General features: G+C 43.2%; 1 protein-coding gene across 2 annotated transcripts; it reads right to left on the bottom strand.

The window, feature by feature from the left end:
* Positions 1 to 29,960: 29,960 nt before the first annotated feature.
* On the bottom strand, positions 29,961 to 63,769 carry LOC137518663 (leukocyte elastase inhibitor-like). 2 transcript variants are annotated; one of them, XM_068236802.1, is made up of 7 exons: positions 63,667 to 63,769; positions 59,279 to 59,454; positions 52,510 to 52,650; positions 42,752 to 42,869; positions 39,598 to 39,740; positions 34,418 to 34,585; positions 29,961 to 30,447 (listed from the first exon to the last, which is right to left on the bottom strand). In XM_068236802.1, the coding sequence occupies exons 2-7, from the start codon at positions 59,444 to 59,446 to the stop codon at positions 30,046 to 30,048; spliced, it is 1,140 nt and encodes a 379-aa protein (XP_068092903.1). In that variant the 5' UTR covers positions 59,447 to 59,454; positions 63,667 to 63,769; the 3' UTR covers positions 29,961 to 30,045. The 2 variants fall into 2 exon arrangements, with proteins under 2 accessions (XP_068092903.1, XP_068092902.1); XM_068236801.1 differs by lacking the exon at positions 63,667 to 63,769 and adding an exon at positions 63,286 to 63,359.
* Positions 63,770 to 72,089: the final 8,320 nt, after the last annotated feature.

Here is a 72,089-nt window from a genome sequence, read left to right as displayed (position 1 = left end):
CTCCCAGACACACACAGCTATAAAGCCTGAACAAGATGTCAACCCTTTTCTCTTGCTCAAATAAAAAAATAAATGAATTGACTTCGACTTGAAAAGCAAAGGTACAATTATCATGACCTTCTGCATATGATGATGATCTTATACAAAATCACAGAGTAAGTGTAGTTTAACTTCCCTGGCGGTGCATTTCTGTATGGAATTATGAGTCAAAAAACACACAGTGTATGTATGTATATATATATATATATATATATATATATGTATATATATATATATGTGTGTATAGATAGATAGATATATGATGATGTTATCCATTCAGTCGTGTCCGACTCTTGGCGATTCTATGGGTTAGCTCTCTCCATGCTGTCCGATCTTGTGCCATTTCTGCCAGTTGCCTTAAGCTCAATCCTGTGTCAGCTTTGGTGGTATCAAGCCAACGTGTTCTCTGGCGGCCTTGTCGCCTTTTGCCACTGATCAGTCCTAGTATTAGGTCTTTCTCTAAATACACAAAAAAAAAACCACATGCAGATCGCTTTTTTTTCTTCGTATTTCTTCTGCCCTGTGCAACTCTTCAGAGCCACTTTAAAAATTTGGCCCGCCCCCGGTGATGTCACGCCGCACCCCCACATTGATTGGCCGCCGGGTCCACAAGAGCGGGGCTATGGGGATTCCAGTGGCCAGCGAAAGACACAGACAGGCTGGGGAGAGCCAGGGGGAGATGCTGGAGTCCTGCTGCGCAGCAGCGATCGCGCGGGACTCCAAATCCACATGTAAATAAGGTAAATCCCGACCTGAGCTCGGGCTTACCGCTCGCAGCTCATTTTTCCTACCCTGAGCTCAGGTCGGGCTTACCGCCAGGGAGGTTAAATGTTTTTAAAATAATGATCAATAAGGCAGTATACTTGCATTACTGAGCTAATACTTTTAAAACCTAACACTGCAGTCTCCATGTGTGCTGAAATGTTAAGCGTTGTGCAGAGATAATGGCCACAATGCAACTGAGTTTTTCACCTGAGTTTTCTCCTAGGTGATATTTTCACAACTTGTCATAAAATTCCTTCTAAGTCTCCAGCAAGCAAAAAAAAAAAAAAAAAAAAAAAATACTCTAAATAAATTTGATAGTGCTTTTTCACCAACTTGTGGATACATATTCAATTGTAAAATGCTGAAAATTTAGTTTAAAGAGAAGATGAAATTTATCTCCTAGGAGATAACTCAGGTGAAAAATTAATTGCATATGGGCCAATGAATTATGTGCATCATTCATCCCTTGCCAGGCCTCCCTCTGATGTAAACATGTATGTGTAGATCCCATGGCTTTTCTTCATGCCGAAGCTCTCTAAGAACGTGGCATCCATATTTCTCTTATATGTATGAATCCTATTTTACTAATTCATCTCAGAGGATACAGAGCCACGTCATACATTGGGTTACCTATTGGCTATCTCATAATAATAACAATGCCTTAATTAATGAAATTATATGAAAATGTGTCATAGTGATTTCTCTTATGTTATCATTCACCAAACTTTTGTAACAGGAAAGAAAATTACAGTAAAGATAATTTAATAATGTGGTCTCATTGGCTAGGCATTTGCTGCATTGTGATTGAAGCTGCCTTTGCAGTTTCCTGATTAATACGCTAATGATACTTATTGGAATGCTTGCACTTATAAAAAGGCACGCCAGGATCCTCTGAGTTCCTCAGTGTTATTGGAGCTGCCTCTTTCACAAGCTGTCATTACCTTATTGGTCTTTAATCAGTTGTATACGAACATACACTGAGTATCTCCTTCCTTTAAAGAATTCCACTGGCGACATATGAGAAAGCAAAGGTAAACACAAGATGATTTCTCCAAACAAGATAATCTGCATCCTCTCTGTTATGACTCTGGAAACATTAAATACATACATTTATCAGCTACATAAGAGCCCTCATATGCAAATGTCTTTTCAGTAATGCATCGTTAGCCACACACCTAATATTCTTTACCTTTGCCAGATGAAATGGTGCATTGGTTACATAAGGGAGTTTATTATTCTTCGGTATGAGACTTCTTCCAGTGAATGACTAAATATGATTTATGGTATTTGCAAGCTCATAAACCTTTCTTTTTCATAAATGAATCCCAATGCATTATGGGGAGAGAACCCCCGCTTAACTGCAATAATAATTACAATATATTGACTGGTAAGGAATACTGTAACCACATGAAGTAATAAGCAAAGTCCTATTGGTTTATTATTTTTTTCACAATAAATATTAAGTGCCATTAAGAACTAACAAGTTGTCCAAAGGCACTTTAGAAGTGGTCTTGCAGTATTCCCCCATTCTGATCTCTATAAAAAGAAATCATAGAATCACATCATGCTATAACTCAGAGCACAGTTTATCTGATTCTATATTATGCCAAGAAGTGTATAATTCTGATATTGAAATCTACCCAGCCTCCTACCTTTGGGGAATAGGGATGGCTACTGCTGCTGTCTTTAACTTTAAACTTGAACTAGCAAGTAAAACTTGCCCTGCTGAGTTTTCTAATTATATAAGCTGTGTGTTCTACATGTTGTCTGCACACAAGAATCGAGTCTGAGGAAGGCTTCATAGCCTAAAGTTTACTCCTTTTCTTCTAAGTTAGCCAATAAATGGTATCATCCTGATTCAAAACTTCTTTCTTCTAATTTACTAAATGTCAGTAACTTTGGTTGGCGCTTGATTGTGCTGTCATACATTCACATTTTGTTTCATTTTTACTCACCAGTTTGGTTATGGGTTTTCACATCTTTATGCATAAAAAGTTGTTATCCACCGAAGAGCTGGAGAATGGTACATTAATGTGAATCTAGAGGCAATGGTTTAACACAGTGTAGGTTAATTTTAGGTATGAGGTTGTATCTTTGCAAACTGGTATTATGATTCAGTCGCAATTGATTGCACTATCACTGTTGAACGTTAGACTCCTGTCCATTGCATAATGCTATCAGAGTGACATCTGCTCACTCCTATACAATAAGGAGGAAATACTATAAACAGGTGATGCTGTATAGAAGAAATTGTGTGTATATATATATTTATATGTCTACTAGTGACTTACGTCTGTAACTAATACCGCCGCCCTCCTCCGACTCTCCACAGTGTCTCTGCGTCTGTCCCTGCACATGTGCAGTGCAAAAAAGCACTAACACAGGGACGGACGCAGGGACATTAGGGTTTTATTATATAGGATGTGTAAAAAACTTTAAACCTGGTGTGTCCATGGTGCCGAGGTGTTTTATGGATGTTCTCCCCAAATTATCCACCTTGTACCTCTTGTGTATCCCCGTATCCTCCTCTATCCCCATTGTGTCCTCCTGTGTCTACCTCTGTCCCCCTTGTGCCCCTTTGTGTCCTTCTGGGTCCCCGTGTCCTCTGTCTTTATTTCTGTGTCCTCCGTTTGTCTCCCTGTGTCCTCCTCCGCTCCCCCTATGCAAAGTAATTTGCAGTGGACATGTCTCACCTGATCCAAGGGTGCAAACAGTGACCAGGGGCATCTCCTCTTCCTCACTTTTCCGACAGAGCCAGCTTTTCTTGATCTCGTCTTTCCACGCGACTGGCACTAGGGGAAGAGCCGCAGGCACCCTCGGATCAGGTGAGACATGCTCCTGCTGCACATAACTTTGCACGGGAGGAGCCAAGGAGGACACTGGGACAGTACAGGGAGTCCCCAACATTGCGGCAGGCAGTAGTTCACAACGGCGGGCATTCGTAAGACGTGGCACTACCTGTATTTGGACTATTAGACACTGTGACTTTTTCTCCCCTTTTTCTGAGGGAGAAAAAGTGTGTCTGAAAAAATGGTACATGAATAAAGGCCAACATTCACCCCCTGCACTGCTTCTAGAGTGTGGACCAGGGAAATAACCCCAGAATGGACTGCACAGTGACACCTATGGGTAAGAAAGTTTTCCTGTCCCAATGATGAATCTCTCAACCTCATGCCTACAGCTGTTTATATCTACCTTCCCTTTTCCCCTTCGGGGTCCAGGAAAAAGTACTGAAATCCAATCTATCCTATATTCTGGAATCCGCAGTATTCCCTAGACACTTTCCTAATAGCAAAACAGCTTGAAATCATTAAAAGCATTTTTTTTATTTTACCTAATGCAAAAATAAAACTTTTTTATTCACACCCCATACCATAATCCATGTCAAACTGAGTCTCCCAATCACTGTAATCCATCTAGTGTGTGTGTGTGTGTGTGTGTGTGTGTGTGTGTGTGTGTGTGTGTGTGTGTGTGTGTGTGTGTGTGTGTGTGTGTGTGTGTGTGTGTGTGTGTGTGTGCGCGCGTGTGTGTGTGTTGTCATCCGTTTAGTCAACTCTGACTTTTTGTGAACATGTACTTTTGCATGCCAGTTTATTTTCACTTCAGATTCCCTTTAAGCAGTAGACCAGCTTCAGCAATTTCTTGTTTGACAATCATGACTAGGCTCTTCAATTCTTCCTTGGTTTCAGCCATCAGAGTGGTATCATCGGCATATCTCATATTAATATTCTTTACATTTTACTTCCAGCATGTGACTCTTCCACATAGAAGAATTACAGATGAATACAAAGTGGTTTACTTACCAGAAATTTACTATATTAGAAATTGTCCTAGAAATATGCTGCAAAGGAGCAACTCTGTTCTCCCATCGGAGGTAAAGTACAACTACTTGGGCATTTGGTAGACTACAAGGTTAAGTATACCTTAGGGCTGCACAGCCAGGCAGGATACATTTCTGGTACAGTATCAAGAGGAGGCGCCTGGAGATGGCAGCCTCGGCAGCTTGCTCTGTCTTTCTATGTTTGTTTTATGTATTTTTGTTTTTCAACATTGCCTTGTGCAACCCAACCCGGATAACCTTTACCAGTGAACAACTACTGAGCATTCAGAACTTAGCTAAATATAATCTACCCCTGGATATTTCATCTATTCTTGATCTTCTGGGGATTCTGACCAGTGGAGCTACAGTGCTGAACCAGGCAGTGAGGCTTAGAAGAAGAGGCAAACGCTCCGGGATCCAGACTCGCTTTCGACGCAGAGGACTGCGCTCTCCACTACCTGGAATCATACTCTCTAATGTCAGGTCCATATGCAACAAACTAGATGAGCTTCAACTACTGATCAGAACAAAGAAGGACTTTTATCTCTCTGCGGCTATTTGCTTCACAGAAACTTGGCTATCTGAGCTTATTCCAGACAACGCTCTGCCGATTAATGGATTTACACTCTATAGATCTGACCGGGACCCACTTACTTCTGGCAAAACCAAAGGTGGAGGACTCTGCTTCTATATTAATGATAGATGGTGCACGGATGTTACAGTTATTAAGAGGACATGCTCGGCTGGGCTGGAAACACTCTTCATAAACTGCAAACCCTACTATTCACCCCGTGAGTTTTCTTCATTTATTTTGGCTGCTGTGTACATCCCTCCACAAACATGTATGCAGCCTGCGCTCCAAGATCTCGCAGATCAAATCACTGAGGTGGAAAGGGAGTACCCAGATTCTTTTTTTTATCATACTAGGGGATTTCAACAGTGCTAACCTTTCCAAAGAACTCCCCAAATACAGGCAACACGTCACAAGCGCAACTAGAGAAGGTAAGACACTAGATCACTGTTACACTACGATTAAGGACTCATATCACTCTGTCAGCATTGCAGCTTTGGGGAACTCTGATCATGCTGTTATACAGCTTATCCCAACATACATCCAAAGACTAAAAACTGCCAAACCTGTAGTGACCACAGTTAAGAAATGGACTAGTGAAGCTGTAGAAAAACTGCAGAGCTGCTTTGATTTAACTGACTGGAATTTATTTAAAGAATCCTCCAGTGACCTAAATGAATACACTGACGCTGTGACATCATATGTTACCTTTTGTGAAGAGTCCTGCATCCCCACAAAAAAGTATACCAGGTACAATAACGATAAACCCTGGTTTACATCACATCTTAGGAAGCTGCGCCTCGATAAAGAAAGGGCATATCGTACAGACGATAAAGTCCTCTACAAAGCTGCGAAATACAAACTGCAGAGAGCCATTACCGACGCAAAAAAAGATTATTCTCAAAAACTTGAGGAAAAATTTTCTAACGCCGACTCATCCACAATATGGAAATCTCTACATGAAATTACCAGCTACAGGAGGAAATCTCCTCCCCCCTCACTACATAACCTGCAGCTTGCAGATTAACTGAATACATTTTATTGCAGGTTTGACACTACCAACAAAAGCCAAACACAACAAGTCAATTTGCATCTCTGCCACAGGCAAACTGAACACTCTTCCTGCCAGCCAACGTCTCCACCCCCTGCGGTGCCTCAGCAACTACACAACACAGGAGGCCAGACACAATCTATTGACCTGTCCCCAGATGTGCATGCTCTAACAATATGCCAATCAGATGTAAATGGACTCTTTAAAAAACAAAACACCAGGAAAGCAATGGGACCAGACGCTGTGTCTGCAAAATGCTTGAATCTCTGTGCCGACCAATTAGCGCCTGTATTTACAGACATATTCAAAGCATCTCTAGAACTCTCGATTGTTCCTGCCTGTTTTAAAAGCGCAACTATTGTACCAATTCAAAAAAAAACAAAAACCTACATGTTTAAATGATTACAGGCCTGTTGCCCTGACATCACTGGTCATGAAAGCATTTGAAAAACTGATAATGACTTATCTGAAATCCATCACAGATCCCCTGCTGGACTCTTTGCAATTTGCCTACAGGCCTAATAGATCCGCAGACGATGCCGTGAACATGTGTATGCATTATGTACTACAGCATCTAGACACCCCAGGAACCTACACCAGGATTTTATTTATAGATTTCAGCTCTGCATTTAATACCATAATTCCATCACTGCTGCACAGCAAGCTCTCCCAGCTACACATACCTGAATCCCTCTGCAAATGGATAACCGACTTCTTAACCGACACAAGACAGCGTGTTAGACTTGGTAAACTCACATCAAGCTCTCTGACAGTCAGTACTGGTGCACCCCAGGGCTGTGTGCTTTCCCCACTGCTGTACTCACTTTACACCAATGACTGCATCTCCACAGATCCATCTGTTAAGGTTCTGAAGTTTGCAGACGACACAACAGTTGTTGGTCTCATTCAAAACGGGGATGAGTCTGCATACAGGCATGTGGTGGGACAGCTTTCCTCCTGGTGCAGCAGCAACAACTTGGAACTAAATGCTCTCAAAACCATGGAGATGATAATAGACTTTAGGAGATCTCCCCCCCAGCACCTCCCCTTAACCATAAATGGATCCACAATAACCCAAGTGGAGTCATTCAAGTTTCTTGGGTCCACGATCTCAAACGACTTAAAATGGGACAACAACACCGCCACTATTGTCAAGAAAGCACAACAGAGAATGTACCATCTGCGGCAGCTGAAAAAGTTTGGCCTACCTCAAAATCTAATGGTGCAGTTCTACACTGCAATCATCGAATCCACCATAACATCATCCATGACTGTATGGTTCGGCTCCTGCTCAGCATTAGAAAAGGGGAGGCTGCAGCGCATCATCCGATCAGCGGAAAGGATAATTGGCTGTAGCTTACCTTCCCTGCAGGATCTTTACACTAGCAGGTGCAGAAAGAGAGCATCCAAAATTGCCTCTGACCCCTCTCACCCAGCTCACTCCATCTTCCAGCGCATACCTTCAGGAGTAAGATTCCGGTCAATCGCTACCAAAACCTCTAGACACAGAAACAGTTTTTTTCCTCAAGCGGTAGCCATACTTAATGCTGAACCACGTTAGAGCTGCTAGGACTGAAAGTAATCAGCACAGAACTAAACATTAACAATTCTCACATTGCTTACTGCCACTATACTTATAATGTCCTTAACTTGTAATATTCACACTGTCTGTCCTTGTATTGTTTTTGTTTGTGTTTGTTAAGACAAATTCCTTGTAGGTGCAAACTTACTTGGCGAAAATAAATTGATTCTGATTCTGATTCTGATCCAGGGCTCTTTAAAAATTGCAGCCGTCACTGAATAGAAGCAGCCACTCACTTCTTGTTAGTGGATCCGATACCTCTGTGACTGGGACTTGCAGCAGCTAGACTGCCCACTCTGATCTGCACTACTACCGTAGTGAAAGTAGCCTGTACTGCGCTCCACACGCTACTAGGAGCGTAATCTCTAACAAGGGAAGAGATACCAGGGTGTGAGTACAATCCCGTGGGAGGGCTGTGATGATACTTTTTATCGGTGATTGCAAAGTGGAAGTAGTAATGCTGCATCCTCTTTTGTTTATGTTCACATTATTCCTCATTTTCCCCATGCTGCTTATTTGTACTGTACTGTATATCCAGCGTTGGTGCCATTCCTCGTCTTACAAATGTTATCAGGCATCAACTCACTTGCAACCAGTCTGAAGAGAGTAGCAGACTATAAGTTTCACATTGACATCATATAACGCATGTCCTTTTTACTATATCCATAGTCAGCATCATGTAGGGGTCAAAATACATGTTTACTATAACAGAAATGTTATTATATCCGGGTTTATTATACCAGACGTTGCTCTCATAGACTTAGAATGGAGATTGGCCAGGACCTGGAGAGGTTGTTCACTATACCCGAATGTTTACTATACCAGAGTTTATTATAACGAGATTATACTGTATAATATATATATATATATATATTGCTTGTAGCAGCATACAGTGTTTTCCAGATGATTTCCCTTGTCAGAGTACATGTGTGCAAACACCTCTGCAGTCTGTACATGTAGAAGGTGGTGAGTATATGTAGTATGGATAAGTAATAGAACATTAGTAGGTAAGACAGAGTTTCATATTTTTATTTTCAGTTATATACTGTAGCTTTTTTATAACATTGCATCATACTGTCATAGTTGCAGTACTCTCTTTCAAGCTATAAAATAAAGTAGAAACAACAACCCTTTGAACTCTCATGTAGGAAAACCTTATCTCAAGCTGTCACTCACTTTCTTGGCTGTTTAAGTGCTTCAGAAAACAGGACTGTATTCAACCCAGTGGGTCGAATAGCTCAGAGAAGCTCTTTTGCATAGATAACTGAAGCTTTTTAACCCTTCTGTACTGAAAAACAATATGAGACCCTTTTCTTTGCTTCTAATATTGTATTTATTGTGTGTACTACACATACAATTCATTATCTCATAAGTTTATTTTCGCTTCAGGTTTGCTTTTAGGCAACTTTGCATGTCTAAAATGACTTATAAGCCCAATAAACAGTGGTAATTCATTTTGCACGTGGTCTGATTAGTGCAGCACACTCTTTTAAGTGTATTGGATTGCCAGTCTGCACACTGGCCATAGAATTTTTGATTCTTAGCTTTGTACTTTAGCAATTTTTTTCTTGGTTATTTTCATATTTGGTGGTGACCGAGTCCTGATGCATGCAAATATAGATTGTGCAGGTCTTTTCTTAGACTATGTTTTCAAAACCTCTGACAGTAATTCCTTTGTGCTGATATGAACAGGGCTAAATGATTGGGCTGGAAGCACCCTTGTCTGAGCAGAAACCATGTGTTTTCTGGCTTGTCCATCTATGTGTTTGTTCTCTATGTTTGTGTCTTTGAATTTGCGTTTTTGTATGTGTTTTCATGTTTAATAAACTGCTTTTTCATCAAGAGAAAATATTAAAAGATATAAACACACATGAAAATACGTGCCTTTGTGGCTCCATAGGAAACCCAAGTGATTTGCATACAGTATGATGGGGGGGGGGGGGGGGGGGAACTAGCCGTGTGATTTGAAAATACACAAAATCGCATCTCTTGTTTTCTTTTCAGCCTCCCTGACATGCATTATGCACTAGTTGTGAGTGTGTGGGTATGTGAGAGGTGTATTGGTAATAACTGATGAGTGATAATAGTGTGTTCTCTATTAATCCATTTTTGGTATAATTCCCTATATGCCTCATCTATGTTGCTTTTCTTTTAACCACTTGCCGACCGCGCACTCATAACGCGCGTCGGCAAAGTGGTAGCTGCAGGACCAGTGACGCACATCTGCGTTGCCGGCTGCAGGCTAATTAATCAGGAAACAGCCGCTCGTGCGAGCGGCTGCTTCCTGTCAATTCACGGCGGGGGGCTCTGTGAATAGCCTGCGGGCTGCCGATCACAGCTCGCAGGCTAAATGTAAACACAAGTGGAAATAATTCACTTTGTTTACCTTTTTACAACGCTGCTAACAGTAGCAGCGTTGTACTTGATCAGTGATCCCCGGCCAATCAGCGGCCGGGGATCGCTGTCACATGACAGGCAGGAGCCTGTTAGAGGCTGCACAGGACAGATCCGTTCCTGTGCAGCCTCCGATCTCCGGGGCAGGGAGGGAGAAAAGGGAGAGGGGTAATCCTGTCGTGGAGGGGGCTTTGAGGTGCCGCCCCCCCCCCCCCCCTCCCCCGCCACCCACACGCATGCAGGAGCGATCAGACCCCCCCAGCACATCATCCCCCTAGTGGGGAAAAAAGGGGGGCGATCTGGTCGCTCTGCCTGTTATTTGATCTGTGCTGAGGGCTGTAGAGCCCACCCAGCACAGATCAGCGAAATCAGCGCTGGTCCTTAAGGGGGGTTAAAGGCTGAGTCCTGAAGTGGTTAAAAGAGGTAGTTTGCTAGAAACGTGTTTTTTTTTCCTGCAATTTACATTTCCTCAATAGAGTATAATTTTTATGAGTGTTGTTTCTGTTTTGTTTGGAATATGCTTACTGTAAGATGTTACAATGTATACTCTTAACAGCACAACTTAAATGTGGCAATGTGTGTTGCTTTTTAGAGACCAACAACTTTACAGAAACAGAATGAAACCATTCTCTAGTTGCCAGTCTATTTTTGATATAAATAAGCTTTACTCATAGATGACAAACTGAGGGTGATAATGTGACACCTGAGCCACAGCTGGTGGATAGAGAGGGGCTTAAAACAACAGAAAATACTAATTTGCTGCACCATTGGATGCCCGCTAGGTGGCAGTATTGGAACATTTGTAGTAGAATTTACAGTAACTTGCTTTTAAAGGATATTGATATAAAACTACACCAGGGCCCATATGCAATTAACTTTTTCTTCTGAGTTTTCTCCTAGGTGATATTTTTTTTTTATATATTTATACTTTATTTATCATTTCCATTTAATCACCAAAGTTCCAGTACCTTTTTACAAAATGTGTCATATTTTAACAAATAAATTAATTTATCACAAACATTTACCGTATTTTTCGGACTATAAGACGCACTTTTTCTCCCCCAAAAGTAGGGAGAAAAAGTGACTGCGTCTTATAGTCCGAATGTAGCAGTCTTACTTATTCTGGCGCGTCTTTCTTTCCTGCTGTAAATGATCTTAATGAGGTGTGCAGCGGGCTACAGCAGCAGCAGCGAGATCCACTGTTTCCAAGCGGCAGCAGCCGCTGTAATGATCTGCAGCGCTGGCCCTTTGATCTTCTTTGTTTGTGCCCGATCAGCTCGATCCCCGGCCGGTGGCTCCAAGCGGCAATAGCCATGGTAATGATCTGCAATGTGGCCCTTTGATCATGTCCGGTCATTGGCATCATCCCCGCAACAGTGCGATCCCCAGCCGGTGGTTCCAAGCGGCAATCGCCGCAATAATCGTCCGCAATGTGGCCCTTTGTCATTGGCATCATCCCCGCAGCAGCGCGATCCCCGGCCGGTGGCTCCAAGTGAGATATGAGTAGCAACTGTAACTATCCTCCCCGCTGGCCCTTTGATCTCCTTCATTAATCACGGGCGTCATCAGCGCGATCCCGACGGACACATGCCTCTTCAGCCGCTATAGCGGCAGAGTCCTCAGGGGCTTCCGTACTTCCTAGTTCACTTGCGTCACCCCATGACCCGCAGCGCATGCGGGTCATGGGGTGACGCAAGTGAACTAGGAAGTACGGAAGCCCCTGAGGACTCTGCCGCTATAGCGGCTGAAGAGGCATGTGTCCGTCGGGATCGCGCTGATGACGCCCGTGATTAATGAAGGAGATCAAAGGGCCAGCGGGGAGGATAGTTACAGTTGCTACTCATATCTCACTTGGAGCCACCGGCCGGGGATCGCGCTGCTGCGGGGATGATGCCAATGACAAAGGGCCACATTGCGGACGATTATTGCGGCGATTGCCGCTTGGAACCACCGGCTGGGGATCGCACTGTTGCGGGGATGATGCCAATGACCGGACATGATCAAAGGGCCACATTGCAGATCATTACCATGGCTATTGCCGCTTGGAGCCACCATGGATCACGCTGCTGCTGCCGACCCACTGCACACCTCATTTGGACCAGCCTGGACCCCCAGACAGCACCCAGCTACTGCCACCCAGGCTGGTGAGATATCATGCAATATAACTGTTGTGGTTAGTTACTGTAGCTGGGAGGGGGGTTTATGTAATGTAATGCAGTGTAGCTGGGATGGGATGGGGGGAGCAGGGGTTTGTGTAGTGTAGCTGGCCTGGGGGGGGGGGGGGTTGCAGAGGTAAGTGACGTTTAGTATAGTTTGTGGGGGTATCAAGGGTTAGTGTAGCTTGGTAGTGTAACTTAGACAGGGTCATCTTGGCTGGAGGAAAGGTCCATTAGACACTCCTGGACCATGGACGTACCTAGGTTTAGTATATTTTTTTTTTCCTGGTTTTTGCCCTTTAAACCTAGGTGCGTCTTATAGTCCGGAGCGTCTTATAGTCCGAAAAATACGGTAACCACTTCACCACTGAGGGGTTTTACCCCCTGAGCACCAGAGCAATTTTCACCTTTCAGCGCTCCTTCCATTCATTCGTCTATAACTTTATCATTACTTATCGCAATGAAATGAACTATATCTTGTTTTTTCCGCCACCAATTAGGCTTTCTTTAGGTGGGACATTATGCCAAGAATTATTTTATTCTAAATGTGTTTTAATGGGAAAATAGAAAAAATGTGGGAAAAAAATAATTATTTTTCAGTTTTCGGCCATTATAGTTTTTAAATAATGCATGCTACTGTAATTAAAACCCATGAAATGTATTTGCCCTTTTGTCCCGGTTATAAAACCGTTTAAATTATGTCCCTATCAGAATGTTTGGCGCCAATATTTTATTTAGAAATAAAGGTGCATTTTTTTCAGTTTTGCGTCCATCCCTAATTACAAGCCCATAGTTTATAAAGTAACAGTGTTATACCCTCTTGACATAAATATTTAAAAAGTTCAGTCCCTAAGGTAACTTTTTATGTATTTTTTTAATAGTAAATTTTTGATTTTTTTTTTAATTACAAAAAAAAAAAAAATGGGGAGTGTGGGAGGTAATGAGTTAATTTTTTGTGTAACCCTCATTTATTTCTATGTGAAAAATGCTTAGGGTGTAGTTTTACTATTTGGCCACAAGATGGCAACAGTAACTTTTTGTGTATTCCTTCCGGACGCTCGCAGGAAGTATAAGGAGGCTGTGAGTGTTTGTTATTTTTCACAATGATCGCGCTGCCCATCGGAGAGCAGCGGATCATTGCGGGGCTTAGATCAACGAACGGGAATGGATTTTCCCATTCATTGATCTCCGGGCGAGCGGGCGGCGGCGTGTTTACTAGCGGCGGGCGGCGTGTTTACGAGCGGGAGCGCGGATAGCGTCGGGAACGCGGAAAGTACGGATTTCTCCGTCCCTGGGGGTTAAAGGATGGAAAAAGGGACGGAGAAATCCGTACGGGCGGGGGTAAAGTGGTTAAATATATAACAAAATATGCAAATATCAATTATTCCACCCCCCTCCCCCTTCGGCAACACAATGGATTCCAAGAGTACCAAATACATTCTATATTTACCGTATATTTACCGTAATCATCCATAATATATTCCATCTTAATTAATACAACCCATACCTCTCATACCTCACTCACACCTTCCATCCTTCTCATTCATAAGTCATAGGGAGTCCTCGGGGAGGGGGGGGGGGATGATAGGACCCGCTAGGGCCTCTCATTCAGATTGTCCCGTCCTGGCCTAATCGTCTTAGTTTCCACCTCCCAGGATCTTCCTATATCTCTCTGTTTCCGTAAATTCAACCCATTTTTCCCATATCCCATATGGGTGGGATTGTATTTTAAACCCGTCCAAGGTATAATTCTTAACGGTATATTTTCCAACTCTTGTTCCAGGTCGACCCACCTCTTGCTTTGTGTGGGGCAGTGCCAATCTACAATCCTACTAAGGATGGAGGCCGCATAGTATAATTGGGGGTCTGGTACTGCTAACCCTCCACTCTGTCTAGGTTGTGTCAATAACTTAAAACCTATTCTAGGAGGTTTTGCCCTCCATATGAACCTTAAGAAATTTCTTCTGACGTTTTGAAAGAAAGATGATGGTATTGCAATTGGGAGGGTCTGAAACAGATATAAAAGTCTCGGCAAAATATTCATTTTTAATATGCTCACCCTCCCCAGCCAAGAAAATTCAGGCTTATTCCATCTCTTTAAATCTTTGTCTATTTCCCTCTCCATCTCTTTATAGTTGGATTGTATAATATCCCTTGAATTGGCTGCCACTTTTACCCCCAAATAAGTCAGGATCCTTGAGACCCATCTTATTGGGAAGCTCTCTTTCATGGAATTTATGTCTTCTAAGCTCATCCCTACTCCTAAGGCCTCAGATTTATCCCAATTTACTTTAAAGTTGGATAGGATCCCGTATTTCTTAAATTCTGTGAGTAAACAGGGTAGCGCAATTCTAGGTTGAGTAAGGAAAAACAGGAGGTCATCCGCGTAAGCAGCGATTTTATGGACCCCCCCTCCTATCTTTATCCCTGTTATGTCTTAATTTCCCCTAATATATCTCAGTAAAGGATCCAAGGTCAGTGCAAAAATTAGCGGAGAGAGGGGACAACCCTGCCTTGTCCCATTCCTTATTTCTAAGGGTTCCGATAATATCCCGTTTATCTTAATCCTGGCCCCAGGAGATGAATAGAGAGCCATAACATATGCTCTCATCCTATCTCCCAGCCCAATTTGCTTTAAAATCTGTTTGATAAAGTCCCATTCCACCCTGTCAAACGCCTTCTCGGCATCCGTCGAGATGCACATGACAGGAATGGACCGGGCTCTTGCATATCTCATTAGGATCAAGGTCCTAATAGTGTTGTCCCTTGCCTCTCTTCCAGGTACAAACCCTGTCTGATCATAGTATATCAAACCCGGGACAACCTGGGATAAACGTCTAGCAAGAATTCTTGCAAACAGCTTCAGGTCAACATTTAATAGCGAGATAGGTCTATAGCTTGTACAGTTTGCTGGATCTTTATTTTTTTTATGTATCACTGTAATATGAGACTCCAAGCTATCTCTACCCAATCTTCCCCTATTGTCCCCTCTCTCCGCCAGAGTACACAGTGCCTTCACCAGATGTGGTCCCAGAGTATCACCAAACTGCCTATAATACTCGATCCCAAAACCATCCGGTCCAGGGGATTTTCCCAATGGGGTTTGTGCTATTGCCTGTTTTATTTCTTCCGCTGTAATCGGTCTATCCAGCTCTTCCCTTTCTTCTACTGATATACATGGTAAGCCTGAGGAAGCTATATATTTATTGATTTTCTCTATCCTATGTTCCTTTCCTTTTTGCGTTTCTATTTCTGGAAGTCCATATAGGGAGCCATAATATTCCTTGAAAACTTGGGCTATAGATTCATTTCTCATGTGCTTCTTAGAAGCAGCATCCAATATATATGGGACATAGTTAGCGGTTTGTTGGGTTCTTAACGCTCTTGCTAATAACTTCCCTCCTTTATTCCCATGTTCATAAAACGTTCTTCTACACCTTTGCACTATATACTTGGCTCTTGTGATCAAGAGGTTTCTTAATTTCTCCCTCTCCGCTGTCAGTTCCCCCAGCACATCTCTATCTAATGAGATCTTATGTTGTCTTTCTAGGCGTGCAATATTACTTAATAGCTCAGCTTTATCTTTTTCCCTTTCTTTTTTCATCTTACTCCCCTCCTGTATAAGTATCCCCCTAATGACACATTTATGCGCCTCCCATACTGTCATATGAGGGACTTCTCCCGTGTCATTAATTTCGAAGTAGTTCTGAATATTCTCCTCTATCTTTTTCTTTACTTCCTCTTTTTGAATAATGGAGGTGTTTAATCTCCAATTACAATATTTTGGGCCGGTGTCTCTTAATCCTACCTTCATATAAATTGGTGCGTGATCCGAATTCGCTATCACCCCAATTTTTGTATTGATTGGTAATGACAGCAGATTATGTGACACCAAGAACATATCTATCCGGGAATAGGACCCGTGAGGAGGAGAGTAATAAGTATAATCCCTAACAGTGGAATGTTGTACACGCCATATGTCCAGGAGTTAGTTCCTCTGTAGGAGTCCCTTTCCTTTCTTAATTGCCTTATATGGGAGGAAAGCATTTCCAGTGGAGCTATCTATCTGAGGGTCTAGCGTAAAATTGAAATTCCCTCCCAGTATCACCGACCCCTCTGCAAATCCCTCCAGCTCACTTATGAGCTGCTCTAAAAAACCAATTTGTTTACTATTAGGTGCATACACAGCTCCCAATGTGAGTTTATGTGTGTTAAATATTCCTTTCACTAATAGAAATCTACCATTAGGGTCTTGATATATATTAAGATTTTTAGTAACTAACTCTTTTGAAATGATAATTGCCACCCCTTTCCTCTTTACGTCCTCCACACTGCTATAAAAGGCTTGAGGAAATCTCCAATTTGTTAGTTTGAGGTGTGATGGCCCCCTAAAATGAGTTTCCTGGATAAATGCAACCTGTATTCGCTGTTCATGCAGGTCTCTCATAAGGCTTATCCTTTTCTCTGGGATATTAAGGCCACGGGCATTCAGGGACAAACACTTAAGATGGTTCATCCGTCTCCCTCTCTCCCCCCCCGCCCCCCAACACACGGACCCCCCCACACTCACCCACACACAACTTCCAAACCCACCCAAAACAACCAATTTTTTGTTCATTCATCCCTTTCACATTCCTCACATCATCACTCTTACTCTCCACACTCTCTAATCCTTTCATCTTTCTCTTTTGTGGATCTGATCCACAAAGGCCTTACACAAGGCCTATTGGGTCAAAATTCCCTTCTGGGGTCCACAATTTATGTCCCCTATATGTTGGTAACACTACCCTGTAAGGTGAAGTTCCGTCCTAACTAAAAGGCCCTAGCCCCCCTCCCGATCCAATCCTCTCCTCTTTCCTATCCTAAGGGACGAAGGAGTTCCACTCAAAAAATCCGAAGAGAAGAAACAAAAAAAAACAACAACAAAAAAAAAAACCCCGGTCTTCCCTCCCTCCCCCTCTCTCCTCCCCCTTCCCCCTCAAAAGACAAACCAACTCATATCATGAGTCAAGATATTCTTCCACCTCAATCACCCATGTTAATTTGCTACGTATCTATTCCTTCCACCCATCGCACAATGTCACACACTCTATTATTTTATTACATATACTACTATACTTAAATGGTGTCACCCCGCCGACATCGTACTCTTCTTATCCTCAATCCTCTGTTCCTCACCTCCCCCTTCCCCCCCCTCCACCCCCGACTCCACCCATCCTAAACTCCACCCATTCTAAACTCCACTTCAATTTCACTTACCAATGTCGGTGAGGATCGCCATCCAAGTCTCTATTATACCCCAGACAAATTCGTGTTTAGTCTAGTAAATCAATAACCCCCATCCTAGTACACATCTAATTTCCCTCTATGTTCAATTTAGTGTTGAATGTTTCTTAATTTCTTCTATTATACCCTCCTCCCTCTCTCCCCCCCCCCCCTCCCACTCTCAGTCCTCACACTATCCCTTCCCTCCCCTTCCCAAGTGTCTACTAAACCCCTAATCATACAACATTTACCACACAATATTTATCTTTCCTTTTCTCTTATCAATCAATACAGTGCTAGTGAATAATCTGTGATTATATGATTGAAAACTGTTTGCCTATTTCTTTCCATTAATCACTCTTCATAGTGCCAGTGATTCCCTCTTCCGAAGTGTTATATCCAACATCCCCCTCACCCCATATATATTCTCACATACATGCCGATGGGTCCTCTCCAGGGGGAGGTGGAGCGCGACGTGATGACGTAGGGGGCGTGTCTTGGTGCCCCTCCCGGTCCATGAGTCTCGCTGGAAGAAAGTATGCACGCTAAGGAAGGGAAACCTCTGATCCTCTGCTAATACGGGGGATGACCGGCCGTAGCAAGCGAAAGGCGACTCAGGACAACATACTGGAGAAACAAAGGACTCCACAGCGCTCGGTAAAAGACTTGCTGATTAAATCCTCAGTGGATGTTACAACTGGGGATATGGCGGAGAAACACGTGCAATCAGCGTTACCAGCAACACCGCCGCATACTGCGACTAAGAAGCAGGGGAGCTTGGATGAGATCTGGAGGCATTTAAAGAATCTGCCAACTAAGCAAGATATGGCGGAACAAACGGAAAAGATACTCCAGTCGACTAAAGCAGAGATAGAAACGCTCCGGGTGAATCTGCAGGAGGCGAATGATAAGATCGGACGGTTGGAATCCGATATGAATGGGATGCGGATAAAAATACAGGAGCTGGCTACAGGTAAAGAACAGCAGGCGGCCTACAACAGCGCGCTGCGATACCAACTGGAAGATATCCAAAACAGAGCCACGCGCAATAATATAAGAATACGGGTCCTGCCAGAAGCAGTGAAGCCCGAGGACTTGACGCAGACGGTGATTAATCTTTTCAATAAGGTGTTGGGCAGACCGGCCGATCAACTAATTAAGATGGAAAGATGTCACAGGGCGCTTAGACAGCAACCAAAATCGTCAGAGCCACCGAGAGATGTTATATGCCACATACATCATTACCAAGAAAAAGAGGCTATAATAGAGGCGGCAAGAAAACAGGGAAAGATTGATTATGAAGATAACGAGATCCAATTATACCAGGACCTGACGATGAGCACATTACAGCAGAGAAGGGCCTTATGACCGATCTTGCAAGTCATGAGGATGGAGGGGACCCCGTATAGATGGGAATTCCCTTTTAGCTTGATTACCAGGAAGAATGAATGGACTTTTGCTCTAAGATTCCCGTCTGACTTGCCTGATTTGTTTCGCTTCCTGGGAATCGACACGATTAAAGTTCCTGATTGGAATCCAGATTTGGACTTGGTCGAGGGTGGTCGACGAAACCGCAAGTACTAGCGAAGCATAATGAGATAGCTTCTGGTTTCTCTTGCCTAGGAAAACTTTTTATATATATATATATATTTGCTTTTTCAGAGGTTTTTTTTTCCTTTTTTTTTTGTGTGTTTTTGTCTTTTTGCTTTTTGTGTCACTTTTTTGCTACAATGGATTTCCAGGACTGAGTTAAAATCCCCCTGGACGGTGGGGGGAGGGATAGTGCAGACATGCAAACACATTCATTGCATCAAACCTATCAATGGATTAGGAGCACACATCCTGACGTCCTCTCCTGGGACAGATAGTGCATCTTACCAATCGCACAAGGAAGCTAACGTAATGTATCCATGTGCACCATGCACATACACCAGCATAAGCTGTGTGCATGCTGACAAACACATACAGGGGAGGAGGGAGTGCACTGGATTAGACCCTAGCCACAGGGGTCAGTAACAAGAACAAAATACATATATCCAGGCACATCACATCTAGTTGGGACATTAAATAAGTTAAGGAAAGGGAGGTGCTGAAGGGGGTGTGGCTCGAAAACAGCAAAAATCTATTAACCCTTCGCAATCTTGCATGCAAATGTTCAAACAAATGCATTCACAGATTTACTCATCCAGGCACAACTGTTATCCCTACAGCTAAGTTAAAAGCCGGGGTCTTAGTTCACAGAATAATGCATTCTTATGCTTAGTCACCTATACTGCGCAGAAGTACCCAGGTAAACATAGGTGTCCTAACTCTAGCCCTGTAACATGCATAGTGCAGACATGCAAACACATTCATTGCATCAAACCTATCAATGGATTAGGAGCACACATCCTGACGTCCTCTCCTGGGACAGATAGTGCATCTTACCAATTGCACAAGGGAGCTAATGTAATGTATCCATGTGCGCCATGCACATACACCAGCATAAGCTGTGTGCATGCTGACAAACACATACAGGGGAGGAGGGAGTGCACTGGATTAGACCCTAGCCACAGGGGTCAGTAACAAGAACAAAATACATATATCCAAGCACATCACATCTAGTTGGGACATTAAATAAGTTAAGTAAAGGGAGGTGCTGAAGGGGGTGTGGTTAGAAAACAGCAAAAATCTATTAACCCTTCGCACTCTCGCATGCAAATGTTTAAACAAATGCATTCACAGATTTACTCATCCAGGCACAACTGTTATCCCTACAGCTAAGTTAAAAGCCGGGGTCTTAGTTCACAGAAGAATGCATTCGTATGCTTAGTCACCTATGCGCAGGGGTTAAGAACTGGACGCATATGCCTGAAGAGGAGAGGGAAGGGGGAGGGCGGGGTGGGTTTTTTTTTGGGGGGGAGCAACAGCTATGCTACCGCTGGTAAACTGACATCAGATATGATGAATGAATTAATGTCATAAAAGGCAGCCATGTTATGAATTAAGTTTTGCTAATTTTGTGGGTTGGAGCTACAGTTACTGTTGATAAACTAATATTTGACATGACATGATGAATGAATTAATGTTATAAAGTGCAGTTAGGGTAAGAATTAGGCTTTGCTGGTCGTGGAGAGTGGGAGCAACAGCCATGTTATCGCTGATAAGCTAATATCTGACACGATGAATGAATTAATGTTATAAGATGCAGTCAGGTTATGAATTAAGTTTTGTTGATTATGTAGATACCCCTATGTGGTGCATCGCGGATTTTGGGGGAGGAGGTGGAGGAAATAAAGGGAAGACGTGATCCATCACTGGGGGAGAGCAGAATTGAAATTGGTAGGGAGAGGGGGGAGACTCTCCATGACATCTAAGGCTTAAAGAGACAGGGTGAGAAAGCGTGGAAATCAAAATATATAAGGATGTGTATGCTTATTTCTCCCCAATTTCTTGCTTACCTACTGTACTTTGATTTTGATTAGCTGTGGCTTCTTATGTGCGGGCTGCAGTCCAGTGGGCCCGGGTGTGGTGTGAATGGGGTGGGATACAGTCGGAGGGTGCCCCGCCCCTTGCGCGCGACGGGGCCTATTGTGAATGTAATATTGTACTAGAGGGATATGCTGGGTAAGGGGTGATAAAATATAGAGGGAGGTAGTAGTAAAAATAGTGTGATGTCAGTTTCATGGGGGAGAGAAGAGGAGAGGAAAGAGAAGAAATATACCCCCGGGATTTGCACAGTAGATAATAGGGATATGTTTTGTGTTTTTATGTATATGGTGATACTTATTTTGGAGGAGATTAGAAACTTCTCTAAGCTATATTTTATGTAGGATGGGGGAGTGGTATATATTCTGGGAATTTAAAGATGGAATTGAAATGAATAACTTGGGGGGGATGCTTGGTACACCTTATCTGAGTTGTCTCCTAGGTGATATTTTTAAACTTGTTAATAAAATTTCTTTTAAGCAATCAGAAAGCAAGAAAACATTGAAAATAATTTTGATAGTACTTTTTCGCCTACTTTTTGGTACTATTTTAGATGAAAAGTGATGGGAAGTTATTTTAAATCGAAGATAAAAAATTATCTCCTAGGAGAAAACTCAGGTGAAAAAGTGAATTGCATATGGGCCCAGGAATACACAGCACTTTACTATCCATCTGCATACCACAGGTTAATATGAAAACGGTAGTTTCAGAATTATGTAAATTTGAACATTTCAGTAAAATGATGAAAATAAAATAGCAATACAACCTAAAAGAGCTTTGAGCTTTTCTAGTCTATTCAGATCTAAAGTATGAATGTGGTAGAGTTTTACTTTTGAACTATTAGGAAAAATCCTTTTTTTTTCTGAACGCCACTCAGCAGAATGCAGGTTGTATTTGTCTTGCTAACCTCCTCCAGACCAGCAGGGTCTAACCTCTTAACCTCTTCTGGATGCAACTGATTGAAATCTATGCCCTGTTTACCACAGTAAGGGCCGGTTCACACGCACGTTTGGTGGGTGTTTACCGCGGGCGTCCAGGACAAAGCGCTCATTCAAGTGATTGAGAGTGTTTATATCGTGCGTTTATGTGAACGTGGCGTTCCGATCCCACTTTTTTCCATCGTTTCAGGCGACCCAGGGACAATTAACTGCCACGTCTTCATTTCCCCGTCAATCGAGACGGGATACCACAGATCACCGCTGAAAGCCTGCAGCCAAACAAGACACCTCTGGAAGCAGGCAGAAGCCTATGTGAATCAGCCCTAATAGTGTATATGCGTTGCTCCCCTGCACTTGGCACAGCACATTTGCCGGCCTTTTGTGCATCTCCTTTGCATGCTAGAAGGTTCCATCTTGCATTCGTGAATGCGAAGAGGAACTGTGTTCACAAACAGTGGCATTTTGAAGCTTACCTGAAACCATGTAGTGATTGTTTCTAATGAGAGCCCAGAGAATGTGAACATCCAGCACTGGCTTTGGGCCTCATCCTTTGCATAAAAAGATTTCACTTTTAATGGTATCATGCATTGCCCCACATTTTTGTGGCTGGATAGTGTAATGGTTAAGGGCTCTGCCTCTGACACAGGAGACCTGGGTTCAAATCTCAGCTCTGCCTGTTCAGCAAGCCAGCATGTATTCAGTAAGGAGTTTCTTGGGCAAGTCTCCCTAACACTGCTACTGCCTACTGAGTGCGCTCTAGTGGCTGCCTCGCAAGCGCTTTGAGTCAGACGGGAGAAAGGCGCTATACAAATACTGCAATTATTATTATTTTTTGTAATTTTATGTTGAGGTATATTGTTATATATATTCAGTTTCCCATCTGCTCCAATAGCCACACTGTTATAATTTTTAAGAGAAAACTGGGTATAAAAGGATTAATACGTCTGTTTTAATTTTGTCCTGGGAGGCTTATCATTGTGTTTCACTGTGCAACAGTCACACTCCTGCAGGCTTCCAGAGATGCTTAAAGCCTTGTACACAGGCTAGATTAAGGCTGGTTTCACAGTGGGACGTTAAAGTCCCACGTTACAGCAGCCAGTAACGCAGCCTAATGCACAGCACTGTAAAATCAATGTGCTGTTCACAGTGCGCACGTTGGTTACATAGTAACGCAGCACGTTTAAACAAAGTGCTGCATGCTGTACGTTATACTGGGCTAAGCCACGTTAGACTGTTTGCACATGCTCAGTAATGTTGGAGGAGGAGGTCCCCCCTCCTCCTCTGCGGCCAGCCACATGGCTAATTAATATTCACTGCACTGTGGAGACTCCTGGTGGGACTGTAGTGTTGTCCGGATCATGAACGAATCGTTCATTTGATCCGGATCTTTTTTGTGAGTCGAATCATCCGGATCATCACAATGAAAGATTCGATTCACAGTGGATGTCTGTCTGGTCTGGAAGAAACAGGAACATACAGAATGTACAGAGCAGGGAAAGTCGTGTCCTGCTAGTCATTTCACCCCCAGTCTGCTTCCCTAGTAAAATGATTCAAATGATTCGGGTCAAAGATACGGATCTTTTCAATGATCCGATTCAATTGATCCGAATCCTTAAAAAGATCCGGACTTCCTATCACTAACTTGGCTAGCTGCTTTGAGAGCTGCATAACGCAGCTCAATTTAAAGTCCAACTTCAACACCACCATGCGTTGCGTTAGGGGCACGTTATGCGACCATAACGTCCCCTAAAACGCAACGTCTTGGTGGGAAAGTAGCCTCAAGTGAATATGGGAGATATAAATGCCAAAATTGAGATACTTTCCGCGGGAAAGGGAACCCTCTGGATCCTACAAACTCCAGTCCTCTTTCCGTCCCAGCACTGGGATCCCCGAAGTTCCACGAAGCTTGATTACACTGTGCAGGTGGCTTGCGACTGTGCAAAAGCAAGGAGTTGGTACTCGGGCTCAGCAGGAAAAAGCCAGGTTTGTTCAGCCCTGTGCTAATGTGCAGGCACAAGCTGTTTGCGCTGACACAGATCCATCGACAAGGCCCTGTCGATGGGCTTGTGGGGGTCTCAGGACCGGAACAGCGAGGAGGAGGGTTACTAGGAGAGTCTCAGGAGGATCCAGAGGCAATCCTCTCCTGAGGTAAGTAACTAAATTATGCCCTTTCTTCCCTTCAAGTCTACTGTAAACACAGCCGAACCAGCCCATCGATGCAACGATGAGCAATCCACCTAGCAATCAGACTCAGTCGAGCACAGGAGACTGTTCTCTCCACTGCGAACACAGTGAATCCAGCACAGGAGACTTGGGCGGAGCCGGCGCACCCATAGGCCGTAATAGGAATTATGGCTATAGCAGCACATAGGGAGTAACTTCAGCGCCGTCAGAAGACGGAACTGAAGTTACTTTTAAAACCAGTGTTCTCCCCAGGGCATATTAGCAGGGCGCGCTGCCCGGGTAAAGTCAGCGGCTGCCCAGGTGGCTTAATTAGCCATTTTATTATATGCGTGCGTTAGGTCCCGGGTAGCTGAAGGCTCTTTCTTTGCCTCCCTCCTACCCATTGGTTCCTCCCTTCAGCCAGTAAAAACAGAGAGGCAGCCGAGTGCTCCCCGCCCCTCACAACTTCCTCCAGCCAGTACTAGCAGCAGCAGCCGTTACACCCGGGAGGAGAAATCATCTTTGCTCTACACGCAGAATGTACGGGCAGTGTGCACGGCAGTGTGACATTACACAGTGACAGGTCAGTTACTGATACAAGTCACTCCAGCAGGCCCGTACTGCAGAAGACCTCTAGCTCTTTCAGGCTCACTGGTCACCAGGCAGCCAGGTAATTCACCTACATAAACAAACATGGAGCAGTCTTTAAATCACTTCTCCATATTTCAAAGAGAGTCCGCTAAAAGAATGTGGGAAGTTAATGGGGAGAAGTGTGTATCCAGGCAAAGAAAGCGTCAAGAATATAAAAAAGTGCCAACCTAAGTATTGTTCTCTAAAACAAACAGTCTCTGGGGGGAGGGGAGGGCTTTTTTCTAGCAGTCTTATCTGGTCCCTTTCTGTGGCTACACTACCCTCCAGGTTGCTGCTGTCCCCTCCAAAAGATCTCCAACCACAGCTGGTTGCAGGCTACTGTGCATGCAAGGTCTCATCTGTGCACCTCTCTCACTCATGCACCTGTAGTCTGGAGCATTCTGTGTTTGTGTAGTTTAATTATGTGTGAACTGCGCAAGCACAGAATCATCCTGGCCTCAGAAGCACGATTGAAAGAGGTGCAGACGTGCCCGCAGCCAGAGTCAGGGATCTTTCGGAGAGGACAGCAACACACTGGAGCAGATTGAAACTACAGCAAGGGACCTGATAGATTGCTGGAAGAAGCCCCAGCTAAGTACAGGTAGTCCCCGGGTTACCAACGGCCAACTTACGAACGACCCGCCAATACGAATGCCCGCCACGATGACGTCATGCAACCCGGGGACTACCTCTTGTGCCCCTTTTTCTAATGCAGAGTATGCGCAGCGGAAGGCGCAACAAGTCTCACCTTCTTCCATGGTGGCTCCGGGCCAATCAGCGGCGTCCTCTCACCCCTCAATGTTCCTCCCAGCGGCTTCACTAGCGATGCGTAATGACGCAATCAAAAAGAGTGGATGAATGGTGAAGGGAGAGAGGACGCCGCCGATTACCCCGGAGCCGCCATGGAAGAGGTGAGACTTGCAGTGGCTTCTGCTGCACATACTCTGCATTAGGGGGCACAAGGAGACACAGAGGGGGGCAGAGATGATACAGAGGGGGGACACTGGAAGCACAGGGGACAGAAATGGCACAGCGTCCCGACTTAAGGACGGATTCAGGTTAAGAACAAGCGTTTTTTTTCCACATTGCAATCGCGCTCAGTTCCCGGTGGCTATATGCCACAGTCATGGGTAGTGGAAATTGTAGGTTGTGTGATCACATCGAGATTGCGCTTTCTAGTGGGAAAAGGCCCTTACTTCCCCACCCGTCTACTTTTTCATGCCACCCGGCTAAAAAAAAATTCTGAGGAGAACACTGCAAATAATAATTCAGATTCCAGCAATTGCTGGAAGCCAAATTATTTCATTCCCCACCATCCATGGCGGCCTGGAGGGGGAATAGTATTTAATACGGCCGGGAACTTGTGCAGCAGCAGGATCACCCATACACCGGCTGTATCCTGCGCCGATTCCTCTCGTACGCCTCCACTGACCCCACCCACTCTGTGACACTCCTCGTGCACCACTCTGTCTGCCTTCCTTGCTGCATAGCAACAATAGTAACTAGCCTAAAGGCTAGCAATGCGTCTGTACAGTCTTGATCACTTTCTGGTGGCATGCCTGATATGTGCATGTATGAGGCTTCACACTTTTAAATCAGATAGGAGAAGATAAAGTTAATTTATGGCAGGGATCTTCTGTGTGTTAGTTACACTGATTTTAATCATATTTTCTTGACTGCAAAGTTTACAATACTAGCTGATTGTGATTAAGGGAAAATAGTAACCTAAGATATCACATTGGTCGAAAGGTTGGTAGGATAACTACAGTTGTGTTCAAAATGATTCAACCCCCACTGAAATTGAGTGTTTTGGCCAGTTTGACATTGATTTTGATCATTTCAGTCATCTTGTTTACAATTAAATCAAAGAGGCACTTGTAAGTCAGACAAATATAACATAACATTTATAATGAAATAACCACAAATGTCTTTTCTGTGCTCACATCATTATCAGTTTTATTCAACCCCCAAGTGACATTCATTCTTAGTACAACATCCTTTTCCAGTTATAACAGCTTTTAAACGTGAAGCATAGCTTGACACAAGTGTCTTGCAGCGATCTACGGGTTTCTTAGCCCATTCTTCATGGGCAAAAGCCTCCAGTTCAGTCACATTCTTAGGCTTGCGCGCTGCAACTGCTTTCTTTAAGTCATACCAGAGGTTCTCAATCGAATTTAAGTCTGGTGACTGCGATGGCCACTCCAAAATGTTCCAGCCTTTAATCTACAACCATGCTCTAGTGGACTTGGAGGTATTCTTGGGATCATTGTCCTGTTGAAAGGTCTAACGTCTCCCAAGCCTCAGGTTTGTGACAGACTGCATCACATTTTCATCCAATATCTCCTGGTACTAAAGAGATTTCATGGTACCTTGCACACACTGAAGCTTCCCTGTACCTGCAGAAGCAAAACAGCCCCAAAGCATGATTGACCCCCCGCCATGCTTCACAGTAGGCAAGGTGTTATTTTCTTCATAGGCCTTGTTCTTCCTCCTCCAAACATAGCGTTGATCCATGGGCCCAAACAGTTCTAATTTTGTTTCATCAGTCCACAGAACACTACCACAAAAGTTTTGGAACACACACACACGGTATAAATCTTTAAATCCTGATAAGGATCAGACCTGGGACAAGGTCCTCCAGCACCCAAGGCTGAGAGCATCAAAGTGCGCCCCTCCATCTATTCCCTCCCACCCCAGTCGTCACACACTGATTGATATTAGAATAAGATTTGCCCCAGGGCCCCCAACACCTTAATCTCTAGTCATTTATTTTTAATTAAAAGTGTGTATTTATTATTATTATTTTATTTTTTTTTACTTTTGTGTGTAATTTTTTTTTTACCACTAGATGTCCTCATAATCATTGTCCCTATTCATAGAGACAGTCATTGTTACTGCAAAGGTTATTGGCTTATGTTATGCCATGATCTTTGTTTATGGGCACTTTGATTAGTTCTGGGAAGACTTCTTCCAATTCACCAATCACGGCTCTGCGGGTTCCGACAGGTAAGCAGGTAAGTGAGGTGATTGCTCGGGCACGGTAGCAGGGACGGGAGAGGGCGTTTTAAAACGTCATGTGGTCAGTTAAGAGTGACCAACAGGAGATTGTAAAACGGTGGGTGGGTAGTGGTTAAAAACCACCTCGGGTATACTTTTTTTCTGCTCTATTGCTATTTGTTCCTGTAATCATGTTTCTCTCTGCAGAGTTCCATCAGAGTTAACTTTACTTTATATATTTACTGTCTAAATGAGCCACACTGGATAGTTCAAAAAGTCACTCCATTGTTTAAGAGGATGTGACAAAGCCAATGCAATGCTCTGTTCACTTTCCCTTATGGGTATTGTAGTCAATTGTCACAGTGCTTTGTGGACCGCACATAAAACACTATCAGAAAAGAGAGGGGATGATATACTTAGCAGAATAAAGCACAGAACTGTGTAAAGGTCAGCTGTTTATTTGTCTGTTATTGTGATTTCTCTAAGCCTCCACAAGCTGCTGACCAGCTGTAATGTATAAAAAAAGGCCTTTGTCAGTATTACCAGTGCCAAATATATCTGATAATGGAGAAACATGGCTTCAGTAGGTGCATAAAATCCTATCTGTTGCACATCTACATAGGAGTAGCCACTATCTGGTATGAAACTAATAGCAAAATATTATGCAGTTGAGATGCACATTCAGCAACTCAAAATTATTCATAGCCATTGATTCTTTTTTTTTTTTTACTTGCTAGAAGCAGATAATTAGAAAAGGGCAAGTGCATTTAACCTTCATTCAGTGTTCCCCTCTCTGTGACTCAGCGTTTTCTGACAGATTATGTTTCGAGAAATTCCCAGATATTGAACAGATGTGGTCATTTCTGAGCCAGCAGTACTGATTAGTAGCCATTGGTGAAACCTCCTGGCTCCACCTCCTCATTACTAAACAAAAACAGGAATATAGCCAGGTATAACCCCAAAAGATTGAACTTTGCAATTTACCATTGCACATAATAGGTTCTACGCTTAAAAAGGGTGTCTTGAAATTTGGGAACTGGGTGAAGCGGCAAGCAATATATCGGCATTATTACCGATATTCTACTGTTGGGCGCTAGCTAATGCCAACAGTAGAATACTGGTAAAACTACTGATATTCTACTGTAGCTTTACTTGACCCTATCTCTCACACCAACCCTCCCCTCTATCTACTTTACCCCCCCCCCACCTACTCCGAACACTAGCGCCCCCTCCCCACATACACACACAGAATACCTACTTTTAACAGTAGCCCCCCTGCCTAGCGTAACACTTAGTGCTGATGTACACCATATCACTTACACTGCTGTTCATTACTCTGCTGCCCTCTGCCGTTATTTATCACCTTCCGGTGCTCGGCTATATCTGGCACCCAAATTATACACTGAGACCCACTATAGTCACAAGTATTGATTGGACAGGACAGAAAATCTAGGTCGATCAAGGACAGGACAAAAGAGTCATGAGATCAATGGCTCATAGCATTGCATTGTATCGAATAGTACAATGCTGGAGTTGTAACTTGCACCGAAGTTATGTCTTTCTAGTGGCTGTCAGTCTCTAGGGAACATGGTTTCAGTCCCCATTGGCCCTCCCCCATTGAACAAAGCATTTTTGAAATACAATTTTGAATTTACTTTTTTCTTTTTCTATAGTTTCATTTCTATAGTAGACAGCTACATAAGGATGTGCATGAAAAAACCATTGGATCTCTGCTGCTGCCACTTGGCTATAGGACCCCAATGTAAGCATTTGATCCTGTCATTTAGTGTCTAGGTGTCGGCACATTCCCTGTGTTCTGTGGCTGCAAGAGTGTGAGCAAGCTGATGCAATGCCAGTCTTAAATGCTCAGATACCTTTGTTCTCTGTGAATGCGGCACAGATTTAAATATCATTTGTGAGCAATAAAAGCACTCCTTACACTTAGTTGCTATGTGCCCTTATTTTGGGCACTTTTAGTTGCTATAAGATACACTTCAAAACATTTTTGTGCAGCTGTAAAAGTTCAATGTATCACTTGGTCATAAATCACCACCATCTAAATTTCCTGATAAGACGTGATTAATGACATTCTTTTGAACAAAACACACAATAGACAGAAAGTAAAATATTGATTCAATAATTTTATTTATGTTCGACAGGACAAATATTAGCATGCCTATGTATTTTAAGTGCAAGGTTTACTTAATTAGGGGGATGAATATCTGCCAACAAAAAGTATGTTGTGAGTACTGTTATGGCGGATAAAGAAGATAAAGGGATGATTGGCCGTGAACTGTTCTTCACGCAGCATGCACATCATGGCAATGCCGGCGGTTGCAGCAGCTGCTTCTGTGCCTTCCTCATTCACCTCTACAAAGGTTTTATGGATCATTTCAGACAGGTATAAATTTTTGGATCCAGACATTCCTGATAAATCTGCTGCACCTGCATCAAAGACATCCACCATTCCCAGGGCAGAAAATGCTGATTTCATCTTGTAGGTTTCCTCTAGCTTGAACTTGGGTAGGTGTACATGGACATCAATGGGCTCCATGTTTTCTGGGCTTGTCCACTCCTTGAGCTTTTCAACAGTCAGTCCCTTTTCAAGCTACAGATAAAGAAAGGATCACAAATTATGTTTAACCGGATACAATGTCAAAGTGTCAGAGCAGAATGGCTCAAACCTGTCCTCAGATTCCACCAAGAGTCAATGATATCTGTAGGGGTCTACAGTCACATTGCTAAGATACCAGCAATATGCATATATTGGGTTATCTGAAAAGTCTCCACAATGAACACTTTGACCATTCTACTCTCTATATCCAGAACCCTCACCCATGTAAAAAGTAGAACTTTTTTTGTGTTTTGGATAGTTTGGACTTAAAACCTCTGTCAGGTTGCAATTGTGCATTTGCATGATTTATTTCTTGTTTTAGTTTCCTGCTCCAGACATGTAGCCAAGAACTAAGCTGCCTATACACTATGCAATCTTTCTCTTCCAATCTAGCAAATGTTTGTTGAATGAGTGAGTAATTAAAGATTTTTTTCAATAGTATATTCAGTTTGTTTACCTTTATACTGCAGAGATTTGGTAAAAATGGACAAGATTGCACAAAAAATATGCTATAGTATATGGCCAGCTTTAGAAATGGATCAATTGCCCCATGAGGAAATGTATCTTCAATTCCTATTTTGATGGCAAATTTTGAATTAATCTTGCAGTTGGTCCTACTACCAGCAGTCCCTAATACAGATAGCAATAACACCTGAAGAAGACTCCAACCCTCCCCCCATAAAGAACTAAGGGGGAAAAAAAAGGTTTGGGTCTCCTTCTTAAAGCTGACCTTCAGTGCATATTGTATATTCACTGAATACTCTTCGCCTATAAAGTTATATTTACCGGCTGTGCCAGGGCTGCATGTCTGTTGACTTCCAACATGTAGCCCTGCCTCCTGAAAACCACCATTTGTTTTCTGTACTCAAGACAGAGAAATCAAACTGCGTTTTTCAGCCGAGCTATGCGCTGGAAGTCAGAGGAAATGCAACACTGGGGGAGATTTACAAGAAGACACAGCAGGTGATTATAACTTTGTAGAAGAAGAGGACCCAGTGCATATGTGATATACACTAGAGGTCCCCATTAAAGGGCAACTGAAGTGAGAGGAATATGGAGGCTGCCATATTTATTTCCTTTTAAACAATACCAGTTGCCTGGCAGCCCTATTGATCTATTCGGATGCAGTAGTGTCTGAATAACACCCGAAACAAGCATTCAGCTAATCTTGTCAGATCTGACAATACTGTCTGAAACACCTGATCTGCTGCATGCTTGTTCAGGGTCTATGACTAAAAGTATTAGAGGCAGAGGATCAGCAGGGGACAGTCAACTGGCATTGCTTAAAAGGGAAAAAAATATGGCAGCCCCCATATCCTTATGGCTACTGTTGTCCTTTAAGTACATCTTGTTTGTTAAAAATTACAAGCCTGTAACAGGTAAACCACGAGTGCAAACCTTCTTAAAGTGAACCTGAAATTGGGTATTTGGGCATATTAATACTTACCTGGGTCTTCCTATAGCCTCATGAAGTGCAATTGCTCCTTCACCATCCTTGCCGGCCACTCTGTTGTCCTGGAATCAGCCCCCGTAATTGGGCCGGTCATGCTCTTCTGCACATGTACGGCCGGCCGCAGTATTACTGCGCAGGTGCAGTATGCTCCCAGGGATGCCCACAACTGGCCATATTACCGGGGCTGATTCCAGGACAACCGAGCGCACCTCATGGGGAAGCCCCAAGCAAGTAAAAAGATGCCTATTGTCCCGATCTCAGCTACACTTTAACCACTTTAGCACCAGTGGTGCGTATATCTATGCTCCTTTTTACATCCTTTGCCTACCAGGAGCGTAGATATAATCAGCTACCACCGCCGTCAGCGCTCCCGCTTGCTGATGTGCGCGCTCCCGCGCTCGTGCACGCCGCCGGCCGCTCGCCCGGAGATTATTGAACGGGAATAAACGTTCCCGTTTGTTGATCTCAGCCCCCCAGCAATGAGCGGCTGCTTCTATGAGAAGCAGCGCGATCATTGTGGAAAAAAAAAGTTTCCGAGCCTCATTGTACTTCCTGTAAGCGTACTTCCGACGCTTACAGGTCGCATGAACAAAAAATTACTGTGGCCATCTTGTGGCCAAATAGTTAAACTACATCCAAAACATTTTTCATATACAAATACATACTTTTACACTATAAATTAACTCATTACCTCCCACACTCCCCAATTTATTTATTTTTTGTAATAAAAAGAAAAAAAAACATAGTTACCTTAGGGACTGAACTCTTTAAATATTTATGTCATGAGGGTACAACACTGTTACTTTATAAACTATGGACTTGTAATTAGGGATGGACGCAAAACTGAAAATAAATGCACCTTTATTTCCAAATAAAATATTGGCGCCAAACATTGTGATAGGGACATAATTTAAATGGTGTAATAACCGGGACAAATGGGCAAATACATTTCATGGGTTTTAATTACAGTAGTATGCATTATTTAAAAACTATAATGGCTGAAAAATGAAAAATGTTTTTTTTTTCTATTTTCCCATTAAAACACATTTAGGATAAAATAATTCTTGACATAATGCTCCACCTAAAGAAAGCCTAATTGGTGGCGAAAAAAACAAGATATAGTTCATTTCATTGCGATAAGTAATAATAAAGTTATAGACGAAGGAATTGAAAGAGCGCTGAAAGGTGAAAATTGCTCTGGTGCTCAGGGGGTAAAACCCCTCAGTGGTGAAGTGGTTAAGATGCCCATTTCCACTACAATTTTTAGTGAAAGATCGCATTTTCGGTCAGATTTTTCAGATAGTATTTCATGAGAACATGATGGGCCTGAATGATTGCATTATCAATTGTTTCCTTAAAAAATTGAAACTAGTGCTGTGGATTGATTAAATACAATCTTTTCTTTCAATCTCCATGATTTTATTAAAAAAAAAAAAATTGTTCACTAAAAAATGCACCTTTGTAATGCCAATTTACAGTACATATTTATTCTACATACAGAAGAAGAATTTCAGTGTTAACAACATTTGGGGGGGGGGGAGACTACCACTCCCTTACTGTTCAGTAAACCCTGAATTAGGCCTAGTGCACCCCGAGCGGTTTTTGGAGCGATCCGCCGGCCGCATCCACCTGTAAAAACGCTTGGCTAATGTATTGCAATGGGATAGTGCACACCGGCGGTTTGAGGTTTTTTTCCAAGCTGCAAAGGTGCCTCCTGCTGCACGTTTGCGGTTTTCGGAAGCGTTTTGTCCTCAATGTAAAGTATAGGAAAAACGCAAACCGCTCTGAAAAACGCTACTTCAGAGCGGTTTGCCAGGCGTTTTTGTTACAGAAGCTGTTCAGTAACAGCTTTTACTGTAACAATATGTGTAATCTGCTACCCAAAAACGCACCCAAAACCGCTAGGTGTGTTTAGAAAACGTCTCTAAACATACCTAGAATCGCTCTGAAATCAGCTCCAAAAACCGCTAGCGTTTTGTGGATCTGCTAGCGGTTTTGGTGTGCACTGGGCCTTAGAAAACCCTATGCCAATTGGCACTGAAGTTCTTGCAGGTGTTGCCTGTGGGAAGCCTACTGCTCGTCTTCCGTTTCCCCTCTCTGTGCAACAGAGAAGACTGCTTGTCAGGGAGTAGCAGGTCTGCACAGGGATTAGGGATGGTCATTGAGAAGCAAAGAATTCTGAGTTGATGCAGGTATATGCAAATTCAGTATGCAACTATATACAGTTTGAACATGGACCAATCCAACTCCCCTTGGTGTGATCCAATTTGGCCTTTTCAAGCTGGAGACATTTGCATACTAAATTTGCATAATCCCGTATCCACTCAAAATGATTTGCATCTCTTTGATCATCCCTTAACAGGGACCATTCTATAACGATCATGAAGGATGGTGTCAGACAAGAAAACGCCTATATAGCTCTGCCTAACAAATTCAATCAGTTTTAACCTGTAAGCACTATACTCTACCTAACCAATAAACTAAACTACCACTCTTGTATTGTACAGCTACCTTTTGTAGCCCAGTAGTGTCATCCTCTATGCTGTCTGGCAATATGATAAACATGCTTAATTCATTTCCATTATATGGCAGCTCAAGGATGCGACAAGACATCTCTGGGACATAGTTGAAAGGAAACTTTTTCTTCTGATACATCATCTTTACTGTCTTCTTCTGGTTCTAGAAGAAAAAAATGAAAATCTCTGCCATGAAGAATTGTGTGTCTTGGCTGTTTTACAATTTACATTTAAAAGTATCACAATATAGCAAACCTACACCCACAGAACAACATTAAAGGATACCCAAAGTGACATGTGACATGATGAGATAGACATGTGTATGTACAGTGCCTAGCACACAAATAACTAGGCTGTGTTCCTTTTTTTCTCTGTCTGAAAGAGTTAAATATCAGGTATGTCAGTGGCTGACTCAGTCCTGACTCAGACAGGAAGGGACTACAGTGTGATCCTCACTGATAAGAAATTCCCATTTTTACCTCTTTCTTGCGCTCAGAAGCCATTTTCTGATTGGAAAGTGTTTTATAGTTGGAATTTCTTATCAGTGAGGGTCACACTGTAGTCACTTCCTGTCTGAGTCAGGACTGAGTCAGCCACTTACATACCTGATATTTAACTCTTTCAGGCAGAGAAAGAAGGAACACAGCACAGTTATTTGTGTGCTTGGCACTGTACATACCCATGTCTATCTCCTCATGTCACATGTCACTTCGGGTATCCTTTAATGGCTAATCATTATATTGATTTAAATTTGATGTTTTTATTGAATCTTAAGGCAAATCTGTTTAAGTAATTGCATGGTGTTTGCCTACCTATACAGTAGATCACATGTGTCAAACTGAAGGCCCTGAATGTAGCCCTATTTGCCATTATATTTGGCCCATCAGTGTAAAAACCGGAATGAATGAAACATTGTCAGTTTGAGCCGGTGTACAGCAATAACCCACGGAACACCCCCCCAAAGAAATAAGCACAGGTCCCCCTCCTTGGATCTAAATCCCCCCTCCCCCCATGGTAACATGGTAAATCACACACACACACATACATACATACCTTCCTCCACCTGGACGCCATCTGCTCACATAGCAAAGTAGTGCAGTGGAGCAATGTGAAATTTACCTGCCCAGCAGTGTGGCATCTCCTTTGTTCTTCCTGACAATCACATGCTCTGAGCTTCCATACTGCCGTCTCCCGATCATGTGACATGCCTCAGAAGCCAGAGGTGTGCAGCATAGAGCATGCGGCTGTAAGGCAGATCAAAGGAGACCTGGAGCAGGTAAATATTAAACTGCTCCACTGCTCTACTCTACAGAAGGTGGTAGTGGGGGGGGGGGGGGGATAAACAATTGTTGATAAACAATTTGCCCACGACTTAGGCTATGTTTTGGATTTTGACCCCTTACAGAGTTGAGTTTGACACCTCTGCTATAGATCAATCTATCTTGGAAAAAAAAGTCTGAAAATAAGCAATTTTATTTTGAAAATAGAGAACCTGTTATATGAAGAACTTTTTAATCTACATAAACTTGTATTATGTACTTTATTGAAAAGAAACTCCAGCAAAGTAAAAAACAAAAAAAGATATATTGTACCTTTAAGTTAAGTAAAAATATTGTAGTTCCTCTACCTGACTTATTTTTTGTATTGTAGCAGTTGCTGAGGAAAGTAATCAATATGGCTGCACTCTGAGTAAGGGCCCATTCACACTAGAGAGTTTTACCAGCGATTTCGGCAAAACGCTCAAGCGCCAGCGCTCTTTAAAGCCCTAGTGCTATAATACTCTATGGGCCCGTTCTTACTTGGGCAATTTGCGTTAATCACCGGCGATTAACGCAAATCACCAAATGCAAACATGTAGCCTGCACCATTTTCAGGCGATTTCCCGGTGATCACGTTTCAGTGCTATAGAAGCGCTAAACGGGATCGAGGAAAAATCACTGCAGTGTCCAGTAATTTTTCCGCGATAAATCACGGAAAAATCACTCCTGCAAAATGCGTTTTGTGCTTTTAAGTGTGAATGGGCCCTCATTGTGATTCTATTTTTTTTTTGTGTGACATTGAGCAGAAAATGTATACAAACCTAAAGCTACAGTTTTTAATTATTCTAAGATGGAATAAGGGCTGGTTCACATGGGCGTCTGCCTGGCTTTCGGCGGCGTCACCTTCAGCGGTGTTGCGGCGGCGGCGCATTCAGGCCTTCAGCGGCCTTTAGCTGTGGTCGGCGTTTTTCTTCATGTAGCGTCCAATGTTGCCTCAAACGGCAGGGAAAGTCAGGATCGGAACGCCACGTTCGCGCAAATAATAGCACGGTACAAATGCTCCCATTCACTTGAATGGGAGCGTTTAACGACTAGTCCTGAACTCTGGCAGTAAACACGGGGCAGACACCCGTTTGAACCAGCCCTAAGAAATGGCTTACCACCATAGATGACTTAAGGGGCCCATACACTTAACGGTTTTCCCGCCGATATACAGCAGATTCGATCACTGTGATCGAATCTGCTGTGAAATCGTTGCGCAAATGCTGATCAAACCATCGATTTCCGTCCGAAATCGATCGTTCCCCTCGATCTGTCCGTGTGGAAGATTTCGCTCGATCGCCGGCGGGTCGGGAGTGCATCGATAGCGGCGTTCGAATGTCCGTCGACCAACGCTAGCGGCAATACATTACCTGATCCGGCCAGCACGTATCCCCGCTGTCACCGCTGCTCCTTCTCTGCTGGTCTCCGGCAGGCTTTACTTATTACTTCCTGTCCCGACAGAGCGCCCTCTACTGTTTAAACTTGCCCGGACAGGAATTACAGTGAAGCTGGAGACCTGGAGCCCAGAGCGGAGAGGAAGACAGCGATGACCAGGGGACTCGCGCCGGCCGGATCAGGTAATGTATGAGGGAGGTGGCGGCAGCTTCACAGATGGTGAATCGATTTCATGCTGAAATCGATTCACAATCTGTTTGCAGTAAAGGCAGCCATACGATCCCTCTCTGATCAGATTCGATCAGAGAGGGATCTATCTGTTGGTCGATCTGATGGCAAATCCACCAGTGTATGGCCACCTAAAGACTGGTAAGGAACAAAAAGAATGCAAAAGTGCTCTTTTCAATAAAATCTTTTGGGGGCCTACCAGCCTTTGTCAACTCTGAAGTTAAATTATTTCTTGTAAGCTTGTGCACGCTCGTACACGTGCACTCTTCCAATGGTGAATGATTGCTACTACCTGCAATTATTCACATAAAGTTTTCTTTTAATTAAAGGGATAGTGAGCCCATTAAAAAAATAACCAAACTAATAAACCCTTTGTGTCACCTATACTTGACCTTAAGATTCATGGGCACCTGTAATTGCTGCCACGGATGCGATCACTAGGGCGACAGCTCGGAAACCAAATGCTATTATATAGATGCATCAGAATGTTGTTGCCTAGCAATGCATCTATACAGCACTGGGGTCCCCAAACTGTGGACCCAAGCGATTGCATGCTATCGCTACAGACGCACAGGCTAGCGATAACGGTATGCTACATGCCAAACTAGTGATAAACCATGGAGTGTAGGCTATCACTTTAAACAGGATGAGCCAAGTAATGTATTTTAAAGGACAACCGAGGTGACATGTGACATGATGAGATAGACATGTGTATATAAAGTGCCAAGCACACAAATAACTAGGCTGTGTTCCTTTTTTTCTTTATCTGCCTGATAGAGTTAAACATCAGGTGTTAAAGTGACCGTTTCTGCCCGGGTCGGGACTGGGTAGGATTACAGTATAACCCTCATTGATAATAAATTACAGCCATAAAACACTTTTCTGTCAGTAAATGGCTTCTGAGAGCAAGAAAGAGATAAAAAGGATCAATAATTCATAGATTTGAGCTCTGGCAAACTTCAATGAAGGTGTCATTGTGCAGAGACAATAAAACTAGATTGAAGTATAAAATAAAACTGTGGGATAGCTACAAAAAGTCATTTTTAGGAGAAGGACGTTAGATGCAATTGTTTTTCTCATCAGTTTATTTTCACCTCAGATTTCCTTTAAGGCGTTTTACAACTGTGGTACTAATTTTCTTTGATAAAGTGCCTGTGAAATTAAAAAATACTTGGAAAAATATATTACCCAAAGAAAGCCTAGTTTGTCATGAAAAAAACAAAATATATGTATCACTAATGAAAAGATATCATCCCAACTACAGGTTTGTTGTGCTCTTGAAACATTCCCATCCTTTAGCCTGGTCACATCCTTAAGGCTCATACACACATCAGACCATAGTCTTTGGAAAATGAAAGATCACAGACCAATTTTACCCCTTTCCATGTAGTATGAGAGCCGTACCTACACAGTTTATTCTATGGAGCTGAACTCCCCATCAGACAGAAATCTTTGCAAGATGCTGCACACAAAGATGCTGTAGACATTCAAAAGATCAGTATCTGCAAACGATCTGTTCCTGCAATAGATCCCTTCCTGCGAAATGCATTCATAGTCTATGATATCTGCAGATCATCATACACACCTTGTTTAACAGACATTCATCTGCAGATCAGATCCATCAGGATGGATTTTCAGATCTGCAGATGATTGTCTGATCTGCAGATGAATGTCAGTTAAACAAGGTGTGTATGATGATCTGCAGATCTTATAGACTATGAATGCAATTTGCAGGAACGGATCTTTGGCAGGAACAGATCTTTTGCAGATACTGATCTTTTGTGTCTGTACAGCATCTGTGTGTGCAGCATCTTGCAAAGATTTTTTTCTGATGGGGAGTTCAGCTCCATAGAATAGACTGTGTAGGTATGGCTCTCATAATACATGGAAGGGGGTAAAATTGGTCTGGGATCTTTCATTTTCAAAAGACTATGGTCTGATGTGTGTATGTGGCCTTATACTCTCTCGCCCAAGACATTACATGGCTGTCAACCCTCCTTTGGAATGCTTTTATGCATCAATTTAATTGTAAATTTAGAAGGGCCAGGCCCTTTCCCTATTGGTTCTGCTTTACTCCCAATGGATACCCATGCAAGAAAACCTTTTGGGCCTCCCCATTGGAGCCAGTACCCCACCAATGGCAGCCCTGAACGCTTACACTCACGAATGTGTGGCAGGATATTGAAAGCAGAGTTGTGGTCATCATCCCTTTACTACAACATATGGGTCTGCATCACTGAGATAAACTTACCTTGCTTAGGCTGAATGGAGCATCAGTTGTTTGTCCAGCATCAAATTTTTCAGCCCAATCACCTTTAAAGTATAAAGCATTTACTAGCACTAATTTGGTAGTAGCATCCACTGATCCTTCAGCCAGTACTTCTGGGATTTTTTCTAAAAAAAACAAACATGTTGTTTATATCTGTAATATAGATTGAATTTGGCTAAGAACCACCCAGAATTTGGTCTAGTCATTCCACAAAGTAAAAGCATTGCTAATACAGAACAGAAGATCCAGTACACTGCATACCACTTGCAATTTGTTAGATGAAACATTGTTCATCATAGAACCCCCAGAGTTGGTTTTACAAGAAAAAAATAGAAAAGTGAATAGTGAAACAGGTTATCTAATCAGATTTCATTTGTTGCTGTTGTCTTCATGGATCAGTCCCTCAATCTATGTCGTATGAGACGCACCTAGGTTTAGAGGGCAAAAACAGGGAAAAGTGTGTAAGAGTGTACGTGCGTGTGTGCGTATATTAAACCTGATGCGTCTTGTAGATGTTTTTCTTCCCAATTGGTGCCCTCGTGTCCCCCACTTCTGCCCCAGTGTGTGCCCTTCTGGTCCCCGCATGTCCCCTTCTATCCCCGCCGTGTCTCTGCTCCCCCACACTGTCTCCTGCTCCCCAGTGTCTAATTAGCAGCGCAGTGGCAGTCTCTCACTTAATCCATGGCTACCTCGGCAAGCACAGACCTCTCCTGTCCTGCACGGCTCCCCCTAGTGTTGGCCTCTGCTGATCGCGTCATCAGCAGGGGCCAACACTAGAGGAGTAGTGTGAGAGAGGAGAGATCTGCGCTTGCCGAGGGAGCCATGGATTACGTGAGAGACTGCCACTGCGCTGCTAATTAGACACCGGGGAGCAGGAGACACAGTGCGCTGGGATCAGACACACACTAGGGACAAAGCGGACACAGAGGGGGAGCCAATGCAGGAAGTCCCCGACGTGGCAGCGGTTTGTATTGGCGGACGGTTGTAAGTCGGTTGTTCCCTGCATCTTATACAGTGGCAAATACGGTATATATTATATTTATATCAATTTTATATTTAGTTTACTGAATTTTATTGCAAATATTTTGGCACCATATATAACTTTGTTTTAACAGTTAATAAAGCCATCCATGGCCTATTCACCACTGCCGCTCTGTTCCTGGTCACAGGTGTGCTCCCATCAGCTGGCTTATGCACAAGGTAGGGGGTGTGTGCATGTCTGAGCGTCATTGTATCAGGTTTTGTGCATACATGCATGAATTTCATGCCCAGGCGTGGCATGGAACATTGTGTTCTGAACACACTCCAGTCTGCTTAACTGCGCTTTAATTCACTGCTCCTGTTTCTGATATGCTTTGTATGGCCATTCCTATGCTAACCCTGACCTCACCCTGTGTCCTTGACTAAACCTGATATCTGCCAGCCTTGCCTTAAAGTGACCCTGAAGCGAAAGAAAAAAAACAACTTATGATATAATGAATTGTATGTGTAGCATGGATAAATAATTAATTAATAGAACATTCGTAGCAAAGAAAAGAGTAGCATGTTTTAATTTTCAGGTACAGTATATAGCTTTTTTCATAGAATTGCATCATTATATCATATTTGCAGTTTACAAACCACACTGTATGTTAAACCATGAAACAGAGCAAGACAAATGACCCTCCTTGAGGACCCACCCTTTACCCCCCCTTAAGGACCAGCGCTGTTTGAAGGGATCTGTGCTGGGTGGGCTCTGCAGCCCCCAGCACAGATCAGAGGGCACGCAGAGCGATCAGATCGCCCCCCTTTTTTCCCCCCTATGGGGATGATGTGCAGGGGGGGTCTGATCGCTCCTGCGTGCAGGCTAGTTGCGGGGGGGGCACCTCAAAGCCCCCCTCCGCTGCGACATTCACCCCCCTCCCTCTCCTACCTCTCCCTCCCGGTGATCCGGGCTGCACAGGACGCTATCCGTCCTGTGCAGCCAGTGACAGGACGTCCCCTGTCACATGGAGGCGATCCCCGGCCGCTGATTGGCCGGGGATCGCCGATCTGCCTTATGGCGCTGCTGCGCAGCAGCGCCGTACAATGTAAACAAAGCGGATTATTTCCGCTTGTGTTTACATTTAGCCTGCAAGCCGCCATCGGCGGCCCGCAGGGTATTCACGGAGCCCCCCGCCGTGATTTGACAGGAAGCAGCCGCTCGCGCGAGCGGCTGCTTCCTAATTAATCAGCCTGCAGCTGGCGACGCAGTACTGCGTCGCTGGTCCTGCAGCTGCCACGTTGCCGACGCACGGTATAAGCGTGCGGTCGGCAAGTAGTTAAGCTTCCCCGCAGTAAAAATGTTATCTGAAGCTGCCTGTCACTGTTTCTTTGAAGTATAAGTGCCTCAGAAAGCAGCACTGTAGCTGACTAAATTGGTCAGAGGTCTCAGAGAAGCATAGATAACAATTTAAGTTTCTTAACTTTTCCTGGACTGGAAACCATATGAGACTGGTTTCTGTGCTACTAATGTTCTATTTCTTGGCTGTACTACACATACAATTCATTATCACATCACCTATAGCCTGCTATCCAATAACCCCAGTCTCCTGCCTTTGATATTGATCACGTCTTTATCCCTTTGCATCAACATTGGATATGTGTATGGTATACCCAACTTTAGACTGTGCCTTGGGAAAGCCAATACAAGTATTAATGCTTCATAGATAAAACTAGTTAAAAAAAAGGTATAGCTCATTCCATTACATCCGCCATACACAGTTAACCAGGTGGCAAAAACAAACAAACAAGACATGTGTCTGAGCATCCCCAAAAGGGGACCGCCTCTCCACCACCCATGCAAAGTGCTAGCAAGCATCCGGATGCTGCACAGGAGCAACTGACAGGTGGTGAATTTCTCAATCTGCAACAACCAGACTTCCATGGATCGGCTTTGTGCTAGCCTAAATCTGTACTAAATACACAAAGATACTTGCGTGTTTTGCTCCAAGGTGGGGTTTCGCCATGGGTGTACAAGATAAAGTGCAACAGTGAAAGGTCTGGACAAATAAACACATGAAATACAAAGACATTCTCCTATGATTGAGACCTAGTGGTCTGGTCCAGCCCCAAAGATGTGTGAATTTTGAATTCCAGCATTACCAGTCATACTAACCATGTGTTTGTTCAGAAACCCAGGCATTGATTTCTTTTCTGGCAGCTTCATGTGCAGTCATAAAGTCGACAGTGCCTACCTTTGCCTGATACAGACTTTGCAGAGAAGATAAAAAATCCTAGTAGGTAACAGCAATAAAAGTATGTTAAAGCGTAATTAAACACAAGAGACACAATCAATGACTAACTGAAATCACTGAATTATCAGCCAAAACCTTTCAAATGGGGAACGGTTAGGCATGTGTCATACAGGGTCTACTATCTTACCATTTTACAGAGCAGGCAGCAGTGGACCAGTGTACAAGTGGAATGGACTCTAGCTTCCTATAAGCCCGCTCATTCATGCCTGTATTCATTGGATACAGGAATGTCTGTTGCAATATTGAACACCTGTACTCTAATCAGTGGGTAAAGGATGTGTTGCTGTATAAAGGGATTTGGCACACTTCTGCCCTGCAGACAGTGTAAGTACTTCCAGTGGATTTCAGCAGGGGGTACAGAACATCAGGTATGCTGCCTGCGCTTGATTTACTAAACCGTGAAAACCCATATCATGGCTGTGGTAGAGCTTTTGCAAGCAATTTTGCACTTTGCGTACGTTTTTGCAAATTCGCGATTGCACGCGAAAACACTAGCGCGGCCGTAATATGAGTTATCACTGTTTAGTTAATCAAGCCCATAATGCAGGCTTTCTCAACCAGGGTTCCTTGAGTACTTTGCAGGGGTTCCTTGGCATTTTCCCCCTCCGTGGGGGGAGGGGGGGGGGAGTATAATAGAGCAGGTTATAATAGGCAATACTGTAAAAATAAGCACTAAATTGTACTAAACGAGAGGCACTGTAACAGGGAGTAGTGAAATAAACAGCCTCGTCTACCGTGCCTTCTGCAAAATAAATGCAGGGGTTCCCTAGATCCAAAGGTTATTTGCAGGGTTCCTCCAGGGTATAAAGGTTGAGGAAGGCTGCCATAATGTGACAAGCCTGCATCACTCAGCATTTTTAAGGACACTGCTGTGACCTAAGAAAATCAGCTTTCAGCTGTGTAAGTATTGTAAAAGTTGACCAGCTCCAAGTTCTCCTACACGGTCCTAAATTTGGAATAAACACAGAAAAAGCCTGGAGTTGTTTAAATTAACTACATCAGCGATTGTGTGTCCAGAAAAATTCTACTGCTTCAGCTTTGTAGACTACCCAAATATTACTCTTTGCGTGAAATAAGGGCTTTGCAACTGAAATTTTATTTTATAAATGTATTCATGTGGCCTAGAGCAGCTGGCAATGAACATACAAAAACTGTGTGCGACCCATCCTACCACCCTTTTGAGCAGGTTAATAAGTTACCAAACACCTCTTCCAACAGAGATGAAAGAGAAGTGGCTATACACCTTGAAAAGGGAAGCAGTGACAACGGGAGCCCAAATAGCTCAATATGTCACCAAAAGGAAGAATGTGAAGATAACTAAATTGGTACTCACAAAGGTGGATTGCACAGGGGGTCAACTTACCACATAAAGCAAGTGGAGAATGACGCCCCAACCCCACTCAGGTGTACAGAAATTGCTGGACACAGTTGCTCTCTTATGGTGGCCACTAATGATCCAATCTTTTTCATCCAATCTTACCAAATGTATGTAGTATAAAAGTAAATTGAATGAATATAATGAATGGATAATATATGCAGTTCCCTTATATTACATAGAAATGGTCTGATTGGATGAAAAAGATTGGATCATTAGTGGCCACCCTTATGGTAATAACTGGTACTATCGTGTTGGCGCCACGTAGGACCAACACACCCCTCCAATGGAGGGTGAGACGCACAATAGGAGGTAAAAGGTGCCCAGGGATGTATAAAATTAGGTTAAAAACAACTAAAAGTTAAATAAAGGAGAGGTGACTTACCTTAATACAGATAAGTTCACATAAAAATGAAATTTATTATGCACTGGCAACACTTTTCATGGTTTTTAAGCCCATTTCCTCAGGTCAAATGTGCCTAAAGTCATAAAATATAAGGAGCTCAATGCTCCAGCACAGGAAATAAACACATGTACTCAAGTATAAAATATTCACGTTCAGATGCAAAATGCCTAAAACAAAACAGAGATACTCAAAGCTACATGTGATTTCTTGCTAAATGCATAAAATCGTGATCTGAGCCTCTCTAGGGGACAGCCATCGATCGGAAAGCAGATTGGACATGTTGGAAATAATCGATCTGACAGTAAAATCGGCCAGAAAAATCTCATAGTGTGTACCCAGTATAAGCCAAGGTAGAAATATATCTTTGTGTGTGGCTAAGTGGCAAAAACAAACAACAGGCCCTGTCTGCAATGGCACATAGACCAGGAAGTGAGTAGGTGTGGTAGATGAGAACAGTAGGCGAGGAGACACATGATGAATAGGTGAAATGATGTGATGGTCTGAAGTAATATGTGGAAGCGAAATAATAGGGTTAGTGGTAGAAATTGTGCTTAAAGCTTGGGGTTTAGCCATACTATTCCGGGGAAAAAAAAAAACACACACACACACACACACACTATATATATATATATATATATATATATATATATATATATATATATATATATATATATATATATATATATATATATATATATTGCTACTTGTTCTACTCACATGACAGTTGTATTGTACAGTCTACATTTTGATTTACGTGATTTTTTTCCACTGCTCTCCCCATTCTCCTGTGTCCTCCTTTCTCATCTAAAGCCCCCCGGCGGCCTCATTCGGGTTGCCGGTGTTGGGCTCCACTGCCCAGGCGCTAGCCCTGCTTCCATGCATCCCTCAGTGCGTGACTATAGCCTGGTGCACTCAGGGCATGCGCATGGCTTAATCATGACTGCATGTGCAGAATGCTCCCGGCCACACGCTGAGGGATGCGTGCAGGCCAGGCTAGCACCTGCGCAGTGGAGCCGGACTCGGGTGACCTGGAAGAGGCCACCGAGGGGCTTTAGACAAGAAAGGAGAGGGATAAAGGAGAACGGGGGGGCCCTGTCCATCAGGATAGCTCACTAGACATGCCGCCTCCCTCCTGTTTCTCCAAAGATGTTCGGCTCTAGTATCCTTCAAAGTGAATCTGAAGTGAAAATAAACTTATGATATAATGAATTGTATGTGTAGTACAGCTAAGAAATAGAACATTAGTAGCAAAGATGAGTCTCGCATTGTTTCCAGTAAAGGAATAGTTAAGAAACTTCACTGGTTATCTTTGCAAGAGCTTCTCTGAGCTCTCCAACTAATTTAGTCAGAGAACAGTGCTATTTTCTTTTGCACTTAAACATTAAAGAAACAGTAAAAGACAATTTCAGATAATATTTTACTGCAGGGATGTTCAAAAAGTAATTCACTCTGCTCTGTTTCATAGTTTAAAATGCAGAGTGTAGTTTGTAAACTGCAGATATTAGAGGATAATGCAATGTTCTAAAAAAAGAAAAGCTAAATAACTGAAAATAAAAATGAGACTTTTCTTTGCTACTAAATATTAAATATCTGCACCACACATACAATTCATTAGACAGTATCATACGTTTTTGTTGTTGCTTTAGTGTCCCTTTACCTTGTCTAGCCCTCAGAGGATGCACAAGCATGGTGCCTTTATTACCATGCACTCTACACAACTGGGCGCCTCCACCAGGCCTATGCTTGTCTATATACCACTCTGCCCTCCCTTGTGCCATACTCCAAAATGGCTGATCCTATCACGCTGCTTTTAATTAGCAAATTTATTTATAGATACAGCTAATTTTGCTCTGTAAGAGGTGCTTCTTGTTTGGCTTTCCTGGTGTTTGGTAAATGCTGCATTCTTTCGATTCCAATTTACCTCTCACGCCTAATGCGGCTCCTTGAATTATGCTTTTTAACAAATAAATGCTGCTCTCAGTCCTAAGGCCCCTTTCATACGGGAAATTCACAACTTGTCAGCTGCTCTCCTGCAATGACCAGGGCATGATTAGAGCTTGGTACCGGTCAGGTGGCCTCCCATGGAGACAGATCTGAATGTGGCTCGACATGTCACAGTCCTCTGCCACGTAGTAACACCACCGTGTGTCAGCATTTGACACATGTGGTGTTACAAATGCTGCAATTTGGCTGCATTTAAATTTCATCTGAATTGCACTGGTGTGGGTAGCAGATGGGAAACTGAACTGCTTGGCAAGCTCTCTGTTCAGCAGGAGAAAGTGGCAGCACTTTCAGACAGAGGCTGTACCCAAAGTAGCCATTTGCAAAGATGTGCAGAGCTCCACAATATGGACAAAAGTATACAATATGCATTCAAAACAAAGGAGTGCGTTATCTTCAGTATAAATAATATGTGCACAAATTATTCCCTACTAGACTTCCCCACGGCATTGATGGGCCCTCGGGGAAGACCTACCGCTTTTTTTAACATATTGCTGCTAATTATAAATGGTATACAAATTTCTTCAAACAGATATCAAACAAGTGACAGCGCTCCAGGCTGCAAACTGAAATGTAAGCCAAAAGAGGCATGCAGAGCCCCAGAGGGACTAAAAACATGCCTTGAATGCAAATCAGATGCAAATTATGTACTAATTCCTAAACTAAAAATTTGAATACAGGTTGAAGCTCATGAATGCAGCTAGCCAAATAGTATACTTATGTTGCTTTTGTATAGCAGGAAGAAGCGGTAGTACTTTCAGACAGACCCGAATTAGCTATTTGCAAAGATGTGCAGAGTTCCACAATATGGACAAAATTACACATGCATTCAAAACAGAGACAGCAAAAGGAGGGCGTTAGCTTCAGTATAAATAATATGTGCACAAATTATTCACTACTAGACTCACTAGTGCTCTGTTCAGCTTCCTGTCTGAAAGAGGCTCAAAAGCTGCACATCACATTGCTTTACCCATGTTATTAACATGCTATATTTAACAGCAGACGAGTGCTGTTGAGCTAGTCCAGCACAACTAGCAATTGTCTTTGTACATAGCATGCCTAGTTTAAGGTTATTTATGTTTGCAAATCTATCTTTTTAGATACCGTGTTTCCCTGAAAGTAGGACCTCCCCTTAATGTAAGCCCTAGCATATATTTCAAGCATTCTTGAAATATAAGCCCTCCCCCTTAAATAAGCCCTAGTGGCAGCGGAAGTCCCGCCCCCTCCTCCAGAAAGTCGGATCCCCTTGCTCCACTGCAAATATTCTTACCTTCATAGTGCCCGCTGCATACATTCTCCTATTATATATGTATTCCACATAAAGAATAAGCCTTTTTATAACAGTGATCTAACACAATAATATAATAATTATTTGATTTTTTTAGAATCAAGCCTATAACAGTATAGGGTTCACTCCGCTTTTGCAGATATGAAACTAAACAATTTATGCAAAGGCTCCAGGAGTTAAAAAATAAAAAATAAGCCCATGGGAACATATACAACAATATTATTAATAATAATAATAATTATTAGGGTTTTTTTCTGTGTATTTTTGTGCATTTCTGTTTTGTTTTAGCCATTCTGCAGCATCTGAATGTGAATATTTTATACTTGTATGTATATTTGTACTTCCTGTGCTGGCGTACTGAGCTCCTTGCATTTAATGATTTTAGGCACTACAGTCCTGGCCAAAAGTTTTGATACTGTCAAAAATATTGGAAATTAAAAAAGTTGGTGCTTACGTTTTTATAATAGCAATTGCATATACTCTCAAATGTTATGAAGAGTGTTCAGATGAATTGCATAGTGCTTCTTTGCCATGAAATTTAACTGAACCCCTAAAAAACCTTTCCACTGCATTTCATTGCTGTCATTAAAGGACCTGCTGAGATCATTTCAGTAATCGTCTTGTTAACTCAGGTGAGAATGTTGATGAGCACAAGGCTGGAGATCATTATGTCAGGCTGATTGGGTTAGAATGGCAGACTTGACATGTTAAAAAGGAGGGTGATGCTTGAAATCATTGATCTTCCATTGTTAACCATGGTGACCAGCAAAGAAACGCTTGCAGCCATCATTGCGTTGCATAAAAATGGCTTCACAGGCAAGAATATTGTGGATACTAAGATTGCACCTAAAACAACAATTTATAGGATCATCAAGAACTTCAAGGAAAGAGGTTCAATTCTTGTTAAGAAAGCTTCAGGGTGTCCAAGAAAGTCCAGCAAGCGCCAGGATCGTCTCCTAAAGGGCATTCAGCTGCGGGATCAGAGTGCAACCAGTGTAGAGGTTGCTTAGGAATGGCAGCAGGCAGGTGTGAGTGCATCTGCACGCACAGTGAGGAGAAGACTTTTGGAAGATGGCCTAGTGTCAAGAAGGGCAGCAAAGAAACCACTTCTCTCCCAAAAAAAAATCAGGGACAGATTGATCTTCTGCAGAAAGTATGGTGAATGGACTGCTGAGGACTGGGGCAAAGTCATATTCTCCGATGAGGCCCCTTTCTGATTATTTGGGGCATCTGGAAAAAGGCTTGTCAGGAGAAGAAAAGGTAAGCGCTACCATCAGTCCTGTGTCATGCCAACAGTAAAGCATCCTGAGACCATTCATGTGTGGGTTGCTTCTCATGCAAGGGAGTGGGCTCACTCACAATTTTGCCAAAAAAACACAGCCATGAATAAAGAATGGTTCCAAAACACCCTCCAACAGCAACTTCTTCCAACAATCCAACAACAGTTTGGTGAAGAACAATGCATTTTCCAGCACGATAGAGCACCGTTTTATAAGGCAAAAGTGATAACTAAGTGGCTCGGGAACCAAAACGTTGACATTTTGGGTCCAAGGCCTGGAAACTCCCCAGATCTTAATTCCATTGAGAACTTGTGGTCATTCCTCAAGAGGCGGGTGGACAAACAAAAACCAACTAATTCTGAGAAACTCAAAGAAGTGATTATGAAAGAATGGGATTTGGCCCAGATGTTGATTGAGAGCATGCCCAGTCAAATTGAAGAGGTCCTGAAAAAGAAGGGCCAAAACTGCAAAGTACTCTTTGCATACATCTCATGTAATTGTCAATAAAAGCATTTGAAACGTATGAAGTGCTTATAATTATATTTCAGTACATCACATAAACAACTGAAACAAATTTCTAAAAGCAGTTTAGCAGCAAACTTTGTGAAAACTAATATTTTTGACAGTCTCAAAACTTTTGGCCAGGACTGTACAATTTGGCCTGAGGAAGTGAGCTCAGACCCACGAAACGTGTTGCCAGTGCAGAATACCTTTCATTTTATATGATGTTGTCTGTATTGAGGTAAGCCACCTCTCCTTTATTTAATTTTAGTTTTTTTTTAACCTAAATGTATTTATCGTTGGGTACCATCGAGATCATGAGCGCTATCTGTGACACTCTGAAGGCTGAATGAGCCAGGCTGACAAGTTCATACAACAGGTTGTTTGTAAAAGCAAATTTCTTATTCTATCTACAATCTTAGTGTAACACTTTACAAAATGCTTTAGGATTAACAGATTTAACAACATAACACTGCAACAAATACAGCTTCTCACATAAAAAACAGAGGATGTGACTGAACACCTTAACTACTTAAAGAACGCCCCACGCCAATGGGTGTGGTCGCGGCGGCAGCCCCAGGACCGCCTAAAGCCAATTGGCGTCAAGTCCTGGGGCAGCATTTTGCAGGAGATCGCACGCAGGCTGCATGCACATCTCCTGCTTGGGGGCAGAGCTCCGCCCCACCTTCAGTCTCCGAGGGGGGGTGGGCGATCAGACCCCACCAACAGAGAGCTCTGTTGGTGGGGAGAAAAGAGGGGGGGGGGGAATCACTTGTGTGCTGTGCTGTGCAGCCCTGCAGCTTGGCCTTAAAACTGCAGTGGCCACTTAACAATAGAAAGGCCTGGTCTTTAGGGGGGTTTAACACTGCGGTCCTCAAGTGGTTAAAGAGAAAAGCACAGAGACAACGGGAGCCCAAATAGCTTAATATGTTACTAAAAGGTTGATTGCAGAGACGGATTAAGGCTAAATGGGGCCCTAAGCAAAGTAACTGATTTGGGCTCCCTCTCCATCATGTCGTAATAGAATCAGAAGATGCAGCTGCACAGCAACATGCCGCACACACCGGGGCAGCCAAGCTACTGGTTGCTATGGGCAACAGCCCGCTTTCCTCTGTGGGTGCACAATGCAGGGAATAGCAGCGGCAAAATGCAGAGTGAGAGATGAATGGCTGGGACATTTGCACTCAGGGGCTAGGGCACCCCTGTGAAGAGGGCACCAGATATCACAGCAGCAGCACTTTCCCCCTGCATCTCCAGCCTGGCAATAGCAGAAAGCTCTGGACACCGCCAAACCGGAAGCTGTTCCCCAGACAGAATTACATAACCACCCCCACCACCGAGAAACCGATTTCCTCACAAACTAGACAGCCACCATCCCAGTGAATACCATAGTCCAGCAGAGAAGGCAACCGCAGCAAGGGAGAATGACAGCACCAGATGACTCACATTCACCTATTGCAATCCAAGCAATAGAGGTCCCGTCAACCGGAGCCCATCTGTCTCCTCTAGAGTGCTGCCGCTCTGTTACTACTACAATTACTACTTCCTACTTCCTGTCTGATCTGAGAATCAGGAAGTTCAGAGCGAGCGGCTGCACTGCAGAAGAGACCTAGGAGGAGAGCCTGGCTCTGAAGACAATCAGCAGTGCACAGCATCATTTGACAAGACAAGACAAATAACATTTATATTGCGCTTTTCTCCTGGCGGACTCAAAGCGCCAGAGCTGCAGCCACTAGGACGCGCCCTATAGGCAGTAGCAGTTTTAGAGAGACTTGCCAAAGGTCTCCTACTGAATAGGTGCTGGCTTACTGAACAGGCAAAGCCGAGATTCGAACCCTGGTCTCCTGTATCAGAGGCAGAGCCCTTAAAGGGACTCCGGGCAGTGCCTGTGTGTATGCCTTTAAGCATACCCACAACTAATTAATTACATCCTCACACCTACCAGCATGATGTTTGTAATTATATCCCCCTGGGTTCCTTATATTTCATTGCATTGTGCAGAATCGAGCTGCCGACTTTGGAGAAAAGTCGTCCTGTGTAATACAATGTAACTATGGAAAGATGCATATCATTTTGAAGCTCTCTTTCTCCTCTTTCCAATGATAGATAAACTGCCACCCTAGATAAACTGCCACCCTACGCCTTTTAGTATTCGCTATTTTCGCGATCGAAATTGCAGTGGCCGCGATTTCGATCGCAAAAATAGTGAAAACTAAAAGGCATAGTTACTGTACTGCTCAGAGTCCCTTTAACCATTATACCATCCAGCCACCGCTGACAGGATGGCGATGGCTGTTTTATGTGCTGATGGGGCCTCCTTTGACTCTAAATGGGGCCCCAAGCGATTGCTTTTGTTGCCTGGTCGGTAATCCGGCCCTGGTTGATTGTGAAGAAAGGAAAAGTAATGGTACACACAAAGGTGGGTTGCACTGGGGGGCAATGACAATGTGGAGCGGGTGGAGATTCACAACCCCGACTCCACACGGGTATCCAGGAGGTACTGGATGTGGTCGCTCTCTTAGGATAAAACACTTGATACTAATTGTGGCAACGCCATGTAGGACCAAAACCACCCCTCCAATGGAGAGTAGGATGCACAAGGGGGGTAAGAGGCACCCAAAGGTATATACACAGCAACCACATTTCACTTATCATCATAAGATGAGGGGGAAATTATTTCAGGCACATTTCTTTTGATTTCTGTACTGCTGACATTAGTTATTTTGTTCCCCTGGAAGTGTGAAGGAAAGGTAAGTAGAAATGCTTACGTTACTGAAGTTAAATGTCCGTTCCCCAAACAGTCTGTTAGCCAGATTCAGTGTGTATGAGGGACTAGCTTTCTTATTGATCTGAGCATTCAGAGCTTGAAAGTTGACATGGATATCTTTAACACAATCAAAATGCATAACCTAAATGTAGAAACAAAGAATACAGAAATTAAAATCTTGAGACATTAAAATCTAAGAAGAATGTAAGCAGCACGTTTACATTTTAAGCAGAAAGCACACAACTCTGGTAGATGCAACATTACTTTGGAAAATAACATGAAGACAGACATGCCATATGGGTTAACCGTCATAGCGATAAGTTTCCTCAACTAGTTGCAAGTGCTAGCTGATGGTTACTATTATTGCAAATGCAATTGAAATGCATTTTAAATGTGTCCTCATATTATGTCAGTATGACTGACTGCACTTGAAGGTCTATAGTTAGCTTTACACCCCAGCTTCGTGAACTTTTAGCTACTAGACAGCTGCCTTGGGGTCATTACAACTGAGTTAGCAGCATGACTGTATTCACAGCCACACCAGTTTTATGAAGTGGTTATACAGGGAGTGCCCATGAAAACAAGAAGCACATACTGGCAGGTTCAAGGTGTGCACATTTCTATATCGTGGGAAGAACACCTGTTATGCTAAAATCCAAAACAAACCCAGCTTTGATACGCTTAGCTAGCAGTATCTTTTGCCAAAATCAAACTTGTGCCATTTTGCAGTAATTTCTTTAGTATAAAGGCAAGATGTAAAATACACCTGTTATACAGTAATAATTTTACAACAGCAATAAATGGAGAATGTTTACCATAAGGACTGTTCTAACAGTTGTCTAAGCAAGACTTAGCATAAGACCTTTCCCCACTGATAAGCAAATCATCTGTGAGATCATCAACTATATTTATCAGTTAGTTGGCCTATGAGAACACAGTGCACATTCTTGTGAAACTTTAACTGTCTACTGTCCTTTTACCACTTTCATTTTTTATTGAGTTATAGCTGTCTCCACTAATCTAGTCTGCTTTTATTTAGATAAAGACATTTGTAGTCATTTATTGGCTTATACAGGCAAAGTCCACAAGTTAATGTATTTCCTGGCACTTGTCATTGCTACTGCCTTCTCAGTAGTACATAGTATATACTCAAATACAGAGTTTGGGGCCAAAAATTACCTCATTCCATAGCTAACTTTATATTCTAATTAACTCAAAGAACACGGCAGAAGATACTCCCCATCTGTTGCCACTAATAGCACAAAACAGTGGAGTGTCTTCTTTCTTGGCCATTCTCCCCTCTGCTGATCCCACCAGTGTTCCACCTGAGACTAGAGTTGCAGAAAGGAGCTCTGGGACTTAGAACACAGGAAATGTAGCTATACTCTGCTTCTCCAGCATGCTTCACTGCAAGTTACTTTGCATTAGGGGGACACTGGAGGGTTAAACATTGATGGAACCAGTGGGGCAAAGGCAGAACATACTCCACTGCACTCTGGCAGCAGACAGTGTTGGGACCTTGTGCTCTCTAAGTTTAAAGGACACCTGAAGCGAGAGAGATATGGAGGCTTCCATATTTATTTCCGCTGTGCTGGGGGTGAGCCGTAGCAACATAGTGTGGGTTGCCACAGAGCGCTGGATTTCAATGGAGAGGTTTTGGGAACAAACTGACATGGCGGTTTTGCAAACAGGGGCGCACAATTATGGTAATTTCCTGGAAAACCAGTGACTTAAATGCCTGTTCATTCGCCTAACCTACAGTTAAGATCAAAATTATTAGCCCCCGAGGAATCATGGAACATTTTCCTAAACTTTTTTCCAATGTTTGCAGCACTAATGAAACTTGATATAATCAAACATTCATCTGTGCTATTTAGTAGCTTTTGGTACATTTTGTAATGTAAAATACATTTTTAGGCAAGCTTTATATCAAATATTGAAAAAATGCAGTGGTAAAAAAAAAATATTATACCCATGTGAATGTTTGCTTTCAAAACACCTACAGTAATTAACCAATCAGCTTTGAAACTACACCTGTGCAGTCAATTGGCTTCCTAACAACACTTGCAGTCAACTGGCTTCCATTCAAACTGCATTAAAAGACTACAAGGAACAGGGCACCTGAACACATGAACATGAGAAGGACTACTGTTACTTACCATGCCAAGGACAAAGGAAATCACTCTGGAGCTCAGAAAGAAGATAGTAGGGGCTCAATGTAAGGGGAAAGGCTACACTGCCATTTCCAAGCAATTCACAGTATCTAGAACTGCTGCACGTTGCATCATTGCCAAGGAGACAAAATTACAAGGAGACAAATTCAGGAAGGAACAAATCTGGCCGTGGCTGTAAGTGCAAGATTTCTAGAACTCCGGAGAGGAAAATAGTCAGATGTCAGCAAGGAGCCCCAGACATCTGCCAAGATGATTGTTGCTCACTTGGCCTCTTTGAGGGTTGATGTTTCAAGGAACACAGTGAGGACTCTTCATCATGGTGAGCTTCAGTGCCATTGCCCAAGAAGAACCCCTTCACTCAAAGGGCTTGATTGTCTAAAGTGTGATAACTGCTATCACAGCAGTTATCACGCGAGCTGCCACGTGCAAAGGTTAGCGTGCGGACAGCGTTAGTTCTCGTGATAAGCGAAGGTTTGCGCACAATCACGTGCACTTTTCACGTGCAAAGCACACGTGATCGAGTGCAAACCTTCGCTTATCACGCGAAGTAATGATGTTCGTGCGCGGCAGCTCACATGATAACTGCTGTGATAGCAGTTATCACACTTTAGTGAATCAAGCCCAAAGAGCGGCACATTAAAGCCCGACTGAGGTGTGCCCATGTACATTTGAAAGGTATAGATGTGTTTTGTAAGTCTGTGCTTTGGTCTGAGGAGACTAAATTGCAACTGTTAGGGCACATGGATGTGACTGTTTGGCGAAAAAAAGTAGAGGAGTAGAAGTACTAGGAACACAGTTCCCACAGTTAAATGCGGTGGTGGGAGCATCATGCTGTTGGGCTGCTTTGTAGCTTCAGGCACAGGGAGCATTGTTCGGGTGCATAGCATCATGAAAATAGAAAATTCTGTTGACATTTTGAGGGAGAATATGCTGAAATCTGCTCGTAGTTTAGGCTTCGGTCATTACTGGGTCTTCCAACAAGACAATGACCCAAAGCATGCATCAAAATTACTTAAACAGTTACTCAAGCAGGGGCGTAGCAATAGGGGTTGCAGAGGTTGCGACCGCATCTGGGCCCTTGGGCCAGAGGGGCCCAGAAGGGCCCTCCCTCAACTACAGTATTAGCTCTTTATTGGTCCTGTGCTCATTATAATCACTTCTATAGAGACTTTGAATAGTGGTAATCACTAACAAACTGTGCCGTATCAATTTTTATGTATAGAGTGCTTGGGGGGCCCCATTGTAAAACTTGCATCGGGGCCCACAGCTCCTTAGCTACGCCACTGTACTCAAGGATACCAAAACCAATACCCTTCAGTGGAAAGCCCACAGAGCCCAGACCTCAATCCTATTTAGAATCTATGACGGGCGCTCAAAGTGAAAGTCCATGCTCAGAAACCATGCAATTTGGACCAGCTAGAACAGTTTGCAATTGAAGAATGGGCCAAAATCCCTCAGGAGACCTATGCCATCCTAGTAAAGAAATACTCTTTCTATTGACTTTTAAGGGCTAGAGGGCTAATAATTGATGTTATTTTGTGCACAAGGCACTATTCTGTGGATTTAAATACATGTATATATTTCTGAAGCACTGTTTTTGGATCATGTTTTTGTAGACTCTGCATATCATGTATTGTGTGTATCACTAGCTGCTTGTATCGTATGCGCATTGGAACCCAATGGGAGTTATTAACCTCCCTGGCGGTACGCAGTTTCCGATGCTGTGTCCACGGGAGGATATTTAAAAAAAAAAGTTGTATAAATTGCTTAACCTCTTGACAACCAGCTAATGCCGATTGGCGTAAACTGGTTGTCTGCGGGTTTCCATGGAAACGTTCCATGTCAGTTCACGGAGGGTGTCTCCGTGAACTGCCTGCGAGCCTCCGATCGCGGCTCGCAGGTGAAATGTAAACACGCGGGGAAGAAATCCCCGGTGTTTACACTGCACGGCGCTGCAGCAGCGCCGTAAAGGAGATCGGCAATCCCCGGCCTATCGCCGCTGTCTGATAGGCTGAAGCCTATCAGAGGCGGTACAGGATGTATCGCCGTCCTGTACCGCCCACGGAGCCAGGGAGGGAGGGAAGGAGAGGGAGGGGGGAATCGCGCTGCGGAGGGAGGCTTTGAGGAGCCCCCCCCGCAAGGCACAGCAGAGTGGCAGCGATCAGACCCCCCCCAGCAGGACATCCCCCTAGTGGGGAAAAAAGGGGGGGGAAGTCTGATCGCCCTGCCTGCAATTCGACCTGTGCTGGGGGCTGAAGAGCCCACCCAGCACAGATCAATGGGAAACCACTTGATCGGCAAGTGGTTAAGCTAGTGCATTGCTAGCTAAGTGTGGCCCCCATGTCCCCCGGCACCACTGTGATCCCCCTGATCGCCGCCGGCAATATTTACCCGTCCGCAATCCCGCGAGAGCTGCAGCTTCACCATGTAGCTTCAGTGGTCACTATGGCGACGATCGGACATGATGTCATGCGCAATCCCGATCCTCCCCATAGCAAAGCCTGGAGCTGATTGGGAGGCTGCACCATTGCGGGATCCCTGGGGGGTACGTATAACGGCGGCAATTGCGGGTGATCGTGGGAGAGCGGAGGGACTTGGGGGGCATGCTAAGTTAGCAAAGTGGTAGATTAAGCATATAGAACAAATTTTATTAAAAAAAAACCTCCGGGGGCCATGCGATCCTCTCCGGCAGCTAGCCTGAACGTAGGTCGGGCTTACCGCCAGGAAGGTTAAGGCAGATTTTAAATATTCTTTACATTTTTTATCTTTCTGGATAAGTCCACAATAAACAAACTTAATTTCTCACTAATAGTGAGTTGTTGACTACTTTTTTGTGACCTATTGTTTCCCTTATATGGGAAACTCTTTCTTGATGGTTATGTTCTGCTTGCTTGAGACTAAATGTTAAAAATAGGCCTATCTAATACAGTACTATACCCCACTCTCTATACATACCATGAATGCATTAAATGTTACATGTACAGAGTACATTAATTGAAAGTATATTAACCTTGATGGAGCCATGGAACTCGGTCTTTAAAGGGAACCTGAGATTGGCGATTACCAATACAATATACATACCTGGGGCTTCCACCAGCCCCTTCCAGCCTGATTGGTCCCACGCCATCCTCTTCTCCCTCTCTGTTCATGCGCAATTGGCCCTGTAAAGCCCTCCAGTCCAGGGCCAACTTCACATGCACTCCCAGAAACGCGTTCACGTTGCCTGGAGCGTTCTGCACACCGGTGACTGGAGCAAGACAGGGGAGCGTGCATGCACCAACTGATCTCGACTGACGAATTCTCTGGGGCCAGTTGCGGGTGAACGGAGAAGTAGAAGAGGACGCCATGGGTGCGATAAGACTGGAGGGGGCTAGAGGAAGCCCCAGGTATGTATATTTTATTAGTAATCTCCCATCTCAGGTACACTTTAAGCACAGCAGAGCCCACAAACAGCCTAAGAAATTTACCTTCACCACTGTGACAACTGCTGGCGATTTGTGATGGTTGTTGAGACTGCTGGTTAGATGAGTTCTGGATAACCGGGTTATCATAAATAAATGACGTTAGTGTATGGCGTAATGACGTAACATAAATAATTAATATACAGAAAATCGTTAAAATCAACAATTATAGAGACAAATAATAGCACAGCATGAAATAAAAAATTGAATAAAATACTTAGGTTTGTGGAAATATGTCTTTTCTGGGAAAATCTGAACACATGGAAAATGTCCTTTGTTTCAGTTCAGGAAAATGGCCGCCAGCCACATGGTCCTCTGCCTGGCTTGATCAGGTGATGGTACACAGGGGAGGACTGAGGTCCGCCTGCTGGCAATGTGCTTTTGATGAAGCTGGTTTGGGGTGTGGCAACGTCTGCCTCCTCTGAATTACAAACCAATCACAGTTCATTCCCTCGGAGAGAGATTTAGGTTTAAACTTATGAAACACTGTAATTCAAAACTGATAAATGCCACATTTGCACTGATAACAGATTAATATTCCTCAGATTATGACAATTCCTATGACATCAGACTTGATTAGGGTAGAGGGTCCAGTTCCTGAGAAGTTTAATAATTTGGTTGTAGAGTACCCCTTGCCCCTCAAGACTGGTATCATCTACTCTCTGCTTCTGACGGAGTCAGACAGTCTGATCTCATGCTGAACTGATTCTGTCTCCTCAAAAGGCAGAGACACTTGCCACTTGCTTGCTGCTGGGGCTTTCACACCTGGTGTCACTGGCAGGAAAGGGACTCTTTTGATCCAGCTAATTAACCACACAGGCAGCATACTTGCCTCTCATGAAAAGAACTCTAACACCTATGATTGCAACAGAGACCCCCAGGCTTGACTGCCTGATATCCACAGACAGGCGATTCTGATCTGGCAAGTCAACGGCAATTGGTGCAGTAAACCGATTGCAATTGTGCTCTCTTTTCTCACGGCTCTTCCGTGACATATATAGTTTGTCGTAAACGTATGGTTTGAAACAAATATTTTTAAGAATCAGTCAACATAACATTCAATCAAGCTGATTTCTCTCACTTTTGTGTGCTTTTATTCTAACGCGATTCTCTGTTGTAGTGTAATTGTACTCACTTTTGACTCTTGGTCAGCTGTTTTACCTTTGCTGCCCAGGTAAACCATGGCAATAGCAGATGCCAGACTTACTGGAGAGAAGAAAATGTTCCCAGTACTGTTTCTTTGATTTAATATTTTATACAAATCTATTGAAAAGTTGCTGACAGCAGATGTGAGCGTATCCATTGTGGCTCCTGTAAAGACAATGTAAACAAAATTGTTCATTTTTATGTGTAAGGCTCAGTGTAAAATACCTTTCTTAACACCTGATGAGTGTATGCGGACACCAATTAGAATACAGGTATACTGCTTGAGAGTTTCACCTAAGCTTAAGCATGGTACACACTTTCAATTATGATTGGCCAATCACTGACCAATTTTACCACCTCCATGTAGTGTGAGCATCAGGGCTGTGGAGTCGTGGAGTCGGAGTCGTGGAGTCGGGCAATTTTGGGTGCCTGGAGTCGGAGTCGGAGTCGGGAAAAAATGCACCGACTCCGACTCCGACTCCTAATGAATTTGTAACTGTAATTAAAATAGAAAATATGATAAAATGTTCTATTTCTCAGATAATAGTCATTAAATATAATGTATATATACAGTATATATACAGTAATAGCTGTGCTTAGTCCACAAAAATGAAATAAACCAATCAAAATTAGTTACTCGTGCTGCTTCAATAAAGCAGTCCCCGTATTTTTAAGGTCAGATATACATATCTGATTGTGACTGTATATATGATGTGTACACAGGAATCTCTTATATATACTAAATAACATCTATGCTGTAAGAATAAAGCCTGATGTGTAGCCGTGTCACTAATAGAGATGGTCAACGAGATGGAAATAATTCTGCATTGATGCTGATTTATGCAAATGTATTTTGCTCATGAAATCAAATAATTTGATATGTTATTAAAATTTGGTTTGGTGACTACAAATTAAAGGGTAACGGAGACGGATGAAAAGTAAAGTTTTTTTTTACATACCTGGGGCTTCCTCCAGCCCCCTTCAGGCTAATCAGTCCCTCACTGTCCTCCACCACCCAGATCTTCTGCTATGAGTCCTGGTAATTCAGCCAGTCAGCGCTGTCCGGCCGCATGCCGCTCCCACAGCCAGGAACATTGTGCACCTGCGTAATAGTGCTGCGCAGGTGTAGTACGCTCCTGGTGGCGGAGTGTGTGCATGCGCACTACGCCTGACTGGCTCAAGTACCTGGACCCATAGCAGAAGATCCAGGTGGTGGAGGAGGACATAGAGGGACTGATTATCCTGAAGGCGGCTGGAGGAAGCCCCAGGTATGTATAAAACTTTAATTTCATCTGTCTCAGGTTTACTTTGTTACACAGTAGTACTATACTCTACATATGCACTCCCCACAGAGCTGCAGGGAATCCACTGAGAATGCTGTGCACATTGAACACAGAGGTGTTGTCTGTCACCCATAAACCTTGTTCAGATTGTGCATGAAGAATGTGTAATAGAGGCAGAATCTCCTCATTCCCCTGCAGAGTACCTGCACATCATTCTTACATGTACCCACACTTACATTGCCTAGGGCCTGATAGATGTTCTTTGTTCCGGTTTGTACCTTTTACAAGTACTCTTACCAAGGACTAGTTTTAGTCTAAAGGGAATAAATATAGTAGTCTACATATCCTTCTCACTTCAGTTGTCTTGTAAAATTCCTAAGCGTTGGCAGTTAAGAGACGAATTTCATGTTACATACTTTTAATCAACAAAATTGTAATATGCAAATTAGAGGAGTCGGAGTCGTGGAGTCGGAGTCGGAGTCGGTGGAATCCTAAACTGAGGAGTCGGAGTCGGAGTCGGTGGATTTTTGGACCGACTCCACAGCCCTGGTGAGCATCAACAGATATTGAATACTATGAGCAGATTGTGTAGGTAACCCTCATACTACATGGTGGTGATAAAATTGGTCAGTGCGCAAGCATGAGTGTGGAAGCGTGCTAGCGTGTGCGCAGTAGGGAGCCACCGGTCTTCAGGAGCACTGGGGCTCCCGAATACTTCCGAAGCCTCCTTTGGCTGCAGAGAGAGCAGTATTTGACCAATTGGTAAAATACAGTTACCGGGAAGGCAGCGCTGGAACGCAAACACCGTGAGAGGAGTGGGAAGGCTCTATAGGACCCAATCCTTCCCTCTCTTTAGGTAAGTATCTGGTTGATTTTTTTTCCAGGTTCCTATTCACTTTAATAACCAAAGCACAACAAAAGTGGTTTCCCCTTCCTCCCTTCAGACATTTAACCTTTTAGGTTCCTGTATGAAGATGCAGAGTAGCTAGTTGGGAAATCACCTAAGCATGGAATGTACAGCGCTGCATAAGATGTTGGCGCTATATAAATACTAAATAATAATAACCTTACTGAGGCCTTGAACCCACTATAAATCACTAGCACTTTTAAGAAGCGTTTTGTAAGCAATTTCATGAGCGTTTTCCGGCGATTTTGGTAGTGATTTTAAGGGCCGGTTCACACTCTGTGCTTTGCCTGCGGTTGCGTTCAGCTCCATGATTGCGATTTGTGGGTAAAAATCTCGCGATTTAGCGCAATCTGCGCTTGTAATTCCCGTTCAATAGAACGGAAATCACAGAGCAGTTGCCCCCAAAACTTTTCATGCAGCGCATTTGCGATTGTTTGAAATCGTTACAGCTGTAGTTTGAATGTATCCATAGGGATACATTATAGCGGTGCTTTGATGATCGCTGTCGATCAGCAAAGTGCTGTAAAATCGCCCCAAAGTGAATCAGCCCTAAGCTTTTTAGCAGCGATTGTGATAGCGATTTGCGATTAGCAATTTCAATTCTGATTGGTCCTTTCAAATTATTATAATTTGTTTTACAGTTTGCAGTAAATTAAAATCGCACGCAAATAGCTATGTGTAGCGATTCATGCCCGATTCGCAAGCGCTTCAATACTTTACATTGAAGCGCAAACGCTCCCAAAATGCTGCATGTCCTGCAATTGCGATTTTGCTCATCGCAATCTCTACTGTGGAATTTGTTACATTTATTTACATTGGCAGAGCGTTTAGGGAAAGCGCTAGCGATTTAAAGTGCTCCCTAAACATTCAAAAAAGCACTCTAATGGGTTCCAGGCCTGACTTGGACAGGATCTGCAAAGAGGAGTAAGCCAAAATCCCTCCTCAAAAGTGAGCAAACCTGGTAGCCAAATACAAGAAACATCCGACCTCTTTGATTGCCAACAAGGGTTATTTCACCAAAGTCATCTCTTCATATGGGATCAAACACTTATTTCACTTATTACAATGTACATCAAGCTCTGACTTTGAGACACTGCGTTTTGGGTTCTCTTGTTGTTATTCTGTGTTTCACAGCTATAATAAACCTACCATCACAGTTATAAGCTGGTAATTTTTTGGTCAGAGAACAATTTAGCAAAATCTGGAAGCTGATCTAATACCTAGCATTGTAAGATAGATAATGCAGATAAACAATCAATAACACGGCAACATCAACTGTTATACCATAAATCTAAAAGTGTATTGAGACCTTTAGCCCTGAACAAAACACCTGCAATTGTATAAACCTATCTAGACTTCAGAACTACTTGTCAGTTAGCGTGAGTAGCTTTTCCTCTTTTGGCTAGTGGCACACTAGGTAGAATCGCTAGCGTTGTGGGAAATGCTAATATTTTTGCCCATAGTGAAAGTTTATGCGTCACATGAAAAAACGCATATATGTGCATTTTATAATGTGCATTTTTCCAACTGCAGAAATATTTCTCAAACGCATGTAAAACACACATGATGTATCTCAATGGAGAAGCAAAGGACTGTGTTTTTACATTTGTTTTTGATGCTTTTTAAAAAAAATAAATGATACTGAATGTATACTCCATTGATAAGGGGAAACTTGAAAAACCGCGAACGCACCCAAAACGTATAAAAAATTTAAACACTAATTGAATCCAAATATGCAAACAAAAAATTAAAAACTGCACAATGCAGAAAACGCATGATTCTCACATGGCCTAGTGTGCTCCTAACCTTTGTGAAGTACAAATGTCCTGCTTTCTGTATTCATACAGCAGCTCCATAGAACAGGGTGATGAAGAGGATACCTCGGCTGGTAAGAGAAAAGTATGGCGGTGGGCGTTACTTTCATCTTTCTATCATGTTAATCCCCTGCCTGCTCAGCCTCTAGCTATAACATGTTTTAAATCACTTGAATGAATCAGGTGTCCTGACATTATGCTTACTTTCCTGATCTGTACGCTTTGTTTCACAAGCAATTAAGAAAACATTACAGATCAAAGATCAGCATAACCATCAAACAACTAGCATGTTTTGTAATCGATGCCTGTACCTTATTTCTTGGAGATGTATTTATAAGGTTTGTTTCAAGAAGGGTGTAAAAGGATATCTTACCCTTGTGTGTACTTTTCAGCTTCCTGCAAAGCTGTCCCAGCTGGATAGTTCTCAGAGCCGGTTGTGGCTTCCCTTGCAGATTGTGAAACTGCTATAAGACATCATTAAACAAGGAAGTACAAGAGGGAGGGATTTCAGCTACACACAAGTTATCACGGACGTTCTTTAGTTAATAAAGTCCTATGAAATACAATGATATACATACATTTCCAATTATAGCGTGCAATACACTAACTATGCTGTAAATACTTGAAATCAAGTGGATTTTAAAGTCAACATAGAATATAATTTTGCCTTCTTACAACAAAAGGTATTTGTGATAATTCAACTTTAAAGAATAAAACTCTGACACAGCATTCAATAAAAATGTGTTTTCCTACTTTTTATTACCAACACAGTTATGATATTTGCTTTTGGGCACGTTCTGTGCCCGTTTACAAATTGCAAGTTCCCAAGGTTCAGTTTATCTGCTCTCAAAGCTGCCATTGCATTTTATAAATATATATATATATATATATATATATATATATATATATATATATATATATATATATATATATATATATACAGCAGCTATCTAGTGATAATTTCTCATATGTCCCTGCTTGTCAGCTCCCCTGCAGTTACGGCTGGCTGTGTAACTAATTGTAACAATTGAGCTATGTAACAAGATAATGTTATCTCCACTTTGGATCGGATCCTAAAGGCTTACACACCCTCAACAAAAGTCTTTTAAATGCACAATTATCAAACAAATGTTGTTGTTGAAACAACCAAAATAAGTTGTTTGCTATTGTTCAAACAACTGATAAGACGCAGCTCAAGTCAATCCAACTGTTGGATTGACTTGAGCTGGGTCTTATCAGTTGTTTGAACAGCAATTGCTGTTGAGGCAGCAATTATTAGGCAACAGGAAAACCCCATAATTTCAGCTGCTCTGATACACTGATGCACCTTGCTTGTGAACACACTAAAGGTTGTGAGGAGGAGTCAGGGTTCCGTGCACTGACATTAGCGGCATACCATGTTACCCAGACACTTGCAATAGCGGGGATCCCAAGGCTGCCTGTGGAGATAGAGCTAGCACAGGCACATTATTGACTCTCACAGGAATTTGTCAGCAAGTTGATGGCAAGTTACACACAGCCTGCTGACTCGCATATAAGCCGAAGATGGGCCTTTTAGCACATTTTTTTGTGCTGAAAAATTTGGCATATATGCAAGTTTATACAGTATGCACCCAATAAATCCCCAATAACGGTGTGCAACTTTGTACCCATCACCTGTACAAATTATACACAAGGCAGAATTTACATTACATTCTATTTGTCGACCATTTTACAAGACAGCCACTGCCACCCCAAATGACCTGTTTTGGGTGCATCCACGTGACAGCAATAGCACCAGTGCTAGTGCTAGTTATCTACCTTTTCTACAATCCTTGCTATTTCATAATGTGACCCAGGTGTGAGTTGCGAACATTTGCTCTCTAATGCAGGCATGTCCAAAAGCGGCCTGCCGAGCCATTTCTGGTGGGCCCCAAAGCGCTCTACAGTTTTTAATTCCATGCAGCCTGTAGGCTGTTGCTGCAGTGCCACATACACTAGCCAACAGCTTTAAAAGCCACTGATTAGCAGCTGCCACTGTGCTAACTGCACATGGTATATAGGTGATTTCCCATGGAAATATTTTATTTTACAAAATGTCACAGGTATAGTGTACTTAACAAAATAAAAAACTGTTTCATTTTGCTAGTTCGGCCCCATTGCACTCTCAAGTACAGCGATATGGCCAAGATTTCAGGGTCATTTATGTTCTTCATGATCAGAAAAACTTTAGAACAGTCTAAAAATACTATCCATGTGATCATTAAAAACTCACGGTTTGTGCTCTATGGTGCTTTCTCATGATCCTATTGACAGCCTTACATACATATGACAGCTCTCCGGCCCCTTCATCAGAGGCAAAAAAACCTTTTTTCTCTAGTATACCAGTATACCAGTTGCATCATAGAGCATATGAAGAAGCATAGTCCATGCTGTAGACTTGTCCAATGCTGTTCCAAAGTATGTGCTCACTGAAGATCCAAAAGATCCACGTTTATATAATCTAAGTGCAGTGTGCAGCGCTGTAATGTCTCCTTTGACCACAGGTGGGTTCAGCATTCTTAAATGCTGAGGATGCATTTAGAACACTGAACCCACATATGTTCAAAGGAGACACTACTGCGCTGCACATTGCACTGGATCTTAGTGAGCTCATATATTTGTGCAACAGAATACCCAAGCAGCTTGGGGTGACCCAAAACTACTAGTAAAGTATAGGGGACTAAAAGACACTGAAAAGCCCTCCTACTACAAAAAAAGTAATGCTCAGTATAGTTTGCCGTCTTAAAACAGAAGATATTAGCAATAGTTCAGGTGAGCAAGACTGTGGTCTTGCACAATGCATCACTACTGAAATTTAAATTATCTCTTTATGCCCCTGAAGCCTGACTTGCATCCAGAACTGCTAGTGTATAGCAAAAAAATTTTACAGAGGCACATCAACCCAACCCCTATCTCACAGAGCCTTATCAATCCCTACCATGCACTGAGGAGTACCAACAGTCTGAAACAGGCTGTCTGCATGTTGGGTTGATGTGGCTCTGTAAATTTTATAAGCTATAGATTTGCTATACACCAGAGGTTCTGGATTTTACCATGAAAATTCATGTTTGCTGTGATCCCATTGACTTTAATGGCAGGGGAACTTCAAAAACCTTTAGGGCATATGTGCAACCACAATTTATTTTAAAAAGGTGTCAAAACTGTCCAATAACCTGGGCAGTGGCATTGCACCTCAAACATAATTATTTTATGCAGAAACTTTTTTTGAAAAGGTTTTTATAAGAGGTGTCAATACCCCTGATTTTAGCAGTTAATAGCAAAGCCCACAGACAGGGTAGAATCACCAAATTTGCCGGGTATGTCAGGGAGAACAGTGGGAACAAGTGGAAAAGACTTTCAAAAAGACCTTGTAACTTTTGAGTAAATTTTAATGTTACAATAGGAAAAAAAGTTTTCTTTAAATGCAGTTAAATTACAAATAATTTATTAACCTATCGGTGGTGTAAATTTACATATGTTAAAAGAAAGAGCAGTAAATTTGTGGAGAACTTCCAATTGATTTTCCGATCATTTTTATGATTGATTACCATTTAATTCTATGAGAAAATACTGTAGATTAGAAAAACATTCGAAATCAGATCGGACCTGTTGGAAATTATCTATCAAGCCATCTATCTGCCGAAAAAAACTCATAGTGTATTCCCAGCATTAAATAAATAGATGTATTTATAGATCCAGGTAATAGGGGGTGCAGAGGTAGCGACCGCAGCGGGGCTCTTGGGCCAGAGGGGCCTTCCCTCAACTGCAGTATTAGCTCTCTATTAGTTTTGCGCTGGTAAATATTTCTATAGATGCTCTGAATAATAGTAATCAAACTGTGCCACATGCCCTTCTTACCTTAGGGATCAGTCATCAACATCAAAGAGAAACATCACACAGCTTCTCGTAACCACAAGAGATGATTGCTGTCTGTCTCCTCTCTTCAGTATTTTAAGATACAGTACATTTCACACAGTGGTGGAGGATAGATACCCTACTTCCTTGAAAATAAGCACTACCCTGAAAATAAGCCCTAGCTGGAATTTTGAGCATGCTCAAAATATAAGACCTACCCCGAAAATAAGCCCTAGCAGCAGATAAAGAAGGGGAAGAGGCGGTCAGCAAGCGGAGACACAGCAATACAGTGCTGATCAGGCACCGGTCCTGTCATTTCAGCACACAGCAAGGTTATCTGCTGTGTGCAGTGATGAGAAGGCAGGTGTCTGATGAGTACAATAGCAAATGTTCGAATCCAGCGGAGGAAGAGGCAGCACAGTAGGGAAGGCAGGAGGACACACAGCACAGAAACAGCACAGTACAAAAGGAACAGGAAATGTTCTTCTGAGAGACACTTCCTGATTTAAGACATCCCCTGACAATAATCCCAAGCACATGTTTCGGAGCAGAAATTAATATAAGACGCTGTCTTATTTTCGGAGAAACACAGTACATGTTTAGAGCACTAGAAGATACTTTTGGCTCTATAAGATACAAAATGCAATATATTGCATTTTAAAGTTGGCTTTGGTTTTCACATTTCCTTATACAGCAGCCACTGGAAAATCCCTACAATTGCAAAACAAACCCCTCATATAGAGATGGCCCGAACGGTTTTCATGCGAACCGATTCGCACGAACATCGGTGGTTCGGGTTCGCGGTGAACCGCAAACTATATGCAAGTTCGACCCGCCCCCTATACTACATCATTAGACTAAACTTTGACCCAGGCTGCACTCCCTCCTGGAGCCTCCTTCACCCCATTATATAAGACAGCTGCGTCGGCCATTATCTCACTCGGTGTGGCTGCAGTAATTAGAGAGGGGAGAGAGGTTTCTGCACGGATTAGGGAAAGCTTAGTTAGGCGTTTGGTAGCTTGCTCCTTGCTGATACTTATTGCTAAAAAGCACCCCACAACAGCTTGAGAGCTAATGTTGTTCTTGTGATCTGGTTTTTTTTTTTTGTGTGTGGCCCACTGACACTTGCATATACAGCCCTATTAGTCAGTCGCAGCTGGCCCTTACTAATTCCTACTGCGCCACTGCCAGGCCCAGCACATTCAGTGCCTACCTTTTCACTGCACGTGTGTGACAGCTGCACATTTGTAATACCAGTCACTGGATACCTGTTCACGGTACCTGTGTGTGTGACAGCTGCACATTGCACTGATACCAGTCACTGCATACCTGTTCACTGCACCTGTGTGACCGCACGCAGTGTTATATTATATACCAGTCACTGCATACCTGTTCACTGCACCTGTGTGTGTGACAGCTGCACATTTGTAATACTAGTCACTGCATACCTGTTCAGTGCACCTGTGTGACAGCACACAGTGTTATATACCAGTCACTGCATATTTACATAGTTACATAGTTATTTGGGTTGAAAAAAGACATATGTCCATTGAGTTCAACTGCATAACTGTTCACTGCTCCTGTGTGTGTGTGTGACAGCTGCACATTTGTAATACCTGTCACTGCATACCATTTCACGGTACCTGTGTGTGTGACAGCTGCACATTTGTAATACCAGTCACTGCATAGCTGTTCACTGCACCTGTGTGTGTGACAGTTGCACATTTGTAATACCAGTCACTGCATACCTGTTCAGTGCACCTGCGTGACAGCACGCAGTGTTATATACCAGTGACTGCATAACTGTTCACTGCACCTGTGTGTGTGACAGCTGCACATTTGTAATACCAGTCACTGCATACCGCACGCTGTTTTCTATACCAGTCCATGCAAACCTGTTCACTGCACCTGTGTGACCGCATGCTGTTTTATATACCAGTCCGTGTATACCTGTTAACTGCAGCTGTGTGACAGCTGCACATTGTATTGTAATACCAGTCACTGCATATCTTTCACTGCACCTGTGTGACTGCACATTGTATTAGTCAAGTCAGTGCATACCTTTCACTTTAACCTAATATGGACAAAACGGGCAGAGGCAGACCCAGAGGCAAGCCACCCAGCAGGTCTGTTCGAGGTCGTGCTGACGTGATTTCGTGCGGACCTGGACCAAAGTACAGTACTCAGAAGAAGGCAAGTGCCATCAACTCCCAAGATTTTCAGGACGTAGTTGATTATTCAACACAGAACACCTCATCTTTCGCAGCCACCAGCCCTACTACAAGCACCACATCCACTACATTTGACACTTCGCAGGAGTTATTTGGTGGGGAATTAACTGATTCACAGCCATTATTGTTACAGCAAGATGAAGGCGCTAAGCAAGTTACACCACTTCATATGTCTGAGTTAGGCAGCACTATGGTTGTAAGGTGTGAGGAGGATGATGATGAAGTACCTGCTGTTGGTGCAGTTTTGGAGGTGTCTGACACAAGCAAAACTGGGGAGGATGATTATAATGATGATGATTATGATGATATGGATTTCACGTGGGTTCCCAATAGAGGAGATTAACAGTGGAATAGTTCAGAGGGGGAGTCAGAGAGGAGTAGGAGGAGGCGAGTTGCTGAAAGAAGCAGGGGAGCTCGTCGTCAGAAACAGCTCATGGCAGTGTCCGGCGCCATGTGTCTCCACTTATGGACAGCCAGCCAACATGCCCTTCAACATCAGCTGCTGACGCCACCATAGTGCCATCACCTCAGGGCTCAGCGGTGTGGAAATTTTGTTGTGTGTCTGCCTCAGATGATAGCAATGCCATCTGTACTCTCTGCCACCAAAAATTGAGCCGTGGAAAGGCCAACACCCACGTAGGGACAACTGCCTTACGAAGGCACATGGAGAAAAACTGCAATGGGAAGACCACCTGAGGTAAAGCAGCACACAAAAGCAAAGCCACCCTCCTTCTCCTCTTCCTCCTTCAGCTGCATTATCTTCAGCTGCTTTCTCAATTGCACCTTCACAGCCACCCTCCTCCACTCCACCTCTCACCTTGAGCGGTTCCTGCTCCTCTGCCCACAGCAGCAGCCAGGTGTCCATGAGGGAAATCTTTGAGAGGAAGAAGCCAATGTCTGTTAGTCACCCCCTTGCCCGGCGTCTGACATCTGGCTTGGCAGAACTGTTAGCTCACCAGCTGTTACCATACCAGCTGGTGGACTCTGAGGCCTTACGAAAATTTGTGGTGATTAGGACACCGCAGTGGAAGATACCAGGCCGCAATTATTTCTCAAAAAAGGCGATACCCAAACTGTACCATGAAGTTGAAAGTGGTGTCATCTCTGGCACACAGCGCTGGGTCAAAGGTCCATCTGACCACGGATGCCTGGTCTGCAAAGCACGGTCAGGGCAGGTACATTACTTACACAGCCCATTGGGTCAACCTGGTGACCGCTGGCAAGCAGGGAGTACGTGGCTGTGCAGCAGACCTAGTTGTGACACCTCCATGGCTTGCAGGCAGGCCTGCTGCCACCTCCTCTCCTTTTCCTCCTAATACATCCTCTTCGCTGTTGTCCTCCTCAGCTGAGTGGCAGTGCTACTACTGGTATAGATAATGTGGTTATAGGCGCTCCTCCAATCAACCATATAATTTCACAAATAATGGAGCAAGCAAGTATGGGTCGCCACACAGTGGGATGGGAACTGCCTCCCTGTATGAATGCTATGAAATCTGTGCAGGCGCTCAACATAAACATAAACAACAATAGAACCAATGAAAGTCCACAGTTCCAGACAAGTCTGTATTCAAATGGATCCAGACGGTATCATGAGTTCATAGAAATATATTCACCAAATACTCTCACCAGATCAGTTGGCTGACTCAATGACAAATCAGCAGACACAGCATGTACATATACTCCAATGATCTCCCACTGTGATTGGCATCTGTAGATTCAAGCACAATATGCGGACATAGCGTAATACTGCCGTGAATCGCAGGATTTATAGTGACTGTATCATTCACCCTGTGTCAGGTGATCAAAGATTGTGTTCCCACCACCGGCAATGCAATAGTTAACTGCTCACCAGATTTCAATGCTGACCCTCAGACTCGATCAGCGGTGTGCGCTTATGTTTGGGTCTTTTGGATGCACTTTCCTTAAGGACTGAAACAAATGCTACCATAGCGCAATACTGTATTTATTAAAAAGTTAAAACATAGTATTGCACTTACAAAAAGTAGACATCAATCAGCGCATGAAGTACATAGAGTACAATCCTCGGCAATCTGTGAAAAGTTCCTCTGTTGCTCTGTATCCTGAATCGCGTCTCCCAGTGCGACTTCCGCCAGAGGCCACGCCTTGCTAGTTTCGTCAATGTGACTCATCAGAGGCTGGCCTCCGGCGTTGCTGGGAGACGCTTTTGCTGCTGTTGTATGCAAATAGGGTCATGTGATGCGCTCCAGTAGCCATCTTGGCGATATACGTAAGTGAATGGTAAAACGTAAACACTCCTTCCCCCCACCGTAGTGTGCTGCGCTCCAGCAGACATATTGGAGTGTGTATATGTTATTCCTATTGGTTGATTAGCTAAAACTGACCAATCTTAACCTCACTTGCCCGCTGTATTCCAATTGGTTGTTTAATTAGCCGAAACGGACCAATCATGACCCCACTTGCCCGCTATGAACCCCTTCATAGATTTCCCCACTGTAGGGGTGCGTGTTAGCGCCTTTAAATACTTCAAAGCAAACCGAGCACACAAGCCTGGAAAAAAGTTCCATGCGCCTGTAAGCGCGGACAGAGGTTCCTTGCACCTACGAACCTTAAACAGTAAAAAAATAATAATAAAAAAGACACATAATAGAGCTATTCATGTGCCTTGACCTTAAACATTAGAACCAATAATAAAACATGTTAAAGCCGC

The sequence above is a fragment of the Hyperolius riggenbachi genome, chromosome 5, assembly GCF_040937935.1.
Source record: "Hyperolius riggenbachi isolate aHypRig1 chromosome 5, aHypRig1.pri, whole genome shotgun sequence".
Taxonomy (NCBI): Eukaryota; Metazoa; Chordata; class Amphibia; order Anura; family Hyperoliidae; genus Hyperolius; species Hyperolius riggenbachi.
This window is presented reverse-complemented; position numbering and strand designations above follow the sequence as displayed.

Coding starts and splice junctions, on each gene's coding strand:
- LOC137518663 (XM_068236801.1), bottom strand. CDS start 63,322: ATGAATACAGAAAGCAGGACATTTGTACTTCACAAAG. Junction 59,455..63,285: donor GACATTTGTACTTCACAAAG/GTTAGGAGCACA, acceptor TTGTCTTTACAG/GAGCCACAATGGATACGCTC. Junction 39,741..42,751: donor GGTTTCTGAACAAACACATG/GTTAGTATGACT, acceptor TGTTTTTTTTAG/AAAAAATCCCAGAAGTACTG.